Source organism: Ranitomeya imitator, chromosome 2 (assembly GCF_032444005.1).
Source record: "Ranitomeya imitator isolate aRanImi1 chromosome 2, aRanImi1.pri, whole genome shotgun sequence".
Classification (NCBI taxonomy): Eukaryota; Metazoa; Chordata; class Amphibia; order Anura; family Dendrobatidae; genus Ranitomeya; species Ranitomeya imitator.
In genome coordinates, this window is record NC_091283.1 from 183,830,565 (window position 1) to 183,891,040 (window position 60,476).

A 60,476-nucleotide genomic window follows, 5' to 3' on the forward strand; every position below is an offset into this window, starting at 1 on the left:
ATTGCTACATGCTGCCTCATTAAGACTGGAGTGCGAAATTAATTAATTAAACCACATTATTGTCTATAGCAACCAATCCAATCATGGGTTTCATGTTACCAGAATATTGAGACTAGACTGGTTGCTACGGGTAACAAGGACAGGCTATGTTCACACTGAGTATTTTGGAGCGGACCAACTATAAACATGCTTAGAAAACTCTGGCTGCTCATTCACATGCAAAATCCACTTTGCTGTTTGTTAATTTATTTATTTTTTACACTTTAGATTTGGGAAAACGGCTGATGGTGGAGAAAATGGTACAAGTCACGTGTCCTGACTGAATCAAATCCAAACTATGCACTGTTATATAGTATGTATGTATGTATATATACATACATATGTATGTATGTATGAATGTACGTATGTATATGTGTGTAATATATATATCTGTGTCTGTCTGTCACGGACCAAGTTTGTCTCTTAATATTGAAATTGATTCCATGGAGACAAACGTGATCTAAATGTGTCCACGACCAGTGGCGGACACAAACAGAAGAGGGCCCCTTTGCAAGAACAATATATGAGCCCTTTTCAGTCCAATATATCATCATAAAGCACAATTCCTCCTGCTTTGGATGTGGACCCCCTTACCCAATAGGACCCTGTGTGGCTGCACAGGTTGCTCCAATGGTATGTCCGCCCCTGTCCATGACATAAATAAAACTAATCGGTTATGTACCAGTCACACCTACAACCTGCTCAATTAGATCCAGCTGAAAGCGTCATTGGTTAATTAGGAGAAGAAGCAGATTGTCACCTTTTAGTCTCTAGTGAAACAAGTGAAGAGTCCATTATTGAAATTACAATGTGCTCCCATTAACACTCAGGTCATGCGGCATTCAACTTTATTAAATTACAACCATTACTAGGAATTAATAATTATGAGATTTCAGTGATTGATGTTATAAGGACACGTACACAATTACCAATGCTGCCCCCAGAGGCGCCAAGTGTCATTACAGCATTCACTGCTAGACACCAGGTAAAGTCCTCTGACAGGGAGGCTTTAGAAAAATAATTACTATTAAAAATCTATATATGCATAGTCATTTTAATCTCGGCTGCAGGAGATGGAAGACTGTGCTGGCTTTTTTTTTTCTCCAGGTTCAGTGACCTGTCCTCTCATGTGATTGTTAGTGAGGACATTGCTACATGTGATGGTGGCAGTGGATGAAAAGATGTAGGATTTCCCAATACAGTTTAGTAATCACGATGGCCTTTGTCGCACGGATAGAGAAACATTATAATTTCACAATTTGATATAAACCTCGATTTATGCCATTCTGCATTTACAGCAGACGCCATTACTCACTGCTGAGAGTGAGAGGTAGAGGAGAATGGAGGTGGGAATACAGCGGATCCATTACTAGGAGAGCGCTGTATTCTTGGTCACTCCTATTAGCCAATATTTTATGCTTATAAGAGAGTAGATCTGTCCCCTGACACAGTGCGGCACAGTCAGATCTTACCATCTTCCTAACAACATAGCCACGCGAGGACTAACTTATTGAGGGACGAGTGGTTAATTTTTAATTATATTGTTCATTTTACCATATAATATATTGCAAAGCGATGACATGAAATGACATCAGAACATATTCGTTTGACCCGTAGGAACTGACCTATTGGAATACCGCGTATGGTGCTAGCCGGATGTGACGATTCTGCATGAAGGTAGGAGTTAGTAGCTGTCGGCTTCCTGAAAACATCCGTGTGCACCACTCCATCGCTTCCAGTGTCTATCCAGATGTCCAGGAACTCCAAACTCCTGCCAGATTTAAAGGTAAGTTTGACATTAATGTTATTGTCATTCAGTTACCTCATCAACGATTCCAAACCTTCCTCCGAACCTTCCCACACAAACATAACGTCATCAATATACCTCATCCAACTTTGGACCTGTCCCATTTCTATGATGTTATCCCCTAGGAAGATGTCCCTTTCCCAGGCCCCCAAAAAGAGATTGGCATATGAGGGGGCACAAGAAGCTCCCATAGCCGTACCTTGCGTTTGGAGGTAGAGGTTGTTGTCAAAGATAAAGACGTTATGCTTTAGTACGAATTCCAATAGTGTAAGGATAAGGTCCGCCAGATGGCTTTCCACATTACTGGATCGAAGGAACCATTCTGTAGCTGCCAAACCATCCTTATGTCGAATCGAGGTATAAAGGGATTCGATATCAGCGGTGACCAAAATTTGGTTCTCCTCCAATTGTAACTGATCTATCCGTTGTAAGGCTTGAGTTGTGTCCCTGATAAAAGAAGGGAGGGTTGAAACAATAGGTTTGAGGAAATAGTCCACTAAATCAGCAATGGTCTCACATAAACCCCCATTGCCAGCCACAATGGGTCGCCCTGGGGGGATCAATGGCATTTTTGTGTACCTTGGAAATCAAATAAAACGTTGCCAATTTTGGTTGGAAATTCCTGATGTGATCCAAAAAACTTTTTGTGACTAGGCCATCATTGAATGCCCCTTCCAGAATGGTGATCAATTCCTGTTGAAAGGAAGGGATAGGATTAAATTTTAATTATTTCCTGTAGCATGTATCATCTTTCAACAATTTCAGGGCTTGCCTCTCATACATCTCAATGGGCCACACCACCAAATTACCGCCCTTGTCGGCGGGCTTGTATACAACGTCTTCCCATTTCCTGAGTTCATCCATAGCCACCCGCTCCTCCTTAGACAGATTGTCCCTATATCTCTGGGAACGAGCCAATGTCTGAATCTCATTACTGACCAGTCTGGTAAATACCTCTACTGCTGGACACAAACCCAACGGTGGGAATTTTTTAGATTTAACAAATAGGCCTGATGGAATCGTACTGACCTCTTGTTGTTCGGCTTCCAATGATTCCAATATCTCCACCACATTCCTATCTTCCACCGAAAAATCACTATCACTAGGCTTGAAATGTAACCTTTTCAATATAATTTTTCGGGCAAACAAATTTAAATCCTTTACTGCAACAAAGGGGTCTAGGAGAGAAGAGGGGGAGAAAGTAAAGGCCCCTTCACATTAAGCGACGCTGCAGCGATACCGACAACGATCCGGATCGCTGCAGCGTCGCTGTTTGGTCACTGGAGAGCTGTCACACAGACCGCTCTCCAGCGACCAACGATGCCGGTAACCAGGGTAAACATCGGGTAACTAAGCGCAGGGCCGCGCTTAGTAACCCGATGTTTACCCTGGTTACCATCCTAAAAGTAAAAAAAAACAAACAGTACATACTTACCTACAGCCGTCTGTCCTCCAGCGCTGTGCTCTGCTCTCCTCCTGTACTGTCTGTGAGCACAGCGGCCGGAAAGCAGAGCGGTGACATCACCGCTCTGCTTTTCGGCTGACCGGCGCTCGCAGCCAGTACAGGAGGAGAGCAGAGCACAGCGCCGGGGACAGACAATGGTAGGTAAGTATGTACTGTTTGGTTTTTTTTACTTTTAGGATGGTAACCAGGGTAAACATCGGGTTACTAAGCGCGGCCTTGCGCTTAGTTACCCGATGTTTACCCTGGTTACCAGTGAAGACATCTCTGGATCGGTGTCACACACGCCGATCCAGCGATGTCAGCAGGAGTCCAGCGACAAAATAAAGTTCTGGACTTTATTCAGCGACCAACGATCTCCCAGCAGGGGCCTGATCGTTGGTCGCTGTCACACATAACGATTTCATTAACGATATCGTTGCTACGTCACAAAAAGCAACGATATCGTTAACAATATCGTTATGTGTGAATGTACCTTAAGACCCTTATCTAACAAACTTATTTGTGAATCTGTCAATACATGTTTAGACAGATTAGTTACCTTCATGGTGTCTCTAGATTTTCTCTGTCCCTTAGGTTTGTGAAAAATGTCCGCATATTTGCGTCTACCTCCACTCCGCAAATGAAAGTCACGGCCTGCATTGGTATCGTTCGTGGATCTGCCACTTTCACTCCCTGATATACTGGAGGTGTCAGACCTATCAGTTCCTGCTTGTTGTGAAGTTGATTCCTTTTTCCTCTGTTGCCATCTGTAAATCTTGCATGTATCATAATCCTTGCTGTCCCGTATGAATTTCTTTAAAGGGAACCTGTCACCCCGTTTTTTGAGATTGAGCTATAAATACTGTTAAATAGGGCCTGCGCTGTGCGTTACTATAGTGTATGTAGTGTACCCTGATTCCCCACCTACGCTGCGCAATACATTACCAAAGTCGCCGTTTTCGCCTGTCAATCAGGCTGGTCAGGTCGGGTGGGCGTGTTCACAGCGCTGTTTCTTCCTCAGCTTTACGTTGGTGGCGTAGTGGTGTCCGCACGTTGGGGTGACTAATCCACTGTGGGCACGTGAACAAGGAGCGCGCGATCTGCGCTATCACCCCCTGTCATCGGAGGGGGCGGCCATCTTCCTGGGGCCGCGCGTGCGCAGATGGAGTGCTCTGCTGCACGGGGCTTCAGGAAAATGGCCGCGGGATGCCGCGCGTGCGCACAAGAGATCGCGGCGGCCATTTTCCCAAAGCCGAGTTTGCATCTCGCATAGCGCAGGCCCTATTTAACAGTATTTATATCTCAATCTCAAAAAACGGGGTGACAGGTTCCCTTTAATTTGCCACCACTGACATCTTCCTCCCACTTATCCACTTCCTTTCCTAGTTCTTCCAACCAAGATTCCAATGCTTCTTTAGTTATCCCCGTCTGTAATGCTTTATATATAGAATCTAGATCCTTATCCATATCCATTAAACAGACTGTATTGTGTTCGATAATAATTTTAATGAAATCCAGCGAACAGTTGGAGGCAGTATCCATCCATTTGGTAGTTAAATCATCGCTGTTCAAATCAAAAGTGGGGTATAGATGTATCCTAAGTCCTCTTGGGATAATTTTCTTGTTCACATAATTCTCCAAAGAGGCCTTATTCCACCACATTTTCGTTTTTTTTATGCAAGATATTCTTATATTTATACATGAGTTCCCTACATCCCGCATTGGCATCTTGCGAAACGTGAACGGTATTTTGCTTGAAAATATTATCCGCCTTAGATCGCCAATTAATTTCTTTGGCTTTGAAGTCCATACTTTTACAATATGTGGCCCGGCGTTCTGCCAATATCAAAGATGTATTGGTGCATAGTCATTATAACCCAAAGCGTCCATCTAGTCACAGGTCACTAACTCCAGGCTTCTTTCCGTGTGGGCTATGCAAAGCTTGCTTAAATTTGGATAAGTCTAAGAGGTTTTCAAATGCTGACGGTACACGAACATATGATATCCGGAAACATCTCACCTGTTCCTCAAAGGAAATTGTCTATCATGCGACATGCCCTTGCGGGAAAATATATGTCGGCCTTACCACCAGAGAGTTTAAATTGAGGGTAAGAGAACACGTGTTGGATATCGAAAAAGCGGCCACGGTCATGGATGACAGTTTATTGAAAACGCTACCACGCCATTTCAAGAAATATCATAACTGTAAATCACGTGGCCTGAGGGTTAAGCCCATTGATCAATTAAATATGGGGCCTAGAGGTGGTGATGTTAGTAGGGCCTTAGCACAATTGGAATGTCGCTGGATTTTTCGTTTGGGCACTTTGAGTCCTGCAGGATTGAATGAAAACATGGGCTTCTCCGCTTTTCTGTAATTGGCATCTTTTTAGGGGTATGAGGGGTCTGTTTTCATTGTTATTGATATTTCCATTATATGTATTTTACCTTCTAACTGTTGTTTTGTGTTTGTTTTAGTATATGAGAGGTTCACGTAGCTTGTCCATCACAGTGACGCTTTATTCCCTATCCCACGGAGAATGGGAGGATCCTTTATTATTACATGGGAGAAGACTTTGGGAGAAATATCTAAGAAGAATTGAAGACGGAGGAATAGAGCACAAGAATTAGGAATAATGTAGATTTATTGAGGGATAGTAACTATTCGGCTATTTATTGTCTACATTAAGGGGTATATACAGTGGGTTTGTATGAATTGGTGTGTGTTGTATAGTCATTTATAATTTATAATATATAATATGTTGTTTTAGGGATTATGTATTTATATACATTTTATATAGATTTTAGTGATAGGGTGGAGTTTATATTCATTGATGTAGTTATGTATAGTATGTATAGTATTTGCACATCACTTTATATTATAACTGTGCAAGATGTATTTATTAATTGAGTTTGTATTGTAATTATTATATTGGGGATATATATTAACATGTATATGGAGTATTAATATTATTTTGGGGCATTTTTCATTATTTAATAGCCTTGATTGGGCTTTATTGCTTTATTTTTGGGAGCACCCCTTATTTTCATTAGTCAGATATGAAATCATGTAGTATGTCTAATAGATTTCACTGCTTGTTCTATAGCAATCTTTGGTCTCTTTTCTGCATCCTATTGTCACCTTATTTATTAAATATATTATTCACATCACTGTAGCTATCTGGGCTCTCTTATTTTATATTGTTTGGCCACTTACTTTTAATGGCTACCAATGAGTTAATGGTACACTATGTATTGTATCACTTTTATAGTCCGTTTAAATATTTATCTCACAATAAGCACTTGTTCACTTTATGGGTCACGTCCTCTATAGTTCCTCTTCTTGTGATCTGGCTACTTATCCTTCATTCTTTCCCCCTGGTCTTTGTTCCTTGCTCCTAGCTCCATTTGGCTAGTGCGCACACGCTGTGGTCCGGCCCTCTGCTGCTTTCTGTGACGCTCATACACTGACACGCATAGCTTCGGCTTGCGTGTCATTGAGCGGCGGCAGGAAGCACGTCATTGTGAGGGAGGAGTCACACGCGATGCGCCGCTGCTGCCGATGGACGCCATCAGCACCTCTCCTTTATAAGCACTAGCGCCCCTCACCCTGGTACGCCCTCGGAAGAAGCAGGAGGCGAAACGCGCGTCGGGGTGAGGGGACGCCATCCAGGCAAGGTAGGCACGGTCTCTGCCAGACTTTTATAGTATCCATGCTGGGTCTATTAGGACGGGTATATTTTGGGCTATACACTCCGGTTTGTGTTGCTGCTGCCTATATTGAAAGCCACTGGGCTATATAGTGTTATACCAGGGCAGCATCGTTATTATTGTTTACTTATTTACTTTATTATATTGCTACTTGTCGGTGTTTGTTCTGCCATTACCCTTCCTGTTACCAGCATGAACATCTACATAAATAGTGTCTGGTGACAATTTAGTGAATATTACATGCACAGCCTTGTTTGTTTGGTGTCCCCTACGGTCTATTTTGCTTTTTTATTATGTTATTTTTAAATTTATTTAATAAACACTGATTTTAACCTTTACGGGATCTCTTCTTATTCCCATATGACAGTATATGGGATTATGTTGTAATACCATTAAAGGGCCAATTACACAGGCTGATTTTGGCCCGTTAATGGCTAAGTAACAAGGATGCTCAAGAACTGATGGGAGCAGAACGATCATTAATACGATCGTTCTGTCCTCATACAGCAGCATGCTGTTAGCAGCACATCCCCTGGTTACAAAAGTGGATGTGCTGCCGATAACCATGATTTTTATTTTGGCATGAACGATCCAAACACCCGATGAACGAGTCTTTTTGCTGAAACCTTGGATCATGTGACAATGGGTTGCGTGGGATAATTTATTGACTATTTCCATGGTAAGTGGCAGGAAAGCAAAGTAAAAACAAAAAAAAGACAAAAACAGACCAGGAAATCCTAAAGGCATAGTAGAAAATAGTTAGAAATTAACAGATAATTTACATGTGAGAAAACATTCGTCCTGTGTTCTGGAGAGTGGGAACCTGTACATTGGACAATGATTTACTGATGTCCGGCAGCGATACAAACAAGAAACAACAATAACCTGCTGCTGACGTCAGGGAGTGACATGGACGGATCACAAGAGGGGCAAACACGGCATTCATAACGAACTTATTGTTATTGAAGTCCTCATTAAACTTTATTCTGATGCCATGAATATATTGTACAAAATTGCAATGATGCAGAATTAACTGACAAAAGCGCAGAAAAAAAAAAAAGCGTTGTACACACAGGAATGTCTCCATCATGCACATGTGGCTTTATGTGTCTGGATTACGGGGGCTCAGTAGTATCAAAGTGTAAAGGTACCTTCACACTCAGCGACGCTGCAGCGATACCGACAACGATGTCGATCGCTGCAGCGTCGCTGTTTGGTCGCTGGAGAGCTGTCACACAGAAAGCTCTCCAGCGACCAACGATGCCGAAGTCCCCGGGTAACCAGGGTAAACATCGGGTTACTAAGCGCAGGGCCGCGCTTAGTAACCCAATGTTTACCCTGGTGATTAGCGTAAAAGTAAAAAAAACAAATACATACTTACCTACCGCTGTCTGTCCCCGGCGCTCTGCTTCTCTGCACTCCTCCTGTACTGGCTGTGAGCGTCGGTCAGCCGGAAAGCAGAGCGGTGACGTCACCGCTCTGCTTTCCGGCCGCTGTGCTCACAGTCAGTACAGGAGGAGTGCAGAGAAGCACAGCGCCGAGGACACACACCGGAATGTAAGTATGTAGTGTTTGTTTTTTTTACTTTTACACTGGTAACCAGGGTAAATATCGGGTTACTAAGCGCGGCCCTGCGCTTAGTAACCCGATGTTTACCCTGGTTACCAGTGAAGACATCGCTGGATCGGTGTCACACACGCCGATCCAGCGATGTCTGCAGGGAGTCCAGCGACGAAATAAAGTTCTGGACTTTCCTCAGCGACCAACGATCTCCCAGCAGGGGCCTGATCGTTGGTCGCTGTCACACAGAACGACTTCCTTAACGATATCGTTGCTACGTCACAAAAAGCAACGATATCGTTAACGAAATCGTTATGTGTGAAGGTACCTTAAAGGTACCGTCACACTAAGCGACGCTGCAGTGATACCGACAACGATCCGGATCGCTGCAGCGTCGCTGTTTGGTCGCTGGAGAGCTGTGAGCACAGCGGCCGGAAAGCAGAGCGGTGACGTCACCGCTCTGCTTTCCGGCTGACCGACGCTCACAGCCAGAGCAGAGAAGCCCAGCGCCGGGGACAGACAGCGGTAGGTAAGTATGTAGTGGTTGTTTTTTTTACTTTAACGATGGTAACCAGGGTAAACATCGGGTTACTAAGCGTGGCCCTGCGCTTAGTAACCTGATGTTTATCCTGATTACCAGCAAAGACATCGCTGAATCGGCGTCACACACGCCGATTCAGCGATGTCTGCGGGAGAGCCAGCGACGAAACAAAGTTCTGGCCTTTCTGCCCCGACCAGCAATATCACAGCAGGGGCCTGATCGCTGCTGCCTGTCACACTGGACGATATCGCTAGCCAGGACGCTGCAACGTCACGGATCGCTAGCGATATCGTCCAGTGTGACGGTACCTTAACTTCTCACAGGATGAATACACTGCAGATTTCACATGCTTGCCCATAGCAGCCAATCACAGAGCAGCTCTCATTTCCCCAGAGCTGTTTACAAAACGGAAGCTGTGCTCTGATTGGTTGCTATGGACAGTTTTACTTTTAGCCAGTGCAGATAAAGGCCCAGTTGTATCTATTAGGCTTGAGGCGACCATTATAATAATGATGGACAGAAATATTCATGCTTTTAATGGGAAAAACCCATTGATGGCTCTGTGTGGATGGTACTTCTGAGCTGGCTTGGCTCAGAGAGCAGGATAGCGGTTCCTCCTGTGATAGCTGAAGACGCACAGTGCCCATGACCAACCTGTGCAGTGATGACCGTGCAATTACATCTGCACAGTAAGAATAGCACGTATCTACTGAGCACGTGCAACCTTTCATGAAAACGACAGGATACATCCAGGGGTAACCAGGTTGCAAAAGCCTTGGACATGCTGTTTTTCAGGGGCAGTTTTGGATACTTTTTTTTTTTTGCATTTGGCAAGTTTTTAAGCCACTGAGCTGTGATTGATATTAATAATAACACTTTGATGACCACTATCGCCCCAAACAAATAATGGAATTTTTGCAGACTTAGCCCTATAGTGCTCCATACGACCAAAAGGGCACCCCCTTAGAGGGATTGTCAAGTCATCTACCCACAAAATAGGTGATAACTTATTGATCTGTGAGGCTTTGACTACAGAGACTCTCACGGGTCACTTTTATCACCGTGGAGCAGCAATGCTTGTACTTGACCTTTGGTTCATTCATTCATTCATTCATTCATTCATTCATTCCCTATGAGGTTGTGGAGTGATGCACTTGGCTTTTTCCGGCAGCCCCATAGAGAACGAATTCCCGACCGCTACTCAATTCTATCTGCAGTGCTATTTTATACAGGGATAAGGCTACTTTCACACTAGTTCGTCGGTACGGGCCGTCGCAAACCGTCGCAGAGGAGGCGGCGGAGTTTTGGCCGCGCATGCGCGGTAAAACATGGCGGACCCGATGCACAAAAAAACGTTACATTGAACTTTTTTTGTGAGTCGCGGCCGCCAAAAACACGACACATCCGTCGCACGACGGATGCAACGTGTGGCCATACGTCGCAATGCGTCGCTAATGCAAGTCTATGGAGAAAAAACGCATCCTGCGGGCAACTTTGCAGGATGCGTTTTTTCTCTAAAACGATGCATTGCGACGTCCGTCACACGACACTAGTGTGAAAGTAGCTTAAAGGAAAACTTCCCCTATCAGCTGATTCGGGTCAGACACCCGCTGATCAGTAAGTTATCATCTATCCTGCAAACAGGTGATCGCTTTTCACCAGACAACCCCTTTAACGCCAGTTTGTCAATCTGCCCCATGTGCGATGCGAAATGCTTCTGAGATTATAAAAACAACATTCAGTACATTGTAAGATCTGGTCAATGGGGTAATATATTGTAGGGCATGCAAAGGGGATATGGATCCAAGCAGCAGGTGTAATAACATTGCAGGACTTCCTTCACATACTGTATATAATAAAAAAAAAAAAAAAAATCTTCCTACCTGTCCTCATTCAATCCCTGGAATCGGTTGCAGATTTGGCATTCCTCTATGGAGGGGCAGAACCAACACCTGTATGTTGCATTGTGTTGTGCTGACTGATTGTGGGCTGGCTCTTCCCTCTCGGCAGAGGTGTTTTTAATTATTCCAGGTAATGTCAGGTTCCTTCTGCTTCAAAGAGAGAAGTGGATAAGAACATTACAGGTCAGACACTCACACCCTACAGTAAAGCTATGTTCACATGTTGCATTTTTGCAGAGGGTTTTTTTTTTATGCAAATTTTAAGCTGTGTTTTACAGCACCAGCAAAGTCTGAGATTTCAGAACTCTCACAGTTTTGTTTTGTTTTTTCCCCGATTTGGAAAACTGCTGTGTTTTTGCAAACTGCAGCATGTAATGTCTTCCAGCGTTTTTGCAGTGTTTTTTTTTCACCCATAGGAAACAACGGGTAAGTGCAAAAACAAAGTTATCAGTTTTTGCTGCATTTTTGGTGCAAAAACCTAAGGACGTTGAATCATGCTTTTTTTGTGCTACTAAACTATATCAACATGCACAAGAGACGATAAAAACGCAGCAATAAAAACATAGAAAAGCCTGCTTTTTGCAAGCAGCTTCTTTACTGCCAAGTGAGCGGGTTTTGCCTGCGGACAAAAACACAGCAAACATGCAACGTGTGAACATAGCCTTCCTCATTGGGACAGATTTCTATTCATGCTAGTTGGGCAGAATGCTTTTTATGAAACCTCTGTACCAATAAGTTATACAATATAATAATGTAGAAGGAGCGTGTGCCGTCCAGCGTCAGGTCGGTAGAGGCTCATTTTTGTGTATTTTTTTTCCACCTAGTTCAGGCTTGCAGTCAAAATATTAAAAGCAAAGAGATTTCAGGCACAGTCTCAACCGTGCCAAGGTCAGTTCGGTGGGCGCTGCTTGGGACATCTATGTTGTGAGCAAGTTATAGATTTGGTTTAGGGCAGTGGTCCCAAGCCTTTCTGACCCTGATAACCACATCCAGCTCTTGCCCCCTTCACAGTAGTGGGAACCAAAGTCCCTATAACGGGTATAATGATAACCAAAGCTTTTGCTCAGAAATCACCTCTAAGCAGTATACCCAGATCCAGGGGTTCCCACAATACCCCCATTCAGTATTCTCCCAACCCTCTGTCGCATCCAGCTTCAAGCACCTCCTCTGACAGGTACCAAGTAGTGATGAGCGAGTATACTCGTTACTCAGGTGGTCTCCGAGTATTTGTGAGTGCTCAGAGATTTAGTTTTTGTTGCCGCAGCTGCATGATTTGTGACTGCTGGACAGCCTGAATACATGTGGGGGTTGACTGTTTGTTAAGGAATTCCCACATGTATTCAGGCTGTCTAGCAGCCGCAAATCGTGCAGCTGCGTCAACAAAACCTAAATCTCCGAGCTCTCACAAATACTCGGAGACCACCCGATCATGCTTGGGGAAACCCGAGTAAGGGCTCCTACTCACTTGCATGAAACTCGGATGAGTATCACACGGCAATACACGGCACTCAGATCGGAGCGTGCGGCTGCATAGGAATACATGCAGCCGCACGCTCCGCTCCTCTGTGCCGGGTGCAGTGCCGGGTATTGCCGTGCGAGACTCATCCGGGTTTCACGCAAGTATGAGCCCTAAGCAGTATACTCGCTCATCACTAGTACCATCCTGTCTCCAATGTACCATACTTAAATCATCTCTAGGCCAGTTTATGTGCACCCAAATCTGCTCTTCTGTGCAGGGTTACTCACAAAATAATAATATATTTTTTTTATATATATAGTGCCAACATATTCCGCAGCGCTTTACAGACATTAGCAGACAAAATTCACCATATTGAGATTTGTTCTTCATACCGGTTTGCTAGGCCTGGAGCTTATGCACCAAGCTGGCAGACAGCCGCGAGCCATAATTAATGGGACTGCGAACCACATGTGGCTCCTGAGCTACAGGTTGGGGACCCCTGACTTGGGGCATATTCCATTTATTGTGTTGTTGTGTTGTACAGATCAATAATCCCATAGCATGCAAAAGGTCCATACCATGTCCCCTGTGTGTCATGCAAACCATATCATGGTGCTATCAGCCCCTAGAATCATTGCTTCTAATAATGTGAAGCCCAAGGAAATACAGGTTTGTAGAGCCTACGGCTATGTTCACATTACTGTTTTGAAACAAGTCAGTGGTTATATCTGGACTCCCATCTGAAAAACGGGATACAACCTGTCACCCCCGTTTTTTAAGTACGAGATAAAAAATACTGTTAAATAGGGCCTGAGCTGTGCGTTACAAGTGTTTTTTTGTGTACCCCGATTCCCCACCTATGCTGCCGAAATACCTTACCAAAGTCGCCGTTTTCGCCTGTCAATCAGGCTGGTCAGGTCATATGGGCGTGGCGACATCGCTGTTTCTTCCCCCAGATCTTGCATACCTTTCCGTTGGTGGCGTAGTGGTTTGCGCATGCCCATCTTCTGAATCCACTGGGGCAGAAGAAAAAACGCACGATCGGCGCTATTTCCCTGGTGATCTGTGGGGGCGGCCATCTTTCTGAGGCCGCACATGCGCATATGGAGTCCTCTGCTGCCCAGGGCTTCAGGAAAATGGCTGCGGGATGCCGCACGTGCGCAGATGGAGATCGCGGCGGCCATTTTCCTGAAGCTGAGATGTGAACTCGGCATCAGGAAAATGGCCGCCGCGATCTCCATCTGCACACGCGCGGCATCCCGCGGCCATTTTCCTGAAGCCCCGGGCAGCAGAGGACTCCATATGCGCACGCGCGGCCTCAGGAAGATGGCCACTCCCACAGATCACCAGGGAAATAGCGCCGATCGCACATTTTTTCTTCTCCTGCGCAGTGGATTCAGAAGATTGGCATGCGCAAACCACTACGCCACCAACGGAAATATATGCAAGATCTGGGGGAAGAAACAGCGATGTCGCCACGCCCATATGACCTGACCAGCCTGATTGACAGGCGAAAACGGCGACTTTGGTAAGTTATTTCGGCAACATAGGTGGGGAATTAGGGTACACAAAATACACTATAGTAAGGCACAGCTCAGGCCCTATTTAACAGTATTTTTATCTTGTACTGAAAAAACGGGGTGACAGGTTCCCTTTAATGAAGCAGATGAAATCACTTTGTGCTCGGTTTGACCTAATTTTCAGCAGTATACATCTTTTTCACACAGGCACGAAACGTGGTCGTCTGCGTTCCTCGCGCAGGTATAGTCTCTGTGCCAGCTATGTTTTACCCCCCACTAAAATAATTGCCACTCTAATATGGGCACTACACTCTACCTGCCATCAAGCCCCTTGGCCATACTAGTATGTACATAAGCATTTTATTTTCTTTCACAGCAGGGTGAGCAAATGGCTGTTTCGGAGCGGTCTGCCCCCACTAGGTTCACACACTGACGTCCGGATTATTTCTAGAACCAGATTGAGGAGCTGCTGACGTAATTGAAAGGGAGTTAATACCTTAAGGTTCTGGCCACATGCGTGCCTGACAGCTCACAAGACAGTTGTTACTTCCATGACTTTCATTTATCATGGGGATAGCCGTCCTGGGGTCAGATGTCCGCCACTCAGACTAGTACATTAGGCAATATTGTACTGCGGTCTCCATTACTTTGGCACACGGTGTAGATTTTCCATCCAGATTTGAGTGCAGAAAATCCACAGTGTAATACAATACCAGTTAAAGTAAATGACGAGATCTTAAAAATGAAAGTTAAGTTAGTTTTCCACTTGAAAAAAAAGACGCTGGTTTGGTGTTCAAAAGCGTAGTGTTAAAAAAAAAACAAAAAAAAAAAAAAACACAACCCTCAAATCTACAGCCCATCTCAACATGTTTCATTCACATTGGTAGAAATCTTACATCTCATCTTGAAGAAATTTTCCACATGTGTAAAGTCCAGCGGTGCAGATTTTGAAATCTACAGCATGCAAGTCTTTATTATATTTGAACCCTTGCAATATAGAGGGTCAAATTCATAGAATGAGAGAATTGACAAGATCTGCTGGATTTCGGTGCTGATTTTACATCTGTCTTTACCATTAAAGCTTGGTCCACGTCTTGCAGATTTTATGTGCAAATCTGATCAATTTAGGGAGGTTACTTAGCGATTTTATCTGCAAAAAAAGTTGTGCAGAAAAAAAAAAAAAATTGTTGCATGCCAATGTGGCATAGTGCAAGTGAAAAGGGTCGCATTGCAACACCCATGGTGATGTGATTGCAACAAGCAAGTCGCAAAAAAGTCTAAATCAATTTTAACAAGGGTATCTACATTTTATTAGTTTGCTTGATTCATTTACCTGTTTTAGTGCATAATAAAGTGATGTTTCTATTCTTGGGGGTCAGTGATCACTTCTAATGATAGCAATAACCATTTAATACGTGTGCCTGTTTAAAGGGCCTAAGGCAACGTGCACACGTTGCAGAAAGTGTTTCGGATGTTTACGGACTGATTTTGGTAGATCTGCAGGTAAACCGCACTGTGGAATTACGGCGATTTTTGCAGATTTTGTGCGGATTCCTATTATGGAGCAGGTGTAAACCACTGTGGAATCCGCACAAAGAATTGACATGCTGCGGAATAAACGCTACGTTTCCGCGCATTTTTTTTCTGCAGCATGTGCACTGCAACGTGTGCACATACCCTCAGAAGTGAGAAGTGTTGAAGCAGTTACATGTTGCTGCAGGGACTCAAACACATTTTTCGAGCACGGCGAAGACACTTAGCACATGAGCATGTTCGCTCATAACTAGATTTCAGTAACGCAAACTTATGATGCAAAAGTAGCACTGGATCATGCCGAATAACCTCTTTAAAACCACAAGACACATTTAAGAAAAGTTGTCATGTTTATTATGCCTGTCCTCTGACAGATGACGACTGGGGCAAAGCAGAATCAGCCAGATCAGCTTTGTTCTGCCATGAAATAATCTACCATTGATTGTGTCTGGCTGAATTGTAAATGGAAAAGGGTTAGCATAAGTAGGCACCTTTATGGTGGGGATACTATGGAACAGGAGCCGAGGTTGTACAGAGGAATAATGCTTATGTATGCATGAACCCTTGGACCTTTTTCCACCATGACATTCACACTGCATCCGTGACAGCAATGGATTACACTTCAGTACATGTCACAATCACCATCATAATCTCACTGGTAATTAGGTACTTGGGGTTTATAATTCTTTTTCCTATGTATGTAATGAGTTGTACATGCAGGAGAAATGGCAACCAACCTGAATGATCATTGCTGCAGTGTAAAGCATGGCTCAAGGGACAGAGACCTTTAATCAGACATGAAGATAGATTGCTGCTAGCTACATTATTTAGAAGTAAACAATATCAAGTAGGGACTGTTGTGGATGGATATATATAAAATTATACATAACATACACGAGATCGCAGGGACATCTGCGATTCCCAGAAAGCGAGTCATATCTCAGTACATAACTAGGCACATTTCCTGGATTTTAGTTTCCTCCCAGTAAAAAGGAGAAATTTAAAAGATCACAAACTGATATTCATTGTAAACCCAGTAACCTAAAGACAAAACACAGATTGTAACCAAGACAAAGAATGCAGAACAATTAATACAAAGCAACTAATCGCTTCTCCCCAGAAGAGGCCAATCTACACATCCCACCCTCAGGAGGACATCCCACCCTCAGGAGGACATCCCACCCTCAGGAGGACATCCCACCCTCAGGAGGACATCCCTTACAGCTTCCACTCACGCCATCTGCCCACTTACCCCATACACTATTGGGCAAACCATAGTTCTTTTATTCTACAATAATAGTTTTGCTTCACTTTTTTCCTGGCCGTTTCAGCGTCTGGTATACACCGTCTATGATTGTGGGTTACCGTGGACCTTTCCTTAAAATGCAATATTAAAAAAAAAAAAAAAAAAATACCAGTACTTAAAGGCCAGACGAGCGTTTTAAAAAGCATCGGATTTTCAGCAGTGTGTCTGTATTTTACGTTTTTTTTCCCCCCATTAGTGCTTATACATCTAATTTAAAATGTACAATAAAAAGTTTTAGGTTAATAGCAGCAACATAGGGAAAATTAGATACAATACAGAGGGTTTTGTATGGGATCAGATTATTTTTGGCGTTCCTATGGATTTGAGTGGGCAAATCTAATCCGCTATACAGAATAGAGCATGCTGCAATTTTTTAATCTTCACATGGACACTCAATTCTTGTGGGAAAAAAAACTAAATTATCTGCATAGCCCCTATCAAATACATTGGTTGTATGCCTTTTAACACTACAGACCACACATCTTCATAATACATGACAAGCTGAAGCTTATAAAAAGGTGCTGTCCAGGGCTGGGGTTCAACTCTGCAATCACTACAAAGACTTCTGAATCCTCACAGCATGCAGTCAGGATTCTCCTGTGCCGAGAGGGTGAGTGTGAGATCACAAGTGTGCGATTTGTATACATACGGCAACGTACCGACTAGACTTGCGAGACCTCGCTTAGTTGAGCAAGGTCAGACACATCCAGTGCTAATGTGGATGGAAGCATGCAAGTCGCATACAGTGACTGCAATAAGTCTTTAAAACTTTGTCACCCCAGTGCTGGATTCACATCTACACTGGATAAGTACTGCTGTATAGTCTTCTCCATACTGCTGCTTCAATCTGTTAACTAAGGAATGAAGAGCAGGACTGCTCTCTGTAGGAGACAGCAGCTGGTCTCCTTCCAGCAGCTTAGAGTCAAGTGCAAACTTAGAGCCTGCATGGGGGGAAACTGCTGAAAATGCAGAAAAAAAAGTCAAAGTCTTATTCTTAAAGTACACACAAGATACTTTTCAGAATAAGGTGGGGTATTCAAACTCCAATTTAAAGTAATTCAGATTTTTTTTTTTTTATTATGCTGGATGTCTTTATAGAGTAGCACAGTCTATTATATTATTCCACACAGCCTTAAAATAAAAATAAAAATATTGCCATGGAATACCACCTTTTTGGCATGTATGCACTGTAGGACCGAACAGTGTTTATATGGGTAGTAAATGTGAGGAACAGAATAGATATTTATCAGCTATTGAAATGTACAAGGTCCTAATATGCGAGTGATTATACTTTGCCACTTCAGCCAAAAAGTTATAAAAAATTATGAAATCGCCGCTCCCTGAAGGTTACAGATTAACAGACGGCTCCATGCAGCCATCAGTGACTCAAAGACTCTCGTTTGGGGTTTGGACTATCCGGTTTTATGCAGGGCAGACTGGACAGGGAAAAAAAAAAAAGTCTTGAGGCTTGTTTTGTTCTTAACCTGTGAGCACTCCTTGGAATCCACCGATAACAAGAGAGTGATTAGTATCAATGCAGGAAAGAAAAAACCCATAAAGCACGAGTATCACAATATAAAGACCTTTATTAAACAGAATCTAGTACAAGCTTTCTCGGCATGAACTGCTTTCCACTTATAACAGGCAGGATCAACATGAACATACAACTTTTCATATATTTGCATTGATTCTTGCTTAGCATTTTATGGGCTCATTCAATAGTTTCCTTTAAATGCCAAAAGGGAATCTGTGGAGGCTGAAAAACATCAGGTGCACCAACTGGTGAACAACTGCAAGTCCCAGCAAGCTTCGATCTCCTGTGAATCATACTGGGATGTGCTGTTCTAGGACCACTGGCGACTGCAGGTTGCCACATCCTTACAATACTAGAACATTCACACTGGAGATAAGAGCCATGAGGTCATTAAAGGGAAGCTCTACATGGTCCCCGTTAAAATTGGATGTCAAGTGGTGCGATGTAAGACACTGATCAAACGTGCATCGTACGGACATGTGTATTTCCCAACATGTAAAATAAGATTCCCTTTTTTCCCCCCCTAGAATCCGTAAGGTTACTGTGCGGCAAGTCGTAGCTTGCTCTGGAGTAAGTTTGCAGTGCACAATGACCGATTCTGCAGATTTTGAGATCCAGTCTATGAATGTCCTAGTAAAGTAATCTAGCAACCAGCAACTCTTCTGCTACATCTCCCACACCATGCTGGGAGTTATACTTCTAAATGGAGCAAGCTGTACAACTGCCCTAATCTTATATTGCAAAACTGGATAGGGGAGAAAAAAAATAATTAAAATAAAGTAGCAAACCATTCACACTAAAATCTCCAAACATCCTAAAGTGCAAAGTTTTCTTAATGAGGTCTGAACAGATAAACTATCTGTATGCGTATCCCAGCATCGTTCTTTGCTCCCAACGACCTAAGAACTCGTTTAACAGCCGCTGACGTGAAATGCAATCCACAGATTAGAGTCCACCTTCCAGCAGGAAAGGCTTCTTTTTAAGCAAAAAAAAACAAAACATTAAATTAGGGCAGAGGTTACCATATGCGACTGACCAAAGTACCTACTGCCTACAATCTGCTCTGACACTCAGCAGGAAGAAAAGAAACCATAAGTTAGTGAAATAAAAAAAAGGCCATAATACTCTAAATATAATTAAACGTTTGTAAAAAATAAACGATGTTACTTTTAAATAAATAGACAATAAATATACAAGCTAGGCAGTAAAAATTGGGTGAAATCGAAGAGGAATGTGCGACAAAACACCGTCCCAGATTGGACACAGGGTGGGATCCTGTGTTTGGACGACAGCGTTTCCATATATTAAGACATCTGCTTTTTACTAGGTAATTTACATAGCAGACCTCACAGCCCCCCATGTTGTGGTTAGGGTGGGCAGCATGGTTTGTGTACATGTCACCTAGACTCTGTGGAGGTAATCTGTTCACTAAGGAGCGGCATCCCTTAAATGCATTTGTCAGAAGTTATGCCTAGAGAGTTAGATCCGTTCCTAGAGGCCAAATGCCGTTTGGGCCCAGTGGGTAGATAAAGAAAAAGGGGAAAGTGTCAGGTACTTGTGGATATAGGGGATTCTATACGGCACATGACCCAGGCGACTGGAATGATTGACTTCTGGTATTATGTGCCATCTAGAGCCACATGAGAAGCAGCAACTAGCCATTGCACCTTGTCAGGATATTTGCTGCAGGTCATTGTATCAGACTGTTATATACATTCAAGTCAAAACATGCTATCCTATGTAAGGACATTAAATGGGAAAAGATGTAAAACTCAAGATAAAAAAAATAAAGAAAGAAGAAATACAATGTAAACAGCTCCGGCTTTGGAAGATACTAGTGGCCCCAAAGGGAAAAGGGAGAGTTGGAAAGGGAGCAGCCGGGATATCTGGTCATGAACTCTTCCTTGGAGGCCAAAAGTTCCACATCCTTCTGTTCCTGGGGTAATCACAGCTTTACTGTTGCCTTTTAGTGTTCAACACATTCACAGAATGAAGACGGGACCCCCGTCACATCCAGGGAGTTACGCCCCAAGACTGCAGTCCAATAACGGTGTAGCATCTAATGACCCATCACCGAGAGGTCACCCCAAGTGTGAGTTTTAGGTTTTCGTACACCACATAACTGATGCTGACGGCAGGGATCACCTTCATGAAGTTGGGGGCCAAACCCCGATACAGTCCAAATGCGCCTTCTGTCTGTATGATCTGCTTGAAAAGCTTGCTCATGCTCATCTGTGGCGCTCCTTCAACAGAAGCTGGAAGAAAAAAAGAAAAAAAAAAGTTTAGATTTTAAGGCTGGTTTCACATCCCACTACACGACCAAGAGTCTTCCTGACACAAAACCCTCATTGGCATTCATGATGCTGTTGCGATCAGGAGGCCCGTGGCTAATGTGTATATCACAAGTCGTACTTGGACAGTCATACACGGATGTGTGAAAGTATCTAAAAGGCATCAGGCCCCTCCTGTACAGTTTCTGAATCATAATAGATCAGGAATTAGCAAGGCGTTGTGAGACTACGTTATTTATATACAGGGCATATTAGGAGTTGTAGTTTCACAACACGTTGAGTGACGCTGGTTGCTGTCCCTGGTATAGAAGGTACCAAATGTCTCAGTTATTATAAGTTAGCGCGAAGTCTTACCTTGCGCTTGCATGCGTGTCCTAACCAATGCTAAGGGGTAGCTGGCGAGCTGCCCACATGTACTGGATATGGTCCCACAAGCCAGCAGTACAAATACTCCCGGGTCAGCGCTACTTGTAGCATATCTGTTCAACCAGGCATTCTTCAAAGTCTTTACAAAGGAGAAGGGAGAAAAAAGTGACAATTAGGGCAGATTCTAAAAAGTTAGCATTACTTGTGACTAATATTCAAATAAGAGTTTTGTATTCACCTCATACACGGCCAAGTCTATGCCAGCATATGGGATAATCCCCAGCATATTTGGGATGTATCCTTTGTAAAAAGCAGACATTCCTTCCTTCATCAACATTTTCTTCCCACAGTCTACCATCCCATTGTACTGTCCAGTCTTGCGCAGAGCCATCCGTGTTTTAAGAACCTGCAAGAGGTATCAAAAGGGTCAGTCTCACAAGCACAGGGAGTCAAGGCCAAGGATAAGATGCAGAAACTGTACCCACCTCCATGGGATATATACTGCTTTGAGCAATGACACCAGCTAGAGATCCAGCAACAAGTCGTTCGCGGATTCCCAAAATCTCTTGGTCACTGCCGATGAGGCGTTTAATCTGCAGAAAGCAACAATGTTATGTTATAGCACTATTGACTCATGTGCAACACTAATTAGTGCAACACAAAAATAAAAAATTGTAATACATTATACATCCCAAATGATCTTACCTGTTCATAAGCCATGAACTTAATGGCAGATTCTGGGGCAATTTTGATGACGTTGATGCCATTCCCTCGCCAGAGTGAACGAAAGCCTCCCTCACGGATCATGTGTGTGAATCCCCCCAGGATAGACATGTTGTTGTTACGGGAAGCATGGACCTGGAAGAGTGAACATGAGGTGTTAGAAATCAATGCTAATCTGAAAACAATGGCTGCTGCTTATTTGTGGAAGGTTAATATAATCCTAAGAGGAATGTTCAATGCTAGCTTTAAACCCACCACGCTGGGAACTTTGGCTAAACACTGATGTCACTGAGCTGCCAGTGCGTCATCGCTATAATACTTGTTCCCAAAAAAATGTAAAATGACAAGACCCGAGTCTGGACCACCTGTGAGTGCTCCAAAATAATGGTCATTTATTACATTAGCCAAGACCCTTGGAGGAAGAAAAAGATATTCAGCTTATAAATTACTAACAAATTACACAGCAGATCAGCAAGAGGACTGCTAATCCGAAACTACTGATTTATGTTGTATTTGATTGACGTTCCACAAAAATTATTCCTGCCAGGCTAAAAACCATCAAATCAAGTGGGGTGTTGGCACTACAGCTTTTTAATAGGCTTCATAGTAAAAAGCCAAGTTGTGAAACTGCTGGGAAAGCTTTTTTTTTTTACGTTGCTAGTTTCAGAATGCCTCAACAAGCAAGCCGGGAGCGTTATGCGATGTTCTCCACTAAAATGGCCACTTGCCAGAAAGCAGTTTGTTCTAGGGCACACGTTGATCTGACACTTGACTCAGTAAAATCAAAGTACAACATTCCTACCATCTGTCATAAAAAAAAAAATTGCACAAGCCTGGATTACACAAGGTAGTTGTAAAATTGAAAAAAAAAAATTGCCTAATGATAGATTTTAACCTTGTGAGGCCAAAGTTGTAGCCAAGTCATGGAAGCCCCATCTACTATCCAAGCACACACCTGCATGAGGACTTTTAAGCGGTCAAGGGGAGCTGTGCATGTTCGAGACACGGCACCTGCACCTCCGCCAGCGACTAGATGCCTCCACCACATCCCAGTTTGCTTCTCTTCAACTGTAAATTCGTCAGGCACAATCAGATTTTCTCCTACATCGAAGATCTGCAGAGGGAGAAGAGACACGGGATAAGGATTGGTGGTGTCCAGCCAGTAAGAAAAAGCCATGGCAGCAGCTCATATGCAGTCACCAAGAACTATTGCCACACTGCTAATGCAAATTTCTCATTCCAGTACATATGTAAGAGGCGAGAACTTCCGGATCCTAGAATAAAGCTGATGCTGCTGCAGGCGGTATAAACCAGCATAGGCTGACTGGGATCAGTTATTGCCCAAGTGCAACTTGGTCCAGATCTAAAGGTCTTCAGAAAAAAAGTGTCGTTCCCCTAAGAAAAAATAATCGGGATTTACCGTAGAGTGCTTCCAATATAGGATGATTTCTGGAATGTTCTCAGCTGGGTGCAGGAGATGATAATCTCGCCATTCGTTCCAGTCTATCGTCATTGTCCCGTTTTTGTCCATGCTGTAATAAGATGAAAGAAATGTTACATACAGATGTAAAAAGTCGCAAATCGGCGAACATGCACAACCCACAAGACACGGCAGGAGGAAGACAAGACGACATACTTACTGGGTGACAGGACCCCATCGGTGGCCCCTCCTAATTCTGATAGCCACACAGACAGAAGCAAAGGGAAAAGACAGCACAAATCAAACAGTTACTCCCTGCCAGATCAGGAACAGATTTCCTAACCCACTGAAAGGCCAAATTATTTCCACAGGGCCATAAGGCAGCCAAGATGTTATCTCACGCCTACCATTAGATAGGAGGCATATGGGAACTGTGTCAAGTTTAATGGGGTATTAGATGACTTCAGTACATGAGGAGAGAAACCCGAGAGATGGCTAAAGATGGAGTCAGCACACTATGGGACACAGACCACGAGACACAGACGGCTGACCGTAACATTTAATGAATGCTTACCTCTTCAGGATTTTCTCGGCCTGCTGCTCAGAGATGTTCACTCCTAGGTCTCGAAGAGATTGCATTATTTCTTGTGCATCAATTCTTCCTGTGGGGTAAAAATGGAAGTTTCCTTAAACACCAGAGATCGTAATGGTCATTTTAGCAATCTGGGGCAGCAGGTGAGGAGAAGCCACCGAGTATCTGCCTGATTAGCCTACAGTGCAGCTCGGTCCCCAGCAGCTTTTAAAGTATATTTTTCTATGAAAAGCCGCAGCATTTAAGTAAAAAATACCTGGCTGAGATCACACCGCCAGTACCTGACACATGCGGCCCATGGACTGAGCAGAACGTATCAGCTGTCCGAGTTCACTTTACAGAGGTTGTCAGGCACCGCTCAGTTACACAGCATTGTGCCTGCCAGGATATGAACATGATCCTACTCATTAGGCTAGGACAAGTACAAGACACTTGGTGGACAAGAATCTGCATACACCTGCTTTGGTCTGCAGACTCTACACCATGCGGCAGCACTGAACAACCCCTTTAAGTGACTTATTCATCAGGAAGTACACACTAAAAACAAGAGCGACTACAGCACTTTTCAGCGCTGTGTGCCATTGACCTGACATAGGAGCACTCTGCCCGCTCGTTGCGTAGATAACTAGTCTGAATAAAAGTCGTGCTGCAATTCAGTGCAGGAAGACTCAAAAGGATACAAGCGTAAATCAGACTCAGCAATAGCTTAGCAACATAAAAAAAAAAAAGGAAGACCTCTAACTTATTACACACTCTTTCATTAATAAGGTGCACTTGTTCAGCCAACATAATCCCAGATCAGCCAGATTTCCATGCACCATACAAAGCTGAACTTTTGTGCCAACATTTGGCTCCTGCCATAAAGTATTCCTAAGCATATAAATGACAAAGAAAAAAAAACAAAAAAAAAAAAAAACAGAGCCCCGGTTCAGGTGTGCTGCTCAGGAGCATGGACAGATATACTAACCATCGTTCTTCTTGTCCAGACTACGGAAGACTAATCTCAGCTTCTTCTCATGATCACGGAGATAGTGCACAAACTCCTCAAAGTCCAGCTGTCCGTCCTGGTCTTTGTCACCGGCTTTTACTATTTTCTGTTGGAACGGATGAGAAAAGTAAGAGTTAAATGTTGTTAGGTCGTTAAAATCAGGAGGATTACACGCCTGCCTGTGCTGCGGCTGGTTACACCTGCTCTGCTCAGGACATCACTGGATACAGCTAACAAACCCATTGCTTATGTAACACCTGACAAGCTGGGACAGAAAATCTTAATGAGAAAAAGCTTTTAAAAAAATTAAAATAAAATTGTTAGCTGTCACAAAATGGTTAATAAGCAAATAGTTAAAAACTATTAACCGCTTGAGTGCAGCCCTTCTGTTACAGTAAACTAACCCACTGTACGGTGTCGACCAAAGGGTTAATATGGCCCCCATGACGGTGTCAAGCAGGGGTTGAGATGAGTGGGATCAGCAGGGAGATTTACAGTGACCTTTGTAAAGTGTCTGAGCTGCAGTCACAGGACCCTCTCTTCAGGGGACACGGAGTGCTGACAGCTAAAGATAGGTGGGTGTGTGACATAGGAAAGCTTCCACCAGCGGGCACAGAGGAGCCCATCAAAATGACAAGTTCTAACAACCAGACAACTGCAAACTAAGAACAAAGAACCTCTGGAGAGGTAGCAGCCGACTACAATACAAACCAGGTGTATATTCCTTAATTATATTTTGCAATAACTGACATTAGATTGGTTTGGATTATTAGGGCAGAGAAAAGCATACTATATAAAAACAGACAAGAATGTACTACGAAGCAAAGTTAAAACCCAAACAATGTCCAAGCCCAGAAAGTCAGCAAAGGACTCACCTGCCTCCACGTACGGTAGGTAGAGAATTCCTGAGACGGGATCAGCACACTTAGACTAAAGATAGATTTCAGCTCTGAAGGGAGCCCGTCTGATTCGAAGTACTGAAACTCTGCCGGGGACTGATCCAGCACCGACACGTACAGGCTGAGACAAAGCATGGTGGAGGTGCTGCTTACACCTGGTAACTGAGCCTTCTGTGCAGTCCCCGGCTTCTGCTAGTGAAACTGCACAAGCCGGCAGATCCCAAGTCCTAGGTATCTGTGCCCAGCTGTGATTGGATGACTGATACATGCCCCCTCCCATTGTAGTCTGTCCAGCTGATATAACCAGCCTTCTGCAGGCAGCCAATGGCAGCGGAGGCATGTTCCCTCCGGCATGACAAGGGATTCTCCAGCCATGTAACTGGTTCAACAACCTGAGGAAAGGAGCTACATGACAGCAGCCGTGGCCCGGGCGGTACGGGGTGGAAGCAGACTCCCTGGTGGCACTATTTATAGGTGATCACAAGGTGCAGGACCTAACAAGCTTCACATACCCAGCACCAAAATATTAGTATATGCAGGATGCCGGAGAAGGTTGGGCAATCCCATCCCTAGGGGATACATATACAGCCCTGGCCCCAATATCTCAGGTCTAACACAGCTTGGTATAGTAATACAGTCAGTGGTCAATCAAATTAATCCAGTAGATTAAAGCAGGTCAAATATGAAAACATTCCACAGGTTATCACATATAGGCAACTCCACAGCCCCATTCTCGGGATTGGTGGGGATTTCATTTAGGTTCTTGTTGATTATTGCCCTCATCCATTATCATGGTTTAGGATAAGTGAAGTTTATTGAGGAATTTCCAGCTTAGACCTTTATGACAGGAAATGCCATAAATGTCCGATGGATCCTGCACCCATCTCTAAAAGGAGGGTTGTGGCGAGCCGGCCACTGCACCCAGGCAGAGTTACTAGGGAAGCGCTAACCATTGCCTTCCATGGGAGTCAGACAGATAAGTACTCTGCAGTCTCTCCAAGCAGAATAGGGTCAGTGGAGCTCTATTCTGAATAAAGGCATGACCTGCATCTATGACATAGCATGAGAATAAGCTATGAATGTCCAAGGTAGGAATACAATACCCCTATAATAATAATAATCTTTATTTTTATATAGCGCTAACATTCTGCAGCGCTTTACAGACATTATCAATGGGGTGCACAATCTAAATTCCCTATCAATATGTCTTTGGAATGTGGGAGGAAACCCACGCAAACATGGAGAGAACATACAAACTCTTTGCAGATGTTGTCCTGGGCGGGATTTGAACCCAGGACCCCAGCACTGCAAGTGCTAACCACTAAGCCACCGTGCTGCCCCTATAAACATATCCAGAGATAATTTTTACCTCTTGCTTGTGTACAGCCACAAGATAAAGCAAAAAATGTTACACGTGAAAAAGCTAAAAAGTTTAAGCAAAAAGGATCATGAAGATCTTATTTATAAGACCAATGGCTAAAAATTGGAACAGGCAGGGAGCCATGCAGCATCTGTGTCGTTAGACCTCTCGGATATCAGCCACCCAAGATTAGGCAGGTGACGGATAAGAACACGTAGGCTGTAATGCTGCACGTGAGCCTCTGCCAGTACGTGACCTCAAAGTGGGCACAGACGAGAGGCCACTGACTGGCTCTTTGCCAGTTACTGACATTAAGTAGAGAATGACTCTAAACACATACACAAGACTGTATTGTACACTGTACAGTCACATTTACACAACCAAAGAAGCAGAATTATCAGAATCCTGAGGGTCCATACTATTTTGGTGACTCGTAGGGGCCAACAAAGCAATCATTACCTGCTGCAGGTGCTTCATGGGTGCCACCACCATCAGAATGACCTGTCCCTCAGATTCGCTTTGCTTCGACCCCTCTGATCTGGAAGGCTCATGTTTATCGTGGCTACCAGAGCCCTCACACGTGGTCCAGGGAAAATACTTGCCTAAGGCCTTCCATATATACTGAATCATCCTGTGCACAGATGCTGTGTCACCTGGAACACAGCCTGAACTCCTTGGTGATCCTCCGCAGCTGCAAAATCTCTACAGAAACCCGGGAGGCAATGAGAACAAGTGAAATTGGAGCAGGGCTGGCGCTACGCTGCAGAAGCACCTGGGTCCTGCGTCTCACCCGCACGCGCCAGAGGAGCAGAAGCCGGCTGCTCCGACTCTGCATTCACACTGCAGCAGGGTCCAGCCAATCACAGCCTCCGACATTAACACGTTCTCCAGCCAAAGTACTGAGCATCAGGGAATCCAGGAGGAAATTCCTGCATCACTGCCTCCGTCAGCACATACGGCAATTACAGGAACTGTCTGCTCAGTCATGCACCCTGCAGTCTGATGGAGTGCTGCCCCCCATCCGCCTACTTACAATGATGGCAACTAGGGATAAAGAACTGGATAATGAAAATATTACATCATATAAATGATAAGGGATAACTTAAAAAGTTTCTTTATTGCAAAGTCACGTTGGCATAGCACAAACGGATGCTCCGTTATTGCATCTATAATAGGTGAAGCTTCAGGATTTTTCTTGTAGGAAAAAAAACAAAAAACAAAAACATTTTCATCAGTGTCCGTTTTTACCAGTTTTATCAGTACTTTCCATAACTGGGGGGGAAAAAAATTATATAGTTTCTAATGCTTCTATCAAAGGGTCTTTATATGGCATCCGATCGAATATGTCAGGATTTATTGAAGCTCTGCACAGCCCCCCTATAATGTATAGAAGTGTATGAGAACATATCGTAACACCAGACTCTCGCCTACAACGGAAACTTTCAATAAACCTGAAGACCCACCTCTTCCGACAAGCCTGCAGTGATCCTCAACCTACTGAACCGCCGCACAACCTGCTCTACCCTCTGCTAGAGACCCATCCCCTGCAGACCGAGCCCTTGCGGGCAGGATCCTCCCTATGTACCTGTGTGTGCCTTGCATTGCTCATGTTTATTGTACTTGTCTATGTAAACCCCTTTTTTCACATCTAAAGTGCCATGGAATAAGTGGCGCTATAAAAATGAACAACAACAACATTGTACAAGCACCAGGGCAAAACTTGGAAATTGTACAGGGACTAAGGCTATGTGCACACGTTGTGTATTATGCTTAGGAATTTCTGGTGCGGATTCTGCCTCTCCTGGCAAAAAACGCATCTGCGGTTCCGCAGGGGTTCCGCAGCGTTTTGTGCGTTTTTCTTACGGATTTGCTGCGTTTTTACCCCTGCGGTTTTCTATAATGGAATGGGTACAAAAACGCTGCAGATTCACAAAAAAGAAGTGACATGCTACTTTTAAACCGCAGCGTTTCCGCTGCAGATTTTCTGCAAAGTGTGCACAGCATTTTTTTTTTCTCATTGATTTACATTGTACTGTAAATCAATTGCGGATCTGCAGCGTTTATGCACCTCATAAAAACGCTGCGGTTCCGCAGAGAATCCGCAACGTGTGCACATACCCTTAAAGGGAACCTGTCACCAGCGAAACAGCTATTAACCTGCAAATATGGGCTTAATCTGCAGGTTGATGGCGTTACTAACCTGCCCGGGCCATGCACTTAGCTGAACACTTCAGGAAGAAAATTAACTTTATTCTCCCCGGAAACATGCAGGTTTCAGTTACGGGGGTGGCCCCATCGCTGGTTCAGTCACTGGTCTGGGAATACAGAATGGCCGTGGTAACTGCACCCTTGGCCCTGACTGACTGCCAGCGCTAATGCAGAGACAGGACACTTTCTCCCTGCATCGTTCAGCTACGTGCAGGTGGGAGGCAAGTTAGTAATGCTATTAACCTGCAGATTAATACCTTTCTTTGCTGGTGACAGGTTCCTTTTAATTTGGCCATTGGCCTGAAGCTTATGGCTGGTCATATACTTACAGGGATTTCACACCCCTAACTATATGTGCTCATGGCTCCTTCAAAAGACAAGTCCAGCAATACCTTTACATGGCCAGTCTGTTCCTCAATTACTGAGAAATTACGTTTGTTTGTTCTCAATAAAACAACCTTATTAAAAAAAACAGACTACAGAAAAAGACATGTAACATTTCATATTCTTGGAGACTAAAGGGATCTCTTAGATAACAATATTGTACATAAGTAGATCTCAGAAATACAAAGTAATGTTTATAAACTTTGAGTGACAAAGAGGAAAGTATAGAAAAAAGAAGGGAGAGGGGAAGCCAGAGGGTTGACTGCAGTGGAAAAAAAAATTTAAAAAAATTTTTTAAAAAATTGCTCATTGGATATTTCAGTTCGATATTATCACCGATAAATCTTCTGATTCTCTAAACATAATCCGACAGCCAGGTTCTAATTACACACACATGTTGAGAGCTTCTACATTCTAGCTAGAGAGACTTTTTTTTTTTTTTTTTAAACAATACATTTTTATTCAATTAAATCTTATAACAAATAACGTGTTTACACAATCAGTATAAGGCCGGGATCACACACAGGCGAGATACGGCCGAGTCTCGCAGGTTAAAGCCAAGCTCTGGCACCAGCACTCCAGAGCGGAGCGTGCGGCCGCACAGCAATACATGGAGCCGCACGCTCCGGAGTGCCGGAGCTTGGTTTTAACCTGCGAGACTCTGCCGTATCTCGCTGTAGTGTGACTCCGGCCTTACAGTCATGTTCAAATAATCACCAAGAGACCATTTCTGATACCCATTCTGGAATAGACAGGGCTGTCTTAGAGCACAATTTTCTCGAAATAAGAAATTAGTGACATGCAAATGAGGCTGAAGAGCTATGGTAGATCTGAAGCCTCTATTGCTCTATTCTTCACCCATCACAGCCACCTCCTGTGTGACTTCAGGCAAAGGAGCTTTGAGTCATGCAGGTGGAGGCAGTGCTGAGAATAGAGCTAGAGTGGGAGAAATCAGATCTACTGTAGCACTTCAGCCTCATTTGCATATCAACTCAAATACTAATTTTCCAGTAAAGGACTGAATATGTAAATGCATTTCTGGCCAGATTCCCGTTACTACACCTAAAGGTACCTTCACACTGAACAACTTTCCAACGAGAACGACAACGATCCGTGACGTTGCAGTGTCCTGGATAGCGATCTCATTGTGTTTGACACGCAGCAGCGATCAGGATCCCGCTGTGACATCGCTGGTCGGAGCTAGAAGTCAAGAACTTTATTTGGTCGTCAGGTCGGCGTGATTCGTCATGTTTGACAGCAAAAGCAACGATGGTTTTTCATGGAGCTAACAACCAGCGAGAACGATAAGTACGTCACTGGATCACTCCTGCATCGTTCAGCTGTTGCCGTTGTTTGACGTCTCCTAGCGACCTAAACAGCGACGCTGCAGCGATCGGCTCGTCTATATCGCTGCAGCGTCGCTTAATGTGACGGTACCTTAAGATCAGGGCTGGGGAAATCTCAGGCCCCAGGGCCATTTATGACCCTCGATGAACTTTTATCAAGCACCCCAGCAGATTCTCAGGGACCGCATTCTTGGGCAGGGAGGTGTATTTTGATTACAACCAGCCCATTAATTTCTTCTTGCTCTGTTAGCACACATATGCAGTGCTCACTACTGAACACTCAAAGGACATGCAATAATAATAATCTTTATTTTTATATAGCGCTAACATATTCCGCAGCGCTTTACAGTTTTGCACACATTATCATCACTGTCCCCGATGGGGCTCACAATCTAGAATCCCTATCAGTATGTCTTTGGAATGTGGGAGGAAACCGGAGTGCCCGGAGGAAACCCACGCAAACACGGAGAGAACATACAAACTCTTTGCAGATGTTGTCCTGGGTGGGATTAGAACCCAGGACTCCAGCGCTGCAAGGCTGCTGTGCTAACCACTGCGCCACCGTGCTGCCCATGCTCATGCCCATGCAATGAAAGAATATGTCCTGAAACCAGTGCCAGAGTCAGGTGGTACTTTGTGGGCGAAGTTTGTACGACCCCCGAAAGATGGTATACATATCCAAACGGCCATTGGAGAAAAAAAAAAAAAAAAAAAAGGATTCCCCAGCCTTAGATAATGGACCATAGACAGATCTGCCTCCTCTATATACATGAACGCTCATGTGTTCTCTATGAGGAGAGTGGAGTAAACTGATGCCAGATGCCACTAACTATAGAACAAAAAAGGGTTGGGCGATTGAACTCAAAACCTCCCAAGCCTTGCAATTCCCCCAAAATAATATCAGCTGAGAGGTGGGAGGCCCCCATACACAGATGGTTGGTCAATCCCATTGAAAAGGCAAGATAGGCCTGCTTTAACCCCTTCATGACCGGGGGATTTTTCGTTTTTCCGTGTTCGTTTTTCGCTCCCCTCCTTCCCAGAGCCATAACTTTATTTTTCCGTTAATTTGGCCATGTGAGGGCTTATTTTTTGCGGGACGAGTTGTACTTTTGAACGACATCATTGGTTTTAGCATGTCGTGTACTAGAAAACGGGAAAAAAATTCCAAGTGCGGTGAAATTGCAAAAAAAGTGCAATCCCACATTGGTTTTTTGTTTGGCTTTTTTGCTAGGTTCACTAAATGCTAAAAATGACCTGCCAATATGATTCTCCAGGTCATTACGAGTTCATAGACACCAAACATGACTAGGTTATTTTTTATCTAAGTGGTGAAAAAAAATTCCAAACTTTGCTAAAAAAAAAAAAAAATTGCGCCATTTTCCGATACTCGTAGCGTCTCCATTTTTCATCATCTGGGGTCAGTTGAGGGCTTATTTTTTGCGAGCCGAGATGACGTTTTTAATGATAGCATTTCGGTGCAGATACGTTATTTTGATCGCCCGTTATTGCATTTTAATGCAATGTCACGGCTACCAAAAAAACGTAATTCTGGCGTTTCGAGTTTTTTTCCCGCTACGCTGTTTAGCGATCAGGTTAATACTTTTTTTTTATTTGATAGATCGGGCGATTCTGAGCGCAGCGATACCAAATATGCGTAGATTTGATATTTTTTTTTATTGATTTATTTTGATTGGGGCGAAAGGGGGGTGATTTAAACTTTTATGTTTTTTTTATTTTTCACACATTGTTTTAAACTTTTTTTTTTTTTAACTTTTGCCATGCTTCAATAGCCTCCATGGGAGGCTAGAAGCAGGCACAACCCGATCGGCTCTGCTACATAGCAGCGATCTGCTGATCGCTGCTATGTAGCAGAATTGCACGTGTGCTGTGAGCGCCGACCACAGGGTGGCGCTCACAGCGACGGGCAATCAGTAACCATAGAGGTCTCAAGGACCTCTATGGTTACAATATACAAGCATCGCCGACCCCCGATCATGTGACGGGGTCGGCGATGACGTCATTTCCGGCCGCCCGGCCGGAAGCGGTAGTTAAATGCCGCTGTCTGCGTTTGACAGCGGCATTTAACTAGTTAATAGGTGCGGGCAGATCGCGATTCTGCCCGCGCCTATTACGGGCACATGTCAGCTGTTCAAAACAGCTGACATGTCCCGGCTTTGGTGCGGGCTCACCGCGGAGCCCTGCATCAAAGCAGGGGAGCCGGCATCGGACGGTATAGTACGTCCGATGCCGGTAAGGGGTTAAACTAATGTGTATGAGGGCCTTTAGATTGCAGTTGGACAACATCTACCTCTCCCTGACCCTAATTTCCTAGATTTCCATCTGCACTTTGACATCAGTTTAGGCCACCATAACAGCATCCTAAATAAGGAGATTGCTCAATGAATAATCAGTCAATGGAAAGTTGTGCAAGGAGACCAGGGCTTTTACTTGGTCAGGAAATAGATCATTGTGTGTTAATATCTTAACCGGATTCAAATCTGTGATGGACATAGAAAGCACATTAAGCGGGGCTTATCTTCTGTCAACAAGACAGTGATCTCCGGCTTAAATACAGCAGAGTTATATATAGAGCTAAAACGGATGTGAAGAATGACCCTGGTAGATGGGAGTGAACAGGCCCTACAACAGATCCATACACAGATCTGACCCAAGTAATCCAGTCACTGGAGACCAAAGGATAATCTCAACATTATCCTTCTCCGCTAGATTTCTGAAACTTAACATGGACAAAACAGAATTCATCATCTTTCCCCCATCTCGCGTGACCCCCCCCCCCCCCCAACGAACCTATCCATTACAGTAAATGGCTGCCCACTCTCCCCAGTCCCACAAGCTCGCTGCCTCAGGGTAATCCTTGACGCTGATCTTTCCTTCAAACCCCATATCCAAGCCCTTTCCACTTCCTGCCGACTTCAACTCAAAAATATTTCACAAATCCGTTCATTCCTCAACCATAAATCTGCAAAAACCCTAGTCCATGTCCTCATCATCTCTCGCCTTGACTACTGCAACCTCCTGCTCTGTGGCCTCCCCTCTAACACTCTTGCACCCCTCCAATCTATTCTAAACTCTGCTGCCCGACTAATCCACCTGTCCCCCCGCTATTCCCCGGCCTCTCCCCTCTGTCAATCCCTTCACTGGCTCCCCATTGCCCTGAGACTCCAGTACAAAACCCTAACCATGACGTACACAGCCATCCACAACCTGTCTCCTCCATACATCTGCGACCTCATCTCCCGGTACTTACCTACCCGCAACCTCCGATCCTCACAAGATCTCCTACTCTACTCCCCCCTTATCTCCTCTTCCCACAATCGTATACAAGATTTCTCTCGCGTATCACCCCTACTCTGGAACCCTCTACCACAACACATCAGACTCTCGCCTACCATTGAAACCTTCAAAAGGAACCTGAAGACCCACCTCTTCAGACAAGCCTACAACCTGCAGTTACCACCGATCGACCAAACCGCTGCATGACCAGCTCTACCCTCACCTACTGTATTCTCACCCATCCCTTGTAGATTGTGAGCCTTCGCGGGCAGGGTCCTCATTCCTCCTGTACCAGTTATGACTTGTATTGTTTAAGATTATTGTACTTGTTTTTATGTATACCCCTCCTCACATGTAAAGCGCCATGGAATAAATGGCGCTATAACAATAAATAATAATAATAATAATAATAATAATAACAACATTAAAGACACCCAATTCTTCACTCCATCACCACCTATGGGAAGAGTTAGGAGGCCTCCATTCAAACTACTTTTTCTCTCTTTTTCTCAGTCATCTGTCAGAGGAGAAATTAGAGGTCACTGCCAAAATGGGCTAGATTATAGGTTGCACCAATCCTTCAAGTTTCTCATTCAATGAGAATGGTGCAAATCTTAGCATCAGGTAGAACTCCAGAGCAATTATCCGAGCCTAATAGTGGTCTATACATCATCGATCCCAGAAGGTGAATGCTTCGCTGTGTAAGGTTAGCATGAAAAGAAGATTAAGATGCAATTTTCCAGAGCATTGACATCTGCATGGGACACGTCACAGTACAGGGCACGAATAACGTCTCCTTTCTACACCAAGAATGAAGCAGCAACATGTTTCCATATTCCTTATATAAGAAACCCAAAACCGACAGGACTTCAACACAGCTACGGAATGCAGCCTTCTCAGTATAGTTAATGCTATGCCAAACTAGATTTATCCTTTAGCTTCCATAGAAAGTATCAGACTGGGAAAAGGCCGGTGAGCGACAGGTCGCCTGGTGGCTTTGCTGTAACAGCACGGACTACATTACAACATATATAAATGCACATGTGTCACAATAAGCACTACAATTGGCCGAAGTAATAAATGACTAATCCATACCAGAGAACTGAGTCACCACACATCAGTACAGAAGGGCAGATGTCAGCAGTAAATCTACAAAGGCTTCAAGGCCCCAATATCTGCACCCATAGACTCATTACCGATGTGCAATCCAGGCAGAATTATTCTGAAAGATGAGATGGGGCAGATCATCAGACTTTAGGGCCGTAACCGGAAGGACACATACTTTCATTATCATTTGAATGGCTTTCCTATAGAATGGAGTCTATCTTCGTCTTCTCAGAGAAGGCAAGGTGAAAGGTGCATCGGCACCTTTGTATTATAGGGAAGAAAGAAAAAAAAAATAAAGAACAGCACGAGAGCCTGCTCTATAAGCATTACAGGAGTCACCGCCGACAAGACAAATGGGAGGGGAAATGCGGCGTTAAGTGGAATAGTTGCTTGACTAGTCAGTAGAATGACAGGGAAATGTTTTCTAACATCCCTCTCGTGACAATTTCCCATCACTTGCACGTACTATATGGACCAGATACATGGCAGCATGAATGTTTCCTTGGAGCCGGCACCATACATACAAACAAACATTCTAGCATCTGGGAAGTGCTCTTAGAAAGCCTGAGTGAGAATCTATTCCCCCACACTGCTGTGTTACATGGGGGATGGGAAGCTCATTAGCATTCTCTGTGTTAATGAAGAGTCATCCCCAAGTTATTTCAGGCATTTGTAAAATGAGCCTCCTCCTGTCAGCTGTTCTCAGCCTTTTGCTAGATAGCACAATCTATGTAGGAGACTTAAGTCTGTGCCTAGGTGGTGATGTGCAAACAGGACTGATCATATATAGCTATATGTAGAGCTGACAATGTAATGTTTGCTTAGCAAACATATGTTTGTTTTCTTGGTGCATTAGGTAATATTGCTCAGTCACATTGAAAGCTTTGGAAACCTTCCTGCAGACACCAACTTACTGGATGGATGTGATGAGCTGTATTGGTTACCATACTAGCAGGGCAATCATAAGACTTAAAGGACTATTCTCAAGTTATTAAATTACCTTTATTAGACAGTAGGAAAATAAGCAAGATTGCAATGGATTGCTTTTTTTTTTATCTGCTATCAGTGTCCTGCAATGATAGCTTTCATCTTGCACAGTGTACAGCTGGTTTTTAAAGGGACTCTGTCACCTGAATTTGGAGGGAACAATTTTCAGCCATTCAGCCATAGAGGCGGGGTTTTCGGGTGTTTGATTCACCTTGCCTTGTGCAGGTGTGTACTATGGAGGACAGAGAATAAACTTCAATCCAATATTGCAGCCAACGGGTAAGGAAATGGTGAATCAAACACCCGAAAACCCCGCCCCTATGGCTGAAAATTGTTCCCTCCAAATTCAGGTGACAGTCCCTCTAAAGCTCTGACATCAGAACCTGAAGAGTGGTAGGCCGGCTTCACACTCAGCGTATGAAAATACGGTCCGTATATTACGGCCGTAATACGCGGAAAAGTTCCGAAAATAGTGGTCCGTAGCTCCTCCGTAGGCAGGGTGTGTCAGCGTTTTTTGCGCATGGCATCCTCCGTATGTAATCCGTATGGCATCCGTACTGCGTGGTTTTCTCGCAGGCTTGCAAAACCAACATACCGCTATAGAAGTGATCCATGTGTCCCAAAAAGAAAAAAAATATATATATATATACTGGGAGCTTTCTAGGTAAGTTCCCACGATCTATGAACATCCAGCAGAGGGCGCCTCACCGCAAATAAAGCTAAATATAGATCATTGATCTATATTTAGCCTCATTCCCCAGGGTTTTGCAGCAAGGAGCAGCCTGCATTAGCGGAACTCCTTGCTGCAAAATGTTTTAACCCCTTCAGAAGGATTTACATCGTTGGACGTTACAGATCTGCGGAGGGTAAGTATATTGTTGGTTTATTATGTTTTTTTACTTACAGAACGAGGGTCTTCAGTGACTGGATTGGGCGTAGAATAAAATACTCCAACAACCATTGTTTTTATTTCATTAAAATAATTTTAAATAATGTGTTTGTTTTATTTAACCCTTTACTACAATTGGATTAATAATGGATAGGTGTCATAATTCACGCCTCTCCATTATTAATTAGGCTTAATGTCACCTTACAATAGCAAGGTGGCATTAACCCTTCATTACCCCATATCCCACCGCTACACGGGAATGGGAAGAGAGTGGCCAAGTGCCAGAATAGGCGCATCTTCCAGATGTGCCTTTTCTGGGGTGGCTGGGGGCAGATATTTTTAGCCGGGGGGGGGGGGGCAATAACCGTGGACCCTCTCCAGGCTATTAATATCTGCCCTCAGTCAATGGCTTTACTACTCTGGCGGAGAAAATTGTGCGGGAGCCCACGCCAATTTTTTCCGCCATTTAACCCTTTATTTTAAGAGCTAGAACGGCCAAATTTTGCAGATACACACTACTAACATTTGTAGTGTGGAATCTGCAAAAAAAAAATGGAGAGAAGACATGGTTTACTGTATGTAAACCATGTCTCAAATCATGTCGGGTTTAGGAAGGAGAAAGAAAAAGCCGGTAATTGAATTTCATTGGCGTATTTCTTGCGCAGTACGGTGACAAACGCAGCATGCTGCGATTTTGTACGGCCGTAGAAAGCCGTATAATACGGCAGATAGGAGCAGGGGCATAGAGAATAATTGTGCTGTATTTTTTGCGAGTTTTACGGACGTAGTTTCTGCGCTCTTACGTCCGTAAAACTCGCAAGTGTGAAGCCGTCCGTAAGGGTATGTTTCTACGTTCAGGAAACGCTGTGTTTTTGACGCTGCGTTGAGCCGCAGTGTCCAGATGTTAGAGCATAGTGGAGGGGTTTTCATGAAATCCCGTCTCCACTATGCATTAAAAGACGCATGCGGCATACCCGCGAAAACGCACATGCGGCGCGTCCTTACATTGCAGAAAAAACGCAAGGACAGCGCAGGTGACCTCAGGTGCAGATTTGGTCAGGATTTTAGCTACATAAAATCCTGACCAAATCCTGAACGTGGAAGCATACCCCAACACTCCAGGAAAGATGTTAACTCCTAACATACCAGCCAGCTCTCTCCAGCCCACTGATTTCTATACAGCAGTTAGCTGCTCACCACCTTATCAATCCTGTAGAATCACATTACTGGCACCAGCACTCACACTGTCCTCAACTGTGCGCTTGCTCAAATGCCCTGTTATCTCTATATATAATGAACAAACCACTGATCGCTGAATGTGTTACAGCAGGCCTTGTGCTGGGCTTTATAGTTCTACAGATCAGTTACTCACCAGAATTGTCACTCAAGGAGAACAGCCTGCATTATCATAAACCAAGGAGACTGCAAAGCCAAGCACTGCTCAAGAGACAGCTTGAGAATATCTATTTAAGAGGGGCAAATAATAAACAAAAACAACTCTAAAACAGTATAGATTTAATCATACTTTGAATTTTTAACTTGCAAGAAAATAGGAACAAAAAGGACAAACTATCAGTTGTACCTTTATGACATACATTCAGAAGTGGTTATTATGCAAGAGACTGGATACGATTAGAGTTGAAAATCATCTCTAATGAGTTAAAAAAAAATCAGTATAAATTGAATCTGCTCCAAAACCTGAAGCATAACAAATGGTAAAGTGTGGGTAAAAGAAAAGTACACTAATCATAAGTCCAGGGCTGTGGAGTCAGAACCGGGGTCCATTTTGGTGGAAATGGTATGAAATGGACCGACTGTCTCCTAAAATGTATAGTAAATCGGGTACCTGTTGAAAAAGCTATACCGCGAAACGCACGTCTGGGGCTGCCAGATGAGCTGGGGTCTGCTCCCCTGATCTTTGAATGAGTAAAGGCCCCGTCACACATAGCGACGCTGCAGCGATACCGACAACGATCCGGATCGCTGCAGCGTCGCTGTTTGATCGCTGGAGAGCTGTCACACAGACAGCTCTCCAGCGACCAACGATCCCGAGGTCCCCGGTAACCAGGGTAAACATCGGGTAACTAATCGCAGGGCCGCGCTTAGTAACCCGATGTTTACCCTGGTTACCATCGTTAAAGTAAAAAAAAAAAAAACGCTACATACTTACCTACCGCTGTCTGTCCCCGGCGCTCTGCTTCTCTGGTCTGGCTGTGAGCACAGCGGCCGGAAAGCAGAGCGGTGACGTCACCGCTCTGCTTTCCGGCTGCCCGGCGCTCACAGCCAGACCAGAGAAGCAGAGCGCCGGGGACAGACAGCGGTAGGTAAGTATGTAGCGTTTGTTTTTTTTTACTTTAACGATGGTAACCAGGGTAAACATCGGGTTACTAAGCGCGGCCCTGCGCTTAGTTACCCGATGTTTACCCTGGTTACCAGCGAAGACATCGCTGAATCGGCGTCACACACGCCGATTCAGCGATGTCAGCGGGACCTCAACGATCAAAAAATGGCCCAGGCCATTCCGACACGACCAGCGATCTCACAGCAGGGGCCTGATCGCTGGTACGTGTCACACATAGCGAGATCGCTACTGAGATCGCTGTTGCGTCACAAAACTTGTGACTCAGCAGCGATCTCGCTAGCGATCTCGCTATGTGTGACGGGGCCTTAAGCGTGCATTATTTAAAGTATTGTAGTGGACATTGGGCTACAGTATACAGACACTGACTCATCATTGAATGGCCCGGTTGATCATTCATCTATATTTCTCTTAACGTATGCATCTAATGCTTGCATCCCAGGGATGAATTTTGCTACCTGTACTTAACACGGCGTACCGTCATGTTTCCTCTGCTATATCTCCTTGTTGTTATACATTGCACACAGCATCTATACTTGTATAGTTGTTATTTGTATTGCTAAATAAATATTGTATTTGATCTTTTAAATATGTTGTTTGAGACATTTCTACTTCATTGTTTCTTGGTTTTAATAAATCGGGTACAGTAGAACAATGCAGGGTGTGCTGTAAATGCATTTGGTAAAGTTAAGACATGTTCTATTAAGGTCTGTTCTGTTCCTGATCTAATGACCTACATGGTCATTAGGCTACTTTCACACTAGCGTCGTGCACTGCACGTCGCTATGCGTCGTTTTGTAGAAAAAACGCATCCTGCAAAAGTGCTTGCAGGATGCGTTTTTTTCTCCATTGACTTGCATTAGCGTCGCATTGCGACGCTTTGCCACACGTCGTGCGACGGTTGCGCCGTGTTGTGGCGGACCGTCGGCTGCAAAAAACGTTACATGTAACTTTTTTTGCTGCCGACTGTCCGCCATTTCCGACCTCGCATGCCCGGCCGGAACTCCGCCCCCACATCCCCGCACCTCACAATGGGGCAGCAGATGTGCCGTAAAAATGCATCCGCTGCACCCGTTGTGCGGCGCACCAAACGCTAGCGTCGGCATCTCTGCCCGATGCATTGCGACGGGGAGATTCTGACGCTAGTGTGAAAGTAGCCTTACAGCCGTGGAGATTCTGCACATACCAAAGAATGTTGAAAGTCAGTACGGTTAATTAAAGTATAAGCAAAATATAAACCATTAATTTTCAAGGATAATTAGCCTCAAAAATATATGTCACGACACTGGTTCCTGCAAGTACATCTTATCTACATAACATTCCAAGGATGTCTGCGGACTAACTGGTCTCTGAACGAAACACGATTTCATACAGCCGGCATATAACAAGTAACATATTGGTAAATTAGAGATTATAATAACTATACTGATTATTTTCCTTATTCTTTTTTTCCCAGCTACGAACTTTTCCCAGACTGAGCTGGTTTATGAATTGTAATAAGAATGCGGCATTCCAGTGCTGAGCCCCGATGAGCTGGGCACTATAATAACACCCAAGCAGCAGGCACGCTGTCTGGGTGTTATGTTTGACTCCGATCTCTCCTTCACCTCCCATATACAATCTCTTGCCCGCTCGTGCCGCTTACACCTAAAGAATATCTCTAGAATCCGTCCTTTTCTCACTATAGAAACAACAAAAACCCTCACTGTCGCCCTGATCCACTCCCGCCTGGACTACTGCAACACTCTACTAATTGGCCTCCCCCTCACTCGACTTTCCCCTCTCCAGTCTATCCTTAATGCAGCAGCCAGGTTTGTCTATCTAGCTAATCGTTACTCAAACGCGTCCGCTCTTCGCCAGTCATTACACTGGTTGCCCATTCATTACAGGATACAATTCAAAGTACTTGTTCTCACCCACAAAGCTCTCCACAGTGCGGCACCCCCTTACATCTCCTCGCTCATTCCTGTTTATCGGCCTAAAGGTACCTTCACACTAAACAACTTCACAACGATATCGCTAGCGATCCATGACATTGCAGCGTCCTGGCTAGCGATATCGTTGTGTTTGACACGCAGCAGCGATCAGGATCCTGCTGTGATGTCGCTGGTCGGAGCTAGAAGGCCAGCACTTTATTTCGTCGCTGGACCTCCCGCAGACATCGCTGAATCGGCGTGTGTGACACTGAATCGGCGTGTGTGACACCGATTCAGCGATGTCTTCACTTGTAACCAGGGTAAACATCGGGTTACTAAGCGCAGGGCCGCACTTAGTAACCCGATGTTTACCCTGGTTACCATCGTAAAAGTAAAAAAACACACGTTTACTAATCAAAGTCATTTTATGTTTGTGTGTGTAGCCCATTCACTATCTCCATCTATCCCCCATCCCCTGAAGATGGCTGGACCATCATTGTAAATACCTCATTGTAAATACAAACCTGCACTTTGTATCTCCCCCACCTCATTGTAGATTGTAAGCTCTCATGAGCAGGGTCGTCTTGTGTTGCTTTAATTATTGTATTGTTAACATTGTTACTTATGACTGTTGTGATTGAAGCTGTAAAACTGTAAAGCGCTGCGGAATATGTTGGCGCTATATAAAGATTATTAATAATAATAATAATAATAATAATATTATTATTACCAGTCTCTGCAATCACATCCTATAGCCGGGACCTAAAGAAAGGGAGCTCAATGTGGGGAGCCTCCACATTATCCTACAAGATCGGAAACTGTACAAGGAAACAACCTAAGTAACCAATTGACAAAGTTATAGCTTTGCAGCAGCCAGTGAGCTTTAGGCAGGAGATTACTGGTCCAGAGTATTCCCAGGAAGGGTGACAAGTCTCAACAATCAGAACAACAAAGAAGGAAGATAAGTGTCTGATTGCAGAGGGTGCCCTTAGCACTCAAAGGGAGAAGATAAGTGTCACATTGTGGTAGTCTCACCAAAACAGGCAGGGGATGTGGGGGGGGAGGGGGGGGGTTAGATAAGCACCATATCTCCATGGGTGTCCCTTATAATGGGCGGATAATCTTATTTCAGTGGGTGCCCCTGATAATGGGGGGGGATTTTCATATAAAGCTGCATGATCCGGTCATCAGCCCGTGTGTTTAAGTGCAATAGTCAAGTATCAAGTGCAGTAATAGTGTGTATGGAGGGTGTGGTTGCCCCTTATAATAGGTGAGGGGGCAGATATCTGATTGCAGAGGGTGCCCCTGATAATAGGGGGTGGGGTAGATATCTGATTGCAGGGGATGTCCCGGATAATAGGGGGTAGATATCTGATTGCAGGTGGTGTCCCAGATAATAGGGGGGGGGGGGGGGGCAGATATCTGATTGCAGGGGATGTCCAGGATAATAGAGGGTAGATATCTGATTGCAGGTGGTGTCCCAGATAATAGGGGGGGGGGGGCAGATATCTGATTGCAGGGGATGTCCTGGATAACAGGGGGGGGGGGGGGGGGTAGATATCTGATTGCAGGGGATGTCCCAGATAATAGGGGGGGGCAGATATCTGATTGCAGGTGGTGTCCCATATAATAGGGGGGTAGATATCTGATTGCAGGGGATGTCCCAGATAATAGGGGGTGGATATGCATGTGATTACACGGAGGTGTGCCTGATAGAGAAGATCATAGAGGGTGTTTGGTGGTGGGGGGTTAAGTATCCTACAGCAGGGGTCTCAGCAATAACAGTAAGGAGAAGGGGATGGCTTGACTGCAGAGGGTCTCACCAATCGCTAACATGGTGGGGAGGATAAGATAAGTATCTTAAAGATGGGGGGGGGGGTGTAACTGTGATGAGAGGGCACCAATCATATGAACCAAGTCTTCCCGGTGAATGGAGAAAGGCCCCTAATGTGTCACAGCAGAGGGTCCGGTACAGCCGCAGGAGTGTTACTACGTGTCCGTCTGCTTAGACAATCAAGAAACCCACGTCACCATACACGGACAGCACGCAGCGGCCTAGCGCAGCAATGGCGGAGGCCGAACTACAAGTCCCAGCCCGGCCGCTCGCTCACTCACCCGCAGCTCCAGCTCGGTCCGGTGCACCCCGAGCCGCCGCAGCCCCACCGCCAGGTCATTGAGGCAGATGGCGCCGTCCTTGTTGACGTCCAGCTCCTGGAAGAGGATCTGCAGGCGCCGCTCGTGCTCGGGCCCTCCGCACAAGGCTCCGCCGCACGGGTCCGCAGCCAGAGCCGCCGCCAGGGCAGAAGCCGGGACCTCGTGTGTGTGCGGGGCCCCTCCCAACGTATCGCACTGACAGAACACTCCGCTCAGCAGCGGCGACACCAGCGAGCGAGGACGGGCCATAGACGGAGACACGGACCCGGTCCCGGCGGCGTCAGCGACGAAGCTCGCAGCACTCATTCAGCGCCGGTATATGGCGGCAGGCAGGAAGCGCATCGCCTCACACCTCCCTGACGTAGTCTACACACCCTTTTCCCGCCCACAACCAATCAGAAAACATCTCCCACTCTCACCACCAATCAGAATCCTCATTCTAATGTGAGGAGAATACTATGCTGCTATTGGATGCTATAAGTGTTTGACAGTCCATTCAGCCAATCGGAGTTCGCAAATTAGGAGGGAAATGGTAGATGACGTATTTTAAATGTATGACGTCCGCTCCTGAATAACTTCTATTTCTAGTGCATTTTTTATCTATTCATTCTTTTTTAAGTAAATGACGTTTTTCCGCTTCCTAAAAATCATCCATTTCGTTATTTTTTATTTTTTTACAAACGCCTGTACCAATGGGTAGGTAAATATCGTGATTGACACAAATATAAACCAATCATCAACGAGAATAAGTTATCCCTTTCTTATTGGCCTGCTGTTTAGATTTACAGCAGTCGTCACCAATGATTGCACAGAACACTAAAGTAGGCGTCAACTTCTCTCCGCAATTGACGCGATAAAGAGGCAGATTCTCGAAGCCGTTACGCTGCGTAGGTTTCTTGCCGCCCCCACTTACGCAATTTACGTATTGCGGCCTATTCCACATCGTTAGTAAGGGGAGGAAATGGCTACGCCAGCCAAGAAAAGGAAGACGAATTTCTCAGAGCAGGAGGTGGAAATCATCCTGGAAGAAATGGAGAAGCAGAAACACATCTTGATTAACCATTACAATGCTGGAGTGCCACTGCTGACCAAAACCAATGCCTGGTATGACATCTTGAAGCGGGTGAACGCCATTAGCACGTGCCACCGTGAGCTGGCGGAGGTGAAGAAGAAGTGGTCGGACCTAAAGACTGAGGTTCGAAGAAAGATGTCACAGGCGCGTGCCACGGTGGAAGGCGAAGGTGATGTGGGCACCCCGCCGGTGATGCTCACCCCTCTGCAACAGCGGATATGCAACTTATTAGGTGAAAGCGCCATCCTCAGCTTACCTGCCCCAGAATGCCCAGCCGAAATACCCACCCAAGTGTCCATCAGTTCCCCGGGCACCGTAACACTGTCACAAAGTGAGTGCGCCACTTTTCTTACATAAACAAAACCCTTTTAGGATGCCGCCAATTTCTGTATTTATTTTCATTTTTTTCTCTCCTTTTTGCCAACAGGCGTAACTTTTTTTTTTATAAATTTTTTTTAAAGGTCTTGTTTTTTTGTAGCTTTGAGTGACACCATTCATATGTGGCTTCAGACAGTCTCCCCTGCCTCCTGCTTGTGATAGGTTTCTCCCTGTCAGCTGTTACAAGCAGGAGGCAGAGACAGACAAATAGTGCATCTCTTACGATATCGTTTAATATACTACAAAATAATTCCAACTGTGATGAAAAAAAAAACAAACAAGCAAAACAAAATTCAATTCCGTGTTATTGTTTGTGCTTATGTTTTTACGACTGAGAAAATTACTTGGCAACCTGATTCTTCAGGTTAGCACTATGATGGCGATACGAAACTTGTACTTCTATTTTTTTACTAATGGTTAAAAAAAATCAGAACTTTGTAAAAAAGAAAAAAAAAATTGGCTTGTGTACCCACTTTTTAACAGCTTGTTTTCTGTGAGGTGAAATGTAGTTGTCGTATAATGTTTTGATTACTTTTTATTCATTTTTGGGTGGACGTGTGGTGAGTGAAAACCTCCATTTTTTTTTTTGTGTTTTGATCCCCTTTTTCTTTACATTGTTCATCTTATAGGTTAATTCATTTTATATTTTTATAGTTCAGAATTTTATGGACACAGCGATGCCTAATATGTTTATCTTGTTTTTGTTTTTTTTTAATTTATTTTCTTATGTTATTTTTTTATTAATATAAAAAAAACCTTTTTTTGTTGTTGCAATTTACTTAATTTTCTAGTCCACCTAGGGGAGCTTGAACATGTTTGATTGCTTGTATTATATACTGCAATACTTCATTATAGAAGTATATAGTCAAAATAAGGCTCTTGCCTGTGGCTGAGCTTCATGGGTATACCAAGATGGGTGCGACGGGGATCTTCCAGACTCTCCCAGCTGCCATACTAACACAACAGCAATCAGTGGCAACCATTTAATCGCTGATGTCTTAGATTGATCGCCGTGACTGGAGCTATTAGCTTCAGTGGACCATATAGATGCAGAAGCTGGCAGTATAGCAGAGCTGGCACCCAACCTACCATTTATCGCGCAGGCTCAGCACCTGATCAGGCTTTATATACCTTGATCCGACCTGTCATATCACAGGTCCTCAAGGAGTCGATCCTTTTTTTTTAACCTTTTGTGCTTACCCATCTTTCCTTTGGTGATTGTACCACCCTCTCAGGGGCATAGTTTAGTGGATGCACAGGTAGCAGTGGCATTTGGGTCCTGAGGGGCCCATCTGCGAGTATGATAAATGATAGGTGGGGGCCCAAATACTGTCTGTCTAGGAGCTTCACCTCTGCACCCTTTGTTCAATAATTTTGCCAATTTTATAAAATGTAATCCATATTCAGTATCTTATAGAAAATCAGACTTCAATCTGTAGGTATCCATCTGTTGTAAAACTACAACTCTCAGCATGCCCCAACCATCTGCATTGGTAGCTGCAGTGTAAACATTTTCGTAGAAGCTTCCAATTATCGTTGATCTTGGAGGAGGGCTGCAACAACAAAAAAAACTTCAGGAAAATGTAAAATTCTTAAATAAAAGGAGAGGATTTACCTTGCAGAGGTTTCCCATTGAAAAACTCATCAGATTTGTCGCCTCATTAAAAAAACCTCTGTGTGAACATGGCCTTAGAGTTGGAGTTTTGCAAAATTGGAGACAACTGTTTGGTGTATTGACTATTGCACACATTTCCAAAATTGGCTGTCTGGACTTGCTGAGACTTGTAGTCAGCTGGAACGCCATAGTTTGAAGACCGCTGATACTGAAGATCTCTACCATTGCAGTCTGCCAGGAAATGCTGAGAGTTGTAGTTTAATTATAGAAGCACCTGTCCGTTTTCCTGACAGTAGAAAATGATCTTAGGAAATGCTGATATTCTTCATGGAAAACCAATTCCATAGCACGCTTTCTTCCAACTGTGCATTGTGCCGTTCCTCTGTTTCTCCTAGAGTAAAAAAAAAAAAATCTGACAACTGGGTGTTACCAATTGGAGGCGTGTCCGCACAGTCTGACATTGTCCAATCAGTTATCACGATGTAAGGACATGCTTCTCTGACATGGATTACACGGTAACGCCCAGTTGGCAATTAATCATTTTCTTGAAGGAATAACCAAGGAATGGTGACACAGAATTACAAGAAAAGATTCTCCAGAATTGTTCTTTCATGAAAAATATAAGTATTTAGTGCGACAGACCTGTCAGGGGAGCGAACAGGTTCTCATTATCACTAGCAAATCAGATGTGATAAGACAAATATGTTGCGCCATTCATCTCTTGGCTAAATGATTGTAAAGGCAATGAGGATGCTGTAAAATTGGCAATCCAGCGCTTCTCCAATCCTATATCTAAGACTATATATGAGTTTTAATTTTCTAGAAACAGCGCCACCCCTGTCCAAGGGCTTTGTCTGGTATTGAAGTTCAGCTCCAGTAAGTTAAGATGCATTACCAGCCACAGCCTATGGGCCAGAGTGGCGCTGTTTGCTTTTTCTAGCTTTTTAAGTACAAGAGTTCTCACTTTTATGTGCGTCACGGGATCTTTTTCCTTTTGCTTTCAGTTCCTACAGAAACGACCTATCACACCTTAGAGGAAAACGTAGTGGAGTACTGCACCGCTGAAGCCCCGAGTAGTGAGACCCCGGTAGAAATAATCTCACCTTCTGCAGAAGTCACAGGAAAACCTCAAGAACTGAAGAATCGAATTGCTCTAAACTCCGCGCGGCTCTTGCAAGAACAGAGAGTGACGAACCTACACGTGAAGGAGATCGCCCAACACCTGGAGCAGCAGAACGACATCCTGCAGATGATCCGCAGGTCTCAGGAAGTCCAGGCCAGTGCCCAGGAGAGGCAAGCGCAGGCTATGGAAGGGACTCAAGCAGCGCTGGGCGCCCTCATTCAAGTGCTGCGACCGATGATCAAAGATGTTCGGAAGTTCCTACAAAGCCGAATCCTAGACCCATCGGCCACCAATGAAGGTGGTGAGCCTGGAACGCCGAATGGACAGTCGAACACTATCAGCCAGTGATTGGAAATGACAGTGAATCACCGATATCAACATTGTAGCAAAAAATGGTAACTCGGGTATAGACTACTCAGTTGTTTGATTGGAAAAAAAGGGCATTTTATCAAAATGTTAGTGTTTTAAGAATAGAATTGATTAGTAGTAAAGTTGTAGGAACTCTGCTTTTATGATCCTGAGCCCTTCATGAAACGAGTACATTAGAAGTCACTTTTTGAGACTTCACTCAACTATTGCTGTTTTATCACTGTGCAGTTTTTATAATAAAATCTTTGATCTATTATTGTATTTGTATCTTAATTTATTTAGCGATACCGTACCAGGGCACAGGGGGCGCTCTCGCTGGCTGTTTTTGACACCATTATATTGCTTGTAAATAGTTGCAATCCAAATTTTCCAGCTACTATTATAAACTTCGTTTATTAGCAAAATCCACAAACTTTCTGCTGTTTGCAAAGAACCAGTGAGAGAAGAACAGTGTACGTAGCTGAACATAAGTAATGTAACAAGTGGATTCTCCAACTTCAACATAAAATATCACTTTTTAGGAATTGTGCACTCTCAGAATTATCCACCGCCTTTGTGATAAGAGTCTTTAGTTGAGCTCCTCCGGCTGTTATTACTTGCCGTCAACGTGATGCATAACCAGATATCAACTTAGGGTAGTTCCCTGAGGGATCTTAGTCAATTCCCCATGGGCCTCCAGGTTTCCAATAGTCTTGAATTGTCAGGAGGAAGGTCCAAAAAATTAGGAGAAAGGATCATTGCCCTACACAAGCAAGATAAATGATACAAACAGATACAGGGGCATTGAATGTTCCTAGAAATACAACGGGAAGCAGAGATCACAAGTTATTGGAACACTTGGCTACACTACTTGGACATGGCAGAAAGAGAACGTTTTCACCGGCTGCCACCAGATTCCTCAGGAAGCAGGTGGTCAAAAGCTCTCCAGTGCTTGCAAAAGACCTGCGGCAAGATTTGTTGGCAGTGGGCTCTGAGGTTTCAGTTTGCACAGTAAAGTGCATACTAAAGGTACCGTCACACTAGACGATATCGCTAGCGATCCGTGACGTTGCAGCGTCCTGGCTAGCGATATCGTCCAGTGTGACAGGCAGCAGCGATCAGGCCCCTGCTGTGCTGTCGCTGGTCGGGGAAGAAAGTCCAGAACTTTGTTTCGTCGCTGGACTCCCCGCAGACATCGCTGAATCGGCGTGTGTGACACCGATTCAGCGATGTCTTCACTGGTAACCAGGGTAAACATCGGGTAACTAAGCGCAGGGCCGCGCTTAGTAACCCGATGTTTACCCTGGTTACCATCCTAAAAGTAAAAAAAACAAACACTACATACTTACCTACCGCTGTCTTTCCTCCAGCGCTGTGCTCTGCTCTCCTCCTGTACTGTCTGTGAGCGTCGGTCAGCCGGAAAGCAGAGCGGTGACGTCACCGCTCTGCTTTCCGGCCGCTGTGCTCACACAGACAGTACAGGAGGAGTGCAGAGCACAGCGCTGGAGGACAGACGGCTGTAGGTAAGTATGTAGTGTTTGTTTTTTTTACTTTTAGGATGGTAACCAGGGTAAACATCGGGTTACTAAGCGCGGCCCTGCGCTTAGTTACCCGATGTTTACCCTGGTTACCGGCATCGTTGGTCGCTGGAGAGCGGTCTGTGTGACAGCTCTCCAGCGACCAAACAGCGACGCTGCAGCGATCCGGATCGTTGTCGGTATCGCTGCAGCGTCGCTAAGTGTGACGGTACCTTTAATGCTAAAAGTCTCTATGCCCGAACTCCAAGACATTACTTCTACTGATCCAAGAACATAAGAAAAGTCGCTCCAATTGTTACCTGTCTTGGCTTTCACGCTGATCCGTGCATCTTCCTTCTGCTGCTGGCCCTCTTTGCTCTCCAATGTGTTGGGTTATTGTCACGGGGAGTCTAGGTAGGCTAAAGCTAATAACCCGGGCCCCTGCGATTTCCCTAAGACTAGGGAAACCCTGTCTGTCCCTCTCCCAGAGATTACACTGATGGTGTGCTTGTCTGGGCCGCCAGGCCTGACCATTACTCCTGATTCAGTACTAATCTGAAACCTCCACCTAGTGATAATTCTTCACACCAACCTTTACAGAAAGCACAGACAGGGAAAACCAAAAACGCACCACCGCCGCAAACACACTCAGGGAAACACTATAATGTGCACAGGGCAAAACAAAACACAAATAGGAAGGAGAAATATGACAAAGGATCATACACCACCAGATATGATATTTCCACTCCAAGACCACCACTCCGAACCAAGATCACCAGGCACAAGACACAAGCTATAATCGGCAACGCCCAAAGTTCAGAAGAACTATTAAAAGGCCGTGGGCGTGCCCCAGCCTCCAATCCGAGTACCAGCTAGATTAACCCCGGACAACCTAGATAAAATCTAGCCGGCGCCACTGAGCGCATAGTGGACGAATGCAGAATTACCGCTGTCTGTCGGACGCCCTAGTGTGAATAGCGTCCGACATGACAGTTATAATGTTAACGCAGCGTGCACCATTGAAGTTATCTACCCCCATTCAGGCTGCTGCATGTCACCTGAGTATTTTAGTCGCAAGTGCGATTTTTGAGCTGCGCTAGCTGACTATCCCAACTCTGCTGAGCTTTGCTGTTTCAGGATGCTGTCTGCGCATATGGCTCAGATACATCAAAGTGCCTGTCCACCTACCATGCAGCATATACAGCTATGATGCTCCACATCCCATTTGGACTAGCCATCTCCACTGTATCAATGCTTTTGGTCGATGATTCTCATCCTGACTTATGGGTTAGTGAATCCACCTCCCCGGGTGAGCCATATCAGAATACTCAAGCCATCAATTCCAAAGGTGCATCGTCATCAGCACCATGGCCATTGGATACTGAGGATTTACCTGAACTGTTTGTGCAACTTTCTGTGAGTCAACTATAGGTCATAAAGGCAGTGTGTGACCTCTTAGGTTGCCGTCACACTAGCAGTATTTGGTCAGTATTTTACATCAGTATTTGTAAGCCAAAACCAGGAGTGGAACAATCAGAGGAAAAGTATAATAGAAACATATGCACCACTTCTGCATTTATCACCCACTCCTGGTTTTGGCTACAAATACTGATGTAAAATACTGACCAAATACTGCTAGTGTGACAGCAGCCTTAGCCTGTATAGACGCATTGCCTCAAGTATCTTTTGTTTCACCTCCCATCAGAGGTGTAGCTAGGGTTTTGGTTCAGGGGGAGCAAAACTTCTGAGAAGGCCCCTAACCAGGTAACCTTGACTACAACTGGGTGACGCGCCCTAATAGTGGAGGAGAACCTCAGCAGATGACCGCGCTGTTACTGAAGATAATCTCTATATAAAGACCAATATGAATATTACCGCCATATGGTCAGTGGTAGATACCAGCCCTACAGAGCATATAAGAGATCACAGCACAGTTACAGATAGTGACTTAACGCTGATGTTCTCTGATGGAATCATCACTTTTCCCATCTTTTCCATCTGGCCCAGACCAACATGACAACTTCTTCCAGCTACAACTTGTCTGCAGAGAATACAACAAAGACACATTTCACTTCTCATATTCCAGCCCCATCACCATCTATTCCCAACCTGCACAAACTCCTCATCCTGCTGATACCCCAATACTGAGCCGCTGCTGCCATATGTGTCCCTATTACTACACCTGATACCCCCAATACTGAGCCGCTGCTGCCGTTTGTGTCCCTATTACTACATCTGATACCCCAATACTGAGCCGCTGCTGCCGTATGTGTCCCTACTAGTGCCCCTGATACCCCAATACTGAGCCACTGCTGCCATATGTGTCCCTATTACTGCACCTGATACCCCAATACTGAGCCGCTGCTGCCGTATGTGTCCCTATTATTGTACCTGATACCCCAATACTGAGCCGCTGCTGCCGTATGTGTCCCTATTACTGCACCTGATACCCCAATACTGAGCCGCTGCTGCCGTATGTGACCCTATTACTGCACCTGATACCCCAATACTGAGCCGCTGCTGCCGTATGTGACCCTATTACTGCCCGATACCCCAATAATGAGCCGCTGCTGCCGTATGTGTCCCTATTACTACACCTGATACCCCAATACTGAGCCGCAGCTGCCGTATGTGTCCCTATTACTACACCTGATACCCAAATACTGAGCCGCTGCTGCCGTATGTGTCCCTATTACTGCCCATGATACCCCAATACTGAGCCGCTGCTGCCGTATGTGTCCCTATTACTGCCCTGATACCCCAATACTGAGCCCCTGCTGCCATATGTGTCCCTATTACTGCACCTGATACCCCAATACTGAGCCGCTGCTGCCGTATGTGTCCCTATTGCTGCACCTGATACCCCAATACTGAGCCGCTGCTGCCGTATGTGTCCCTATTTGTTATGGACATGGTGGTTAGGAGCACCCGGCACGACCTGATAGTTAAACTGACACAGGACAAGCTCTGGGATGTGGGAGCTCTGCTGACCTATCACAACAACTAGAAATAGCCGTGGAGCGTTCCTGACTCTCCCTAGACGCCTCTTCACAGCCTAAGAGCTAGCTAGCCCTGGAGAAAGAAAGTAAAGCCTACCTTGCCTCAGAGAAATTCCCCAAAGGAAAAGGCAGCCCCCCCACACATATTGACTGTGAGTAAAGATGAAAGTCACAAACGCAGAAATGAAACAGGTTTCAGCAAAGGGAGGCCAGACTTACTAAACAGACAGAGGATAGGAAAGGTATCTTTGCAGTCAGCACAAAAAACTACAAAAGACCACGCAGAGTGTGCAAAAAGACCTCCGCACCGACTAACGGTGCGGAGATGCCACTCTGCATCCCAGAGCTTCCAGCTAGTAAGGCAAAATCATGATATCCAGCTGGACAAGGCAACAATGAACAAATAATAACTGGCAGGAACTTAGCTTCTGCTGGAGTAGACAGGTCACCAGAAAGATCCAAGAGCGAACTGAACAAATGCAGGAACATTGACAGCTGGCATGGAGTAATGATCTGAGTGTAGTTAAATAGAGCAGCCAACCAAAGGATAAATCACGTCACCTGTGGACGGAACCTCAGAAGCAGCAGCTCCACTCACAGCCACCAGAGGGAGTCCATGGACAGAACTCGCCGAAGTACCATTCACAGGAGGGAGTTCGACAACAGAATTCACAACACCTATTACTGCACCTGATACCCCAATACTGAGCCACTGCTGCCGTATGTGTCCCTATTACTGCACCTGATACCCCAATACTGAGCCGCTGCTGCCATATGTGTCCCTATTACTTCACCTGATACCCTAATACTGAGCCGCTGCTGCTGTATGTGTCCCTATTACTGCACCTGATACCCCAATACTGAGCCGCTGCTGCCGTATGTGACCCTATTACTGCACCTGATACCCCAACACTGAGCCGCTGCTGCCATATGTGTCCACTCTATTTATATTTATTAAGGTCTAATAAAGGTTAAATTTTAAATAAATAGAGTGGATACCTGTGAGACATTTATGATTTATCCCTCTGGTAATCAAATATTAGTTGTTTAAGTCTGCCATATGTGTCCCTATTACTGCACCTGATACCCCAATACTGAGCCGCTTCTGCCATATGTGTCCCTATTACTGCATCTGATACCCCAATACTGAGCCGCTGCTGCCGTATGTGTCCCTATTACTGCACCTGATACCCCAGTACTGAGCCGCTGCTGCCGTATGAGTCCTTATTACTGCCCGATACCCCAATACTGAGCCGCTGCTGCCGTATGTGTCCCTATTACTGCCCCTGATACCCCAATACTGAGCCACTGCTGCCGTATGTGTCCCTATTACTGCACCTGATACCCCAATACTGAGCCGCGGCTGCCGTATGTGACCCTATTACTGCACCTGATACCCCAATACTGAGCCACTGCTGCAGTATGTGTCCCTATTACTGCACCTACTGTGTGGTTCTCTGTGCCCTCTAAATTCTAAAGCGCCCCTGTACAATATAGTAATGCCAGGTGCAAGTGCCCTAGAAAACAGTGCCCACATTTTGCCCCCTAGAAAGTAATATTGCCATGTGTGCCCCTCTGGTAGCCACAGTAACCTGAGTTCCCCTATAACAATAAATGCCCACTTTACATTTAATAATGTCCAGAGTCTCCCCCCCCCCCCCCCCGTACAGCTCCCCTATACACAGTATAATGCCCTCTCACTGTATAGTAGCACCCACACAGTATACTGACTCCTTAGTAGCCTCCAAACTGTTTGATGGCTCCAACAATGTATAATGACCCCCATACTGTAATCTCCATACGATCTCCATATGATGGCCCCCAAGATAGCCTCCATATACAGTAGCATAATGCACCACACTGTAATAAGGCAGCACCGCCATAGTCAGACCTTGTAATAAGGCAGCCCCCATAGTCACACCCTGTAGTAAGGCAGCCCCCCCATAGGCAGACCCTGTAATAAGGCAGCCCCCCCATAGGCAGACCCTGTAATAAAGCAGCAGCACCCATAAATGAATACTCACCTCTCTTCTTCCTGCGCTGCTCCCGCTGATCTTCTGACAGCGGGTGCCGGGCAGTGACGTCATCGCGCCTGCTGTCCGTGTCGGCGACATCAGACGCCGACACTGACAGCAGGATGATGGGAGAAGGAGCCTAGCGCTCCTCCCATCAATGCGATCAGCTGTATTGGCTTAATGCCGGTACAGCTGATCTTCCGATGACGGTGGGGGGCCCACTGCTGGCACCGAGCCCCCCACCTGCTCAGGGGCCCCATAGCGGCAGAGCAGGGAGATCGATTCTCCCTGCTCTGAAGCAGAATGTAACTGTATTGGCGCGCGCAGTTACAGTAGCGTAGCTCCGGGTGGCCTCTTCAGAGCACCGGGCCTGGGGGGCCCGAACCCTCTGCCCCCCCCCCCCAGGTAGCTACACTACTGCCTCCCGTCATACAACAACTTCCTCAATCCTTCTTTCGGCCTTAATATAACTGTTCAGGGAAGGAGATCCCGAGGCCTGCGGTTGTGATTTTGTTAGGCTGCTTTGACATCGCATTCAAGCACCCGTTCGTTGACCCCGTCGGAGCTTGCATCCAAACCTCCCAACGTGAAAAAAAACGTGATTATGGCATATGCACTGACGAGCCATAGACTGTAGTAGTGCGAACAGAGTGAATGTGTGCTCTGCCATGCATCATCTGCCATGCGTGCCCGTCTCCAGTAGGCATACCTTCCCGAAAATTATGCATGACAGAGCACACGTTCACGCTGTTGGCATTATTACAGTCTATGGCTCAGTCAGCGCATAAACCAAAATCCCATTTTGGGCTTTGGGTGCAAGCCCCGATGGAGTCAAGGAACAGGTGCCTGAATGCAATATGAAAGCACCCTTAACCAATACATCGCTATTGTTCATGCATTCTATACAGAAACTAAATACTTGTAAGACCCTGTTTTGTTCTACAATCTTTAATAAAATAAAAAATGTTATGGTTTAAAAAAAACAAACAATACATCGCATATTTTGAACTTTACCTACAGCATTTTTTTTTCCTGTCAAAAGTGGCCAATATTTATTCTTTGCTAATTTAGTGATGCCTTATAATATTTTACAGGAAAGATATATATCTTGGTACCGTGTTAGCCAGTAGATAGAAAAATATTTAGAATTGAGAGTCTTCAGTGGTTGATGGTAACAAATTGCAAGCTTTCGAAACTACTCAGGTCTCTTCATCAGGCATAGAACTGGACTCTTGGTGAAATAGGCAGGATCTTCCTGAGGTTAACGTTATCCTCTGGTTGTGTCTTTGTTTATCATGTTCGGTTGTTTTTGATTTTTTTTTTTTTTTTAAGAAACCTTTATTGATTCCAGAGCTACAGAAAAATTATGTGATGTCACATTAGCCAAAAGGCTGGAAGTTCCTTTAATTTATGTTTTTCTGGACACATCTGAAACTTATCTCCTCAAATGGCTCCACAATTCTGGCCACATCAAATTTTGGACAGATAAGGTGATTCTATAAGTAGGAGAATTTCATGTTCAAGACATTTCTTTTCTAGTTTTGCCACTTACTGATGCATCAGTGTTTTTAGGAGGTCTGTGCATAAATGGCCACATACAAATTAGACTAATGTCATCCAAAACTACTGATGTTGACAGACTCGTCCGACAGTCTAAAGTCTATGCAGGCCCCAGACAACTGATTGCCTGAGAGATGTTGATTGGACATATCCAATTTTGGATTGCTGATTATTTTGTCCTACAGAAGAGAACACAGGAACATTCCTGTGTATGGAAGAGTTGGCCAAGATGGCTGCTGACAGAACAATTGGCCGAACCATCGTTTGGCTGACAGCCATCTAATGTGTCTTGGGGCTTTTAGGCTTCATGCCCTGGTTATTGATTGGACAAATTACCAAATGGTGGAAATCATTTTGTTTTCAAAATTACCTCAAAACTCTATCTCCACCACCATCTCCTCCAATATGCAGATTCCCTATCAAGACTTCGCAGATGCCTTTTGTAAAAAGAAAAAAATAAGGGCTGAAACTTTACCTCCTCATTTGGCCGTTTTTTACTACGCCAGTTCTCTTTGTCCTGGGACTGATCCATCCAGAAGAAAAGTATATACTTTATGACTTCCAAAGATTAAAGCAATGTCTGCTAACATTAACCCCTTCCCGACCTTTGACGCCACGTAGGCGTCATGAAAGTCGGTGCCAATCCGACCCATGATGCCTATGTGGCGTCATGGAAAGATCGCGTCCCTGCAGGCCGGGTGAAAGGGTTAACTCCCATTTCACCCGATCTGCAGGGACAGGGGGAGTGGTAGTTTAGCCCAGGGGGGGTGGCTTCACCCCCTCGTGGCTACGATCGCGCTGATTGGCTGTTGAAAGTGAAACTGCCAATCAGAGCGATTTGTAATATTTCACCTATTATAACGGGTGAAATACAGTGGGGCAAAAAAGTATTTAGTCAGTCAGCAATAGTGCAAGTTCCACCACTGAAAAAGATGAGAGGCGTCTGTAATTTACATCATAGGTAGACCTCAACTATGGGAGACAAACTGAGAAAAAAAAATCCAGAAAATCACATTGTCTGTTTTTTTATCATTTTATTTGCATATTATGGTGGAAAATAAGTATTTGGTCAGAAACAAACAATCAAGATTTCTGGCTCTCACAGACCTGTAACTTCTTCTTTAAGAGTCTCCTCTTTCCTCCACTCATTACCTGTAGTAATGGCACCTGTTTAAACTTGTTATCAGTATAAAAAGACACCTGTGCACACCCTCAAACAGTCTGACTCCAAACTCCACTATGGTGAAGACCACGCAAAATCCCACCCCGTGGGGTCAGAATGATCACAAGAACGGTGAGCAAAAATCCCAGAACCACGCGGGGGGACCTAGTGAATGAACTGCAGAGAGCTGGGACCAATGTAACAAGGCCTACCATAAGTAACACACTACGCCACCATGGACTCAGATCCTGCAGTGCCAGACGTGTCCCACTGCTTAAGCCAGTACATGTCCGGGCCCGTCTGAAGTTTGCTAGAGAGCATTTGGATGATCCAGAGGAGTTTTGGGAGAATGTCTTATGGTCTGATGAAACCAAACTGGAACTGTTTGGTAGAAACACAACTTGTCGTGTTTGGAGGAAAAAGAATACTGAGTTGCATCCATCAAACACCATACCTACTGTAAAGCATGGTGGTGGAAACATCATGCTTTGGGGCTGTTTCTCTGCAAAGGGGCCAGGACGACTGATCCGGGTACATGAAAGAATGAATGGGGCCATGTATCGTGAGATTTTGAGTGCAAACCTCCTTCCATCAGCAAGGGCATTGAAGATGAAACGTGGCTGGGTCTTTCAACATGACAATGATCCAAAGCACAAATGACAGGGCAACGAAGGAGTGGCTTCGTAAGAAGCATTTCAAGGTCCTGGAGTGGCCTAGCCAGTCTCCAGATCTCAACCCTATAGAAAACCTTTGGAGGGAGTTGAAAGTCCGTGTTGCCAAGCGAAAAGCCAAAAACATCACTGCTCTAGAGGAGATCTGCATGGAGAAATGGGCCAACATACCAACAACAGTGTGTGGCAACCTTGTGAAGACTTACAGAAAACGTTTGACCTCTGTCATTGCCAACAAAGGATATATTACAAAGTATTGAGATGAAATTTTGTTTCTGACCAAATACTTATTTTCCACCATAATATGCAAATAAAATGTTTAAAAAAACAGACAATGTGATTTTCTGGATTTTTTTTTCTCAGTTTGTCTCCCATAGTTGAGGTCTACCTATGATGTAAATTACAGACGCCTCTCATCTTTTTAAGTGGTGGAACTTGCACTATTGCTGACTGACTAAATACTTTTTTGCCCCACTGTATTACAATCCAGCCATGGCCGATGCTGCAATATCATCGGCCATGGCTGGAAATACTAATGTGCCCCCACCCCACCCACCGATCGCCCCCCCAGCCCCCCGATCTGTCCGGTACACTGCTCCGGCTCCCCTCTGTCCTGTGCTCCGCTCCCCCCCGTGCTCTTGTCCACTCCCCCCGTGCTTCAATCACCCCCCCGTGCTCCGATCACCCCCCCTGCACTCCGATCCACCCCCCTCCGTGCTCCGTTCCACCCCCCCGTGCTCCGTTCCACCCCCCCGTGCTCCGTTCTACCCCCCCCGTGCTCCGTTCCACCCCTCCCGCGCTCCGATTCACCCCCCCATGCTCCGATCCCCCCCCCGTGCTCCCCCCCACCCTATCATACTTACCGATCCTGCCGGGGTCCGTCCGTCTTCTCCCCGGGCGCCGCCATCTTCCAAAATGGCGGGCGCATGCGCAGTGCGCCCGCCGAATCTGCCGGCCGGCAGATTCGTTCCAAAGTGCATTTTGATCACTGAGATATAATCTATCTCAGTGATCAAAATAAAAAAAATAATAAATGACTTCCCCCCCCCTTTGTCACCCCCATAGGTAGGGACAATAAAAAAAATAAAGAATTTTTTTTTCCACTAATGTTAGAATAGGGTTAGGGTTTGGGGTAGGGTTAGGGTTAGGGTTAGGGGTAGGGTTAGGGGTAGGGTTAGGGCTAGGGTTAGGGCTAGGGTTAGGGCTAGGGTTAGGGGTAGGGTTAGGGTTTCGGTATGTGCACACGTATTCTGGTCCTCTGCAGATTTTTCCGCTGCGGATTTGATAAATCCGCAGTGCTAAACCGCTGCGGATTTATGGCGGATTTACCGCGTTTTTTCTGCGCATTTCACTGCGGTTTTACAACTGCGATTTTCTATTGGAGCAGTTGTAAAACCGCTGCGGAATCCGCACAAAGAAGTGACATGCTGCGGAATGTAAACCGCTGCGTTTCCGTGCAGTTTTTCCGCAGCGTGTGTACAGCGATCTTTGTTTCCCATAGGTTTACATTGAACTGTAAACTCATGGGAAACTGCTGCGGATCCGCAGCGTTTTCCGCAATGTGTGCACATACCTTTAGAATTAGGCTATGTGCACACTGTGCGGATTTGGCTGCGGATCCGCAGTGGATTGGCCGCTGCGGATTCGCAGCAGTGTTCCATCAGGTTTACAGTACCATGTAAACATATGGAAACCAAATCCGCTGTGCCCATGGTGCGGAAAATACCGCGCGGGAACGCTGCGTTGTATTTTCCGCAGCATGTCAATTCTTTGTGCGGATTCCGCAGCGTTTTACACCTGTTCCTCAATAGGAATCCGCAGGTGAAATCCGCACAAAAAACACTGGAAATCCGCAGAAAATCCGCAGGTAAAACGCAGTGCCTTTTACCTGCGGATTTTTCAAAAATGATGCTGAAAAATCTCACACGAATCCGCAACGTGGGCACATAGCCTTAGGGTTAGGGTTGGAATTAGGGTTGTGGTTAGGGGTGTGTTGTGGTTAGGGTTATGGCTACAGTTGGGATTAGGGTTAGGGGTGTGTTGGGGTTAGGGTTAGGGTTAGGGCTGTGATTAGGGTTTTTGCTACAGTTGGAATTAGGGTTGTGGTTAGGGTTAGGGGTGTGTTGGGGTTAGGGTTGTGGTTAGGGGTGTGTTGGGGTTAGGGTTGTGATTAGGGTTATGGCTACAGTTGGTATTAGGGTTAGGGGTGTGTTGGGGTTAGTGTTGGAGGTAGAATTGAGGGGTTACCACTGTTTAGGCACATCAGGGGTCTCCAAACGCAACATGGCGCCACCATTGATTCCAGCCAATCTCGTATTCAAAAAGTCAAATGGTGCTCCCTCAATTCCGAGCCCTGACGTGTGCCCAAACAGTGGTTTACC

General features: G+C 45.0%; 2 protein-coding genes and 1 long non-coding RNA gene across 9 annotated transcripts; 1 reads left to right on the forward strand and 2 right to left on the reverse strand.

Moving 5' to 3' along the window:
* Positions 1 to 1,660: 1,660 nt before the first annotated feature.
* LOC138667295 (uncharacterized) lies at positions 1,661 to 11,127 on the reverse strand. 2 transcript variants are annotated; one of them, XR_011318694.1, is made up of 4 exons: positions 10,983 to 11,127; positions 2,426 to 2,539; positions 2,046 to 2,293; positions 1,661 to 1,810 (listed from the first exon to the last, which is right to left on the reverse strand). It is a non-coding gene; the product is annotated as an uncharacterized lncRNA (long non-coding RNA). The 2 variants fall into 2 exon arrangements; XR_011318693.1 differs by lacking the exon at positions 10,983 to 11,127 and having other exon boundaries at positions 2,426 to 3,025.
* Positions 11,128 to 18,385: 7,258 nt separating this feature from the next.
* SLC25A25 (solute carrier family 25 member 25) lies at positions 18,386 to 43,979 on the reverse strand. Of its 5 annotated transcripts, none has more exons than XM_069748232.1 (11): positions 43,597 to 43,979; positions 24,712 to 24,838; positions 23,727 to 23,814; positions 23,373 to 23,408; positions 23,153 to 23,264; positions 22,688 to 22,846; positions 21,715 to 21,867; positions 21,495 to 21,602; positions 21,248 to 21,415; positions 20,998 to 21,148; positions 18,386 to 20,607 (listed from the first exon to the last, which is right to left on the reverse strand). In XM_069748232.1, exons 1-11 carry the CDS (start codon positions 43,939 to 43,941, stop codon positions 20,423 to 20,425), a joined length of 1,632 nt encoding a protein of 543 aa, XP_069604333.1. In that variant the 5' UTR covers positions 43,942 to 43,979; the 3' UTR covers positions 18,386 to 20,422. The 5 variants fall into 5 exon arrangements, with proteins under 5 accessions (XP_069604333.1, XP_069604334.1, XP_069604330.1 ...); XM_069748233.1 differs by lacking the exon at positions 43,597 to 43,979 and adding an exon at positions 25,608 to 25,862; XM_069748229.1 differs by lacking the exon at positions 23,373 to 23,408 and having other exon boundaries at positions 18,387 to 20,607.
* Positions 43,980 to 44,506: 527 nt separating this feature from the next.
* Positions 44,507 to 48,447, forward strand: NAIF1 (nuclear apoptosis inducing factor 1). 2 transcript variants are annotated; one of them, XM_069748234.1, is made up of 2 exons: positions 44,507 to 45,038; positions 47,705 to 48,447. In XM_069748234.1, exons 1-2 carry the CDS (start codon positions 44,597 to 44,599, stop codon positions 48,169 to 48,171), a joined length of 909 nt encoding a protein of 302 aa, XP_069604335.1. In that variant the 5' UTR covers positions 44,507 to 44,596; the 3' UTR covers positions 48,172 to 48,447. The 2 variants fall into 2 exon arrangements, with proteins under 2 accessions (XP_069604335.1, XP_069604336.1); XM_069748235.1 differs by having other exon boundaries at positions 44,519 to 44,939; positions 47,705 to 48,437.
* Positions 48,448 to 60,476: the final 12,029 nt, after the last annotated feature.

Coding starts and splice junctions, on each gene's coding strand:
- NAIF1 (XM_069748234.1), top strand. CDS start 44,597: ATGGCTACGCCAGCCAAGAAAAGGAAGACGAATTTCTCAGAGCAGGAG. Junction 45,039..47,704: donor CACCGTAACACTGTCACAAA/GTGAGTGCGCCA, acceptor TTTTGCTTTCAG/TTCCTACAGAAACGACCTAT.
- SLC25A25 (XM_069748232.1), bottom strand. CDS start 43,941: ATGAGTGCTGCGAGCTTCGTCGCTGACGCCGCCGGGACCGGGTCCGTG. Junction 24,839..43,596: donor GGACCGAGCTGGAGCTGCGG/GTGAGTGAGCGA, acceptor CCGTTCCAACAG/AAAATAGTAAAAGCCGGTGA. Junction 22,847..23,152: donor TATATTGGAAGCACTCTACG/GTAAATCCCGAT, acceptor CTCCCTCTGCAG/ATCTTCGATGTAGGAGAAAA.